A 72,089-nucleotide genomic window follows, 5' to 3' on the forward strand; every position below is an offset into this window, starting at 1 on the left:
ACTGTGGGGACACTGTACTGTACATGTAGAGGGTACTGTGGGGACACTACTGTACATGTAGGGGGTACTGTGGGGACACTACTGTACATGTAGGGATTACTGTGGGGAAACTGTACATGTAGGGGGTACTGTGGGGAAACTGTACTGTACATGTAGGGGGTACTGTGGGGACACTACTGTATATGTAGGGGGTACTGTGGGGACACTGTACTGTACATGTAGGGGGTACTGTGGGGACACTGTACTGTACATGTAGGGGGTACTGTGGGGACACTGTACTGTACATGTAGGGGGTACTGTGGGGAAACTGTACTGTACATGTAGGGGGTACTGTGGGGACACTATTGTATATGTAGGGGGTACTGTGGGGACACTACTGTACATGTAGGGGGTACTGTGGGGACACTGTACTGTACATGTAGGGGGTACTGTGGGGGAATTCACGGTCAGGTATTAGACTGTGTGTGTATGTTGGGGAATGGAATTGTCTGGGGCTAATGCTGCATGAGGGCCATAAAAGGGGTATCATAGTGGGTACAGACATTGAGGGGCTTCAGTAGGGGCACTATTTGTGTGCACATGCTGCAATACTTTTCCCTCTACCTGTCTTTAAGATTTGGGAGGTGGGCGCCTCTGTGACTGCACCAATGTACCGTTATGCCACTTGCTCCACTGAATATATTACATTGCACTTTGTGCACTACCCCTTAATACCGCCATTAAGTACTGAAAAAGAATCTGTGACCAGGTCATTAGTGTCCATATTTTACTCTTATTTTATTCTTGCTGCTCCCCTGAATATTTCATTTTTTTTCTTTTTTTTAATCCGCTATATGATTGCAGAGTTATTGGATTTTTCACTCCGTGCTAGTTTTTATGGTCTTTACAAGGGGGGGGTGTCTTCTAAGGATTCTCTGTGGATGAGTCTTTAGGCTTCAAAATTACCCTGAGAACCACGGACCCTTAATAAAGACCATAAAAATAAGTGCTAAACGCGAAGACTCTTATGTCTGGAATTCCATTAAAGAGGAAAGCACAACACTGAGGGGAGCAGTGGGAACAAGATAAAGTAACAATGAAGAAATGCTTTTTTTTTTTGCTGGGACTCTTTTGCTGGATTCGAATCGAATGTCGAAAACATTTGGATTCTGGTGGTTCATACATTTTGGGAAAATTTTGTACTGATTTTTAATTATTCCTAAAGGATTTTTCTTTTTAATTTTGTGTCCTGACTATTACAGGCACATGCCATTGGATCTGGATACGTGCACAGGATGAAGATGTGGCAGTGGACACCAACAGGCGGTGGAGGATGAGGGCAACTGTTTCCTAAAATATATATTCAGCTTACGAATCCAATTATTTGGATCTGAGCAGAGGATAGGACGGTATTAAAGACAAACAAACTCCTATTAATTGGTGCTTGAGTCTCGATGGAAACATCCGAGTCCTGACAACCGGAGCAACGCGAAGAGTTGTATGATTGACATGTGAGCTCAGCACAAATCCTCTGCCCACAGTCTGCTGGGAGAACCCGGCTCCTCGGCTCCAGATTATCACTAATTCCACTAAGCAGCATTCGCATCCAGTGTCCAGCTGTCATAACACCGGCACTGGATAATTGGACACGCCACAATGAGCTCTGACATCTTTCTATACACAGAGGGTCGGCGGTGGATCTCTTTGCTCGCAGCCCGTCTCACAGCTCTGTTTTCGGTACATTTCCAAGTAAATTGCATGTTAGCACTGTGCATGAGCGAGCAAGAGACATCCTGCATCAGCGAGCTCCTGACGAGAAGGAACATTGGGTGCGCGGGGGATTCCAGACGTGTTGGCCAAGTGAGGACCACAAACCCAATGGTCAGCCACAGCTGAAGACAAAAAACTAATGCTGGCCTACACTGATGTCTCTCTGTTAGGGTAGCGGATTGCACGGAATATAAAATATAGTGCGACCCGGGGTCCACCGTGCAGGGATGGTATACTGCTGCTACACAACAACAGACAGCGTGTAGTAAGATGCTCGCTGGACACCGGCGGGTAACCACTGACCCGGTGTGATAGGAACTGGGCAGAACCGATGCCGGAGCCTGTTAAACCTCACCGGCTACAGCTAGAGGAGCGCTAGTGTGAGGTCACAGGACACTGCTTCTGAGACACGAGAACAGTGCCCCTCTAGACCCACTAGCGTCCGGAACCGCTACTGTGGAGCCAGGGAGAGTTCCCCCTGGAACGCTGTGCCCTGTTAACCGTCACAGGGTGCAGCAAACATTATTCTACCGCTCTGAGCGTGTACCGTGTCTGCACTTGAGGTCGCCACTAACCAGCTTCACTATCTGTGCACGGCTCCGTACAGACGGATGCTGCGACACATGCGGTACGGTGATGCCTGTGCTGACTGGCACCCACTGGCGCTAACGGATGAGAGAGCTGACTGCACTGCGGCGCTAAGCAGTACCTGTACTGAGTGCTGACTCTAACTCTGCGACCCTAACTCATACACCACCAAGGGAGGGGAGTCATAATGAGTCATTCACCTGTCTCATACATCCATCATCACACACACACCATTATAACCATGAGAATTAATCTCTATCATAGCGCATGGCGGGGCGGCCATGCGAGGCTTTTATAGCCATGACCCTCCAGGACCTTCCTGAAGGTCCAATCAGAGGAGGAGCAGGACCTGAGCATGTGACCTCTGATCTCCAATGAGAGATCTTCCCATGGGCATGCTCAGTGGACCAAAAAAGGACTTAGTTCCTGTAGTAGCTCGCTGCTGACCAGCATGCGTTGCTATAGCTGGACCAGAGGTGGCAGCAGCAACCAAACCCACAGAGCTAGTCTGAGCAGAGCACAGGGACCGACGAGTCTGCTGAGCTGCTTCCTCTGTGGCCTGAGTGGAATGGGAGACCGTAGAAGGCAAGGCTCGAGATTCCTCCTGTGCAGCGGCAGGAACCCGTTGCCTAACAGTTCTCACTAGTCTCAGGAATCTCCTCGTTCTTCAGCCAAAAATCTCCATAAGAAGGTGGGGACTTTCTCTGTCAGATTTCCAGGTTGTGGTCTTGGCTGTTGGCGCAGGAACGTTTTTAGTGGTGCAGACATCAAGGTGAACCAGGGTTTCGGCACCTGATGGGGCAGACTAGATTCAGAAGGCGTACGAAGGTCCAAAAGTGCTGGGAAAGAAACCTGAAGGAGCAAGATGGAGTCAAAATCTGGAGCCAAAGACAAAACAGAGAGCGAAGTCAAGATGAAAGCCCGCGCCCCATGGGCACATCACATGGCATGCCCATTACCAGCGACTGTGGGATTTATGGACAGAGCATGAGATCGAGGGGCAGCTGAGGGGGAGGGAATGCCATAAATCTGTAATATCGCATGCCCCCTCAGTAGAAGACGTGGTGTGGTGTGGACCAGGGCCCATGTTAGGACGCGGAGCTGCACGATGGCTCCTCACACAGGGTTAACATATAAAGCAAGAAATGGAGATTATTAATAATTCACCGGTGGCGCGGCCTGACCTGACGGAGCCGGACAATCCTCACCGGGGCTGCGGGATTAAACAAATGTATTGTGATCTGATTCCTGGTGAGAAGCCAAATACATACTTATGAGCCGGAGAAGCATAACTCCCCACTGCCGTCCAGCACCGCACGCGGACATAAATCTCCGGCAGTATACTGCGAGAGTAATCTGCTCAGATGTTAGATATGGACAGTATAGATCTACTGAGCGGCTGGAGATGGTGTAGTGTCGGTGGTGGGGTGCCGAGCTGGGGGGGGGTGGTCCTACTTTTATACCGCGCAGAGATGACAACAGAGACACGATGGAGGCAGATTCTGGGTGCAACAGGTCCAAGTTTATTTCTTCACTTGCCGTCCGACTGACGGCACACCTCGCGGCCCTCCGTTTCCAGAGCCGCTTCTCACACCGTACACTGGAGACGTGTCTGCACACACCGTCCCCTCCTTTACTGTCGACGCTCCTGACAGTTCCGTCACTGTGGCCGCCTTAGGCCCATTAACCAACAGCGCTTCTACTGCTCAGTCGTCGTGTCACATACGGTGTCTTACACCCAGTACCTCGTCTCAACTGCGGTCCTTTCCTGTCAGGACCACCCCCCTGACGTCCTCTCTCCTCAGTCCCCCTGGTCTGGATTCTCCTCAGAGTGCACAGACTGTCGTAGTCCTCCTGTCACTTGAGCTCCCCCTGGGGACTGGAATCTTCTGGAACCCTCCCTCAGAATTTATAGCTCACCCGGTTCCTTGAAACTGTCACTCCAACTGTCACCTCGCCCCCCATGACCAACGGTTTCTAAAGCCCTAAGCTGCTGTAAAGTCCTTTGCTCACACTCCACCCTGCCATCTAATGGTCATCCCAAGGTACTGCACGTCCACTACACTTTCCTAGTTGTTTCCCCACTGTAATCACTGACTCCTACCTACACTGTGCAAACCTATCTTTCTTCACTCTGACTAGTCCGTCCGTCCGTCAGGTCACCTTCCCTACACTCCCCCTTCCTTTGTCCATTGTCGTCCTCGACAATCGTCATCCCTGCCTTCGTCGTTCTGAATCTACACCTACATTCTGTTGTCGGACCAGAAGTTGAGCCAAACCCACTATCTGCGGGGGCCGAACCATACTGGGAGCACTATGCTCTGAGCAGCCTACTGCTACTCACCAGCGCGCACGCCACATGACAACGTCTTTCAAATTGGGCAAGGTACACCCGTATTCTCTCTACGGCGTGTATCTTTCCCCTACTGTTACCTTTCACTATCCGGTACGCCATGATCGAGGCCACTCACCTACCAGATCATTGCCGGCGCCCGCCTTTCCTTCTTCAGGGGTATCCGTGGTGTCGGGGGACCTGACCTAGGACGGCTGTCTTTCTCACATCTTCCCATTCATTTTCCTTCTTTCAATTACATGTCATGGTCGGCGTCCCGGTCTCCCAGACCTCAACTCTTAGATCCCTACAGGATCTCACACTTTCCTTTGGTCCCGCAGACCTTCCCTTAACCCGGACCTGTTGCATTTTACTTTGCATATTATACATCATACAACTTTATAATAGCACAAGTACCCCATTTTTTATAATTTTTTTTTTCATTTTCTCTTGCTTTTAAAACCAAAATATACCATAACATTGCATTTCCTCTTTCTTCCTCCCCCCCTTCCTTGGACCTGGACACGCCTCCACTTTTCCGTATCCCCGTTCTGTCAGGTAAACATATTTTCGTATATAAAGAACATAGAAAGAAGAAAGAAAGAGCGAGAGAAAATAGTTGCATCAGTTAAACAACAACAAAACTTTTTTCTAAATGCAACTGTCCTTATAATCTGCACAACGGTGCAACGAACTCCTGACAGTTCAATCCTCCTTCCGGTGGTCAGTAGTAAGGGACCCCACAACCGTGGAACTCCCAGAATGCAAGAAGTGTCCCTTTCTGCAAGTTAGTATAAACGAGCTGTCGCGGGGGTCGTGCTGCCGCCATGCCAGCCTCTCCCTTCTCATGGAGCAGGTTCCAGACTTCCTGCCCCCTGGCCCTCTTCTTCTCTATAACTCCTGCAACCCAAACAGAGGGTCCAGCATGAGCCCTGGAGTCCGGTGGGCGGGACTTAACCGAGGAAGGACGTGGATCAGAGGCGGCTGATGATTTTTGCGGCTCAACAGCCGCTGGGGCCAGGTGGCAAATGGGGACAACCGGGTCCTTGGAGGCTGGAATCACAAGGCCCACTAAGTCGGCCGCAGTCGACTTCAGCAGCGGCATAACCGCGGCCTCAGGACAGGCCGCATCCACTACTTCCAATGGAGCCGGAGTAACGGCCGGTTCCAACGACGCAGCTGCTATCAGCAGGGGTAACGCAGCAGCGTCTTCTTTGGATGACTTCCGCACTGGCGGCTCCAGGCGGGGTACCTCAGGGACTTGAGCAGGGGCCTCACACAACTCTGCATACACCACTGGGCCCGATGTACCCAGGCCTTCCAGTGCGCAGGGGGCAGCGTGCTGCGGCGGAATGATGAGGGCCGCTGGCGGAGGCACTGGTGGTGCCGGGGGTACTCTCACCTTCCCCGGCGCTGCGGCCTCCATCACATCAATACGCGGCTTCACCCGCAGCCTCCGTCCCTCGCTCCACTGTCCCGCGGGTCTTTCCCCCAAACTCGGGGGCTCCGCTGAGAAGTCCTCTGCTGGTATTGGTGGCGGCCGTTCTCGCTGACTCTGCTCAGGCTCCGCTCCCCAGCTCAGCATCCCGCTGCTCTCCCGTGGCTCTGAGGGCGACTTCTGGCATAGCTCCATCCCCTGCCGCCACTGCCACTCTAGGCGGCCGATGCCCCGACACCTGCAGAGTCTCATACCGTCCGTTGGGCAGCACTCGAATGGCATCAGACAGCCGCAGCCAAGTTTTTCTTCTGTGCCACTCCCTCTGTGAGGTGAGGTGTCGGCAGGCCTCTCCACCCTCCTGTCAGGGTCCAATATATGGAAGCGTCGATCTCCAGGCACATACTGCTTCCTTTTGGGATACGTTGGAGGGGGTCCCAGTCCATTCAACATGACTGCAAACACCCGGACCTCTCCTCTGCGCTGAAGCAACACCACCATACTGCACAGTACCTGGTACCGCCCCGGATCCTCTGCTGGCCACACAGATCCGCCACAGCGCTTCCCATTTGTATTCCACAGGTATGTCATTTGTAATCCACAGGTAATTGTAATCCAAACAGAGTAGTCCAAGTCCTTTTCCAGTCTTTGAGGCAGGCCTGCCGCAGAAGATGATGTATTAGCGGCGTCTATCCTGCCGACTACGCCAAATGTAGTGTCGGTGGTGGGGTGCCGAGCTGGGGGGGGTGGTCCTACTTTTATACCGCGCAGAGATGACAACAGAGACACGATGGAGGCAGATTCTGGGTGCAACAGGTCCAAGTTTATTTCTTCACTTGCCGTCCGACTGACGGCACACCTCGCGGCCCTCCGTTTCCAGAGCCGCTTCTCACACCGTACACTGGAGACGTGTCTGCACACACCGTCCCCTCCTTTACTGTCGACGCTCCTGACAGTTCCGTCACTGTGGCCGCCTTAGGCCCATTAACCAACAGCGCTTCTACTGCTCAGTCGTCGTGTCACATACGGTGTCTTACACCCAGTACCTCGTCTCTGCTGCGGTCCTTTCCTGTCAGGACCACCCCCCTGACGTCCTCTCTCCTCAGTCCCCCTGGTCTGGATTCTCCTCAGAGTGCACAGACTGTCGTAGTCCTCCTGTCACCTGGGCTCCCCCTGGGGACTGGAATCTTCTGGAACCCTCCCTCAGTATTTATAACTCCCCGGTTCCTTGAAACTGTCACTAACTGTCACCACGCCCCCCATGACCAACGGTTTCTAAAGCCCTAAGCTGCTGTAAAGTCCTTTGCTCACACTCCACCCTGCCATCTAATGGTCATCCCAAGGTACTGCACGTCCACTACACTTTCCTAGTTGTTTCCCCACTGTAATCACTGACTCCTACCTACACTGTGCAAACCTATCTTTCTTCACTCTGACTAGTCCGTCCGTCCGTCAGGTCACCTTCCCTACAATGGCGCTGCTGCCCATCACACTGACAGCAGCAGGAGCATGGCATATCCAAGAAAAACAGCACCATTCAGAGCTGAACTCACAGCAATCCCTGCTTATTCACCTCAAGCACTGAACTAGCACTTCTGGAACCTTCTCTCTTTACATCAGGCTCTGTACATTTATCCAGCAGAATAGTGAGTGCAGCTCTGGGGTATAAAACAGGATGTAACTCAGGATCAGTAATGTAATGTATGTACACAGTGACTGCACCAGCAGAATAGTGAGTGCAGCTCTGGAGTATAATACAGGATGTAACTCAGGATCAGTAATGTAATGTATGTACACAGTGACTGCACCAGCAGAATAGTGAGTGCAGCTCTGGAGTATAATACAGGATGTAACTCAGGATCAGTAATGTAATGTATGTACACAGTGACTGCACCAGCAGACTAGTGAGTGCAGCTCTGGAGTATAATACAGGATGTAACTCAGGATCAGTAATGTAATGTATGTACACAGTGACTGCACCAGCAGAATAGTGAGTGCAGCTCTGGAGTATAATACGGGATGTAACTCAGGATCAGTAATGTAATGTATGTACACAGTGACTGCACCATAGAATCATAGAATCATAGAATCATAGAATCGTAGAGTTGGAAGGGACCTCCTGGGCCATCTGGTCCAACCCCCTGCTCAAAGCAGGATTCGCTAAATCATCCCAGTTAGATGTCTGTCCAGCCTCTGTTTGAAGACTTCCATTGAAGGAGAACTCACCACTTCTCGTGGCAGCCTGTTCCACTCATTGATCACTCTAATGGTCAAAAAGTTTTTTCTAATATCTAATCTGTGTCTCCTCCCATTCAGCTTCATCCCATTGCTTCTAGTCTTTCCTTGTGCAAATGAGAATAAAGTTGATCCTTCTACAATGTGACAGCCCTTTAGATATTTGTAGACAGCTATTAAGTCTCCTCTCAGTCTTCTCTTTTGCAAACTAAACATTCCCAAATCCTGCAACCTTTCCTCATAAGACAGGGTTTGCAGACCGGTCACCATTCTGGTCGCTCTTTTCTGAACTTGCTCCAGTTTGTTGATGTCTTTTTTAAAATGTGGTGCCCAAAATTGGACACAATATTCCAGATGAGGTCTGACCAAAGAGGAGTAGAGGGAAATAATGACTTCACGTGATCTGGACTGTATGCTTCTGTTAATACATCCTAGAATTGCATTTGCCTTTTTTGCTGCTGCATCACATTGTTGACTCATATTCAGTCTGTGATCTATTAGTATACCCAAGTCTTTTTCACATGTGCTGTCACTTAGCCCTATTCCTCCCATTCTGTATATGCTTTTTTCATTTTTATTGCCCAGATGTAGTACTTTGCATTTCTCCCTGTTAAAAACCATTCTGTTAGTTACTGCCCACTTCTCCAGTTTATTTAAATCTTTTTGAATCCTCTCTCTCTCTTCTCTAGTATTAGCTATCCCTCCTAGCTTTGTGTCATCAGCAAATTTAATCAGTTTACCCTCAATTCCTTCATCTAAATCGTTGATAAAGATGTTGAACAATACAGGGCCCAGGACAGAGCCCTGTGGTACCCCACTTGAGACATTCTTCCAACTGGATGTGCAGCCATTTACGACCACTCTTTGGGTCCGATCACTAAGCCAGTTATGAATCCACCTAACAGTTGCCTTGTCCATTCCATACTTAGTCATTTTTTCAATAAGGATTGTATGAGAGACTTTGTCAAATGCTTTGCTGAAGTCAAGATATACTATATCTACAGCATTTCCTTGATCCACAGAATCACTATCCAGCAGAATAGTGAGTGCAGCTCTGGAGTATAATACAGGATGTAACTCAGGATCAGTAATGTAATGTATGTACACAGTGACTGCACCAGCAGAATAGTGAGTGCAGCTCTGGGGTATAATACAGGATGTAATTCAGGATCAGTAATGTATGTACACAGTGACTGAACCAGCAGAATAGTGAGTGCAGCTCTGGAGTATAATACAGGATGTAACTCAGGATCAGTAATGTAATGATGTAATGTATGTGCACAGTGACTGCACCAGTAGAATAGTGAGTGCAGCTCTGGGGTATAATACAGGATGCAACTCAGGATCAGCAATGTAATGTATGTACACAGTGACTGCACCAGCAGAATAGTGAGAGCAGCTCTGGAGTATAATACAGGATGTAACTCAGGATCAGTAATGTAATGTATGTACACAGTGACTGCACCAGCAGAATAGTGAGAGCAGCTCTGGAGTATAATACAGGATGTAACTCAGGATCAGTAATGTAATGTATGTACACAGTGACTGCACCAGCAGAATAGTAAGTGCTGCTCTGGAGTATAATACAGGATGTAAGTCAGGATCAGTAATGTATGTACACAGTGACTGCACCAGCAGAATAGTGAGTGCAGCTCTGGGGTATAATACAGGATGTAACTCAGGATCAGTAATGTAATGTATGTACACAGTGACTGCACCAGCAGAATGGTGAGTGCAGCTCTGGGGTATAATACAGTATGTAACTCAGGATCAGTAATGTAATGTACGTACACAGTGACTCCACCAGCAGAATAGTGAGTGCAGCTCTGGGGTATAATACAGGATGCAACTCAGGATCAGTAATGTAATGTATGTACACAGTGACTGCACCAGCAGAATAGTGAGTGCAGCTCTGGGGTATAATACAGGATGTAACTCAGGATCAGTAATGTAATGTATGTACCAGGACATCTTGGAGCACTTCATGCTTCCCTCTGCCGGCAAGACATCTTTTTGGAGATGGAAATGTCATTCTCCAGCAGGACTTGGCTCCTGTCCACACGGCCAAAAGTACCAATACCTGGTTTACACACAACAGTATCACTGGGCTTGACTGGCAGCAAACTCGCCTGACATTAACCCCATAGAGAATCTATGGAGTATTGTCAAGTGGAAGATGAGAGACACCAGACCCCACAATGCAGACGAGCTGAAGGCTGCTATCAAAGCAACCTGGGCTTCCATAACCCCTCAGCAGCGCCACAGGCTGATCGCCTCCATGCCACGCCGCATTGATGCAGTAAATGATGCAAAAGAAGCCAGACCAAGTATTGAGGGCATTTACTGAACATACATTTCAGGAGGACAACATGTTGGATTTTACTATCAATTTTCCAGCTGGTGTTATAAAGTATTCTAATTTCCTGAGATAATGACTTTTGGGTTCTCATTGGCTGTAAGCCATAATCATCAACATTACCAGAAATAAACCCGTGAGATAGATCCCTCTGTGTGTAATGACTCTATAGAATATAGGAGGGTCACTATTTGTATTGAAGAACTGAAATAAATTCACTTTTTGATGATTTTCACTTTGTATGTAATTGTAGATTGTTTTGCATTATAGTCTCAGCTGTGTGGATGATGAGGGACTTTTGTTGACAGTTTTGCTTTTATCTTCATTATCACAGTTTGCGCCAATTGTAGTAACGTGCTGGAGATGTTTGATGTTTTTGCGGCATCTTAAGCTTCACCAGAATCTTCCAGAGTTATCGATGGCTGTTGTGTATGATAGAATATTGTTAACTCTTTGTTATCAGTGTAGTGGGTTATTACCCTCGTTATTACTCTGGTCGCAGCAGCGATGTCGGGGTTACTATCGCTCTGGTTTCTCGCTCAGTGATTTGCATCGGTCGCTCTTGATCTCGGCGTCGCTTCTTCGTCTCATCCATAAATACTCTGCGCTGCTGAGAGTTGTGATTAGTTTTCCTGTAAGCGCCGTCTCTTCCTCGCAGGTTATGGTTTTGGGTATGTGTTCGGTGGCACCGGGAGGCTCAGGGTCAGTTTCACTATTTATTACCGTACCTTGGATCGTGGCCACCGCTGTTGTCACTCAGCTTTCCCAGGCTCCGAGAGGCAGACTCTCCGGCGCCTGCAGTGGGAGCGGGATGTAGTGCTGTGCTCTTCTTACCTTTATTTTATAAGACTTGCATTGGAAGTGAATATATGGAGGATCCTGCTCCCCAAAAACACAAAGTATTAGTTTTATACTCTACTCACATCCAGAGCTGCAATAAGAATTCTGCTGTTAGTTCTGTTAACTATCAGGCTATAGTTACTCTCTTTCCTCTTTTGGTTCAGGTTTTGTACTCTCCAGTAATGTAACACACATGCGCCTCACAGCAGAATTGTGAATGCAGCTCTGTATGTAACTGGTGAATAAGAAATGTCATATAACATAATTCAAGGAAAATACCAAGAAAGAGAAAACTAAAAGGGCGCTCATAGTTTTAGTGCATCGCGGTGGAGATAAAAGGTAAGGAGGCGAAGGATTGCAGATCTGTATGTCTTATGCTGAATTTGGCACGAGACGATTGCATTGCATGTATTCAGAAATGTCCAAATCCTAAAGCGCTGGCTGCTGAGTCCAGCCAAAGAAATACCAAGCATAAAGTAATCTGAGCCATAAACAGATTACAAATATTTTGGAAAGTATCGGCCCATCCCATTGTCTTCACATTTTTATGCAACTTTTGTATTTCCCTATCTCTAACCCTAACCAAAGCCCTAGTCCTATCCAAAGACTTAACCTTATATCTAACTCTAACCCTAATCTTAACCACAAACCTCGCCCTAATCCTATCCAAAGACCTAACCTAGTATCTAACCCTAACCCTAATGTTTACCATAAACCTCGCCCTAACCCTATCCAAAGACCTAACCTAGTATCTAACCCTAACCCTAATGTTAACCATAAACCTCGCCCTAATCCTGTCCAAAGACTTAACCTTATATCTAACCCTAACCCTAATGTTTACCATAAACCTCGCCCTAATCCTATCCAAAGACCTAACCTTATATCTAACTCTAACCCTAATGTTTACCATAAACCTCGCCCTAATCCTATCCAAAGACCTAACCTAGTATCTAACCCTAACCCTAATGTTTACCATAAACCTCGCCCTAATCCTATCCAAAGACCTAACCTTATATCTAACCCTAACCCTAATGTTTACCATAAACCTCGCCCTAATCCTATCCAAAGACCTAACCTTATATCTAACTCTAACCCTAATGTTTACCATAAACCTCGCCCTAATCCTATCCAAAGACCTAACCTAGTATCTAACCATAACCCTAATGTTAACCATAAACCTCGCCCTAATCCTATCCAAAGACCTAACCTTGTATCTAACCCTAATGCTAACCATAAACCTCGCCCTAATCCTATCCAAAGACTTAACCTTATATCTAACTCTAACCCTAATCTTAACCACAAACCTAGCCCTAATCCTATCCAAAGACCTAACCTAGTATCTAACCCTAACCCTAATGTTAACCATAAACCTCGCCCTAATCCTGTCCAAAGACTTAACCTTATATCTAACCCTAACCCTAATGTTTACCATAAACCTCGCCCTAATCCTATCCAAAGACCTAACCTTATATCTAACTCTAACCCTAATGTTTACCATAAACCTCGCCCTAATCCTATCCAAAGACCTAACCTAGTATCTAACCCTAACCCTAATGTTAACCATAAACCTCGCCCTAATCCTGTCCAAAGACCTAACCTTATATCTAACCCTAACCCTAATGTTTACCATAAACCTCGCCCTAATCCTATCCAAAGACCTAACCTTATATCTAACCCTAACCCTAATGTTTACCATAAACCTCGCCCTAATCCTATCCAAAGACCTAACCTTATATCTAACTCTAACCCTAATGTTTACCATAAACCTCGCCCTAATCCTATCCAAAGACCTAACCTAGTATCTAACCATAACCCTAATGTTAACCATAAACCTCGCCCTAATCCTATCCAAAGACCTAACCTTGTATCTAACCCTAATGCTAACCATAAACCTCGCCCTAATCCTATCCAAAGACCTAACCTTATATCTAACTCTAACCCTAATGTTTACCACAAACCTAGCCCTAATCCTATCCAAAGACCTAACCTAGTATCTAACCCTAATGTTAACCATAAACCTCGCCCTAATCCTATCCAAAGACCTAACCTTGTATCTTACCCTAACCCTAATGTTAACCATAAACCTCGCCCTAATCCTATCCAAAGACCAAACCTTGTATCTTACACTAACCCTAATGTTAACCATAAACCTCGCCCTAATCCTATCCAAAGACCTAACCTTGTATCTAACCCTAACCCTAATGTTAACCATAAACCTAGCCCTAACCCTATCCAAAGACCTAACCTTATAGCTAACCCTAACCCTAATCCTATCCAAAGACCAAACCTTGTATCTTACACTAACCCTAATGTTAACCATAAACCTCGCCCTAATCCTATGCAAAGACCTAACCTTGTATCTAACCCTAACCCTAATGTTAACCATAAACCTAGCCCTAACCCTATCCAAAGACCTAACCTTATAGCTAACCCTAACCCTAATCTTAACCATAAACCTAGCCCTTATCCTATCCAAAGACCTAACCTTGTATCTAACCCTAACCCTAATGTTAACCATAAACCTAGCCCTAACCCTATCCAAAGACCTAACCTTATATCTGTCATGATCACGTGTGTCAGGACGCAGATGATGTCGCAAGGCGAACCCATAACACACGTGACCCTGGATACACCGCCTCCAGTGGGGCGAATTTAAATAATAAAGCGTGCAGGTGGATACGCCGCCTCCACCTGGCGGATTTAGGTATTACACGCTATGCAAACATATCTGGAAACACCGCCTCCAGTAAGGCGCATTTAAATAATAAGGGGGGAACCTGGGTAACTATAACAATGGTGGGCCCTGCGGTAGGGAATGGGAAATTGGAGACCTCCTGAGCTCCCCCGAGCCAGTGTCCCTGCACTCCTAACGTTCCCTATGCCGGTTTCGCACCGGGCGCCGCACGCGTACCTCAACGCCCTTGCTCGCCCTGAACCTAAACCCTCACTAGGGAATAGGTCGGTGCGGAAACTAATCCCACCACTGCACTAACAACACACATGAGGAAAGAGACAATACAGGGGAAACACCACTTAGCTTTGCTCTGTTGCGTGCGCTCCTAGCAACAGAGCCCTCCACCTGAGTGCATCTTCTCCTCCACCCTGATCCATCACATAACTGGATCCGTCACCATCGTGCAGCCTGGGAGCAGAGTCCATCACCACTTGCAGCAGTCCAGTACACAGAGTCCCAAGATGAGTCCAGCCTCTGCCAAGAATCCAAGCATGCTCGAGTCCAGTTCTCAGCAACCAAGTAGAGCATGCTGAGTGCAACTCTCTTCCAAGTCGCCACTCCTCCAAGCCATGCCCGCACTTCCCGCCGACACCACAAACTGTGACTCCACCAAGCCATGCCAGTCCTTCCTGCAGACACCATTAGCTGGCACTCATCCTCTCTGGCTGACTGCGCAGGACTCCTATCCCGCTCCATCCTTCCACCAGGCTCTCCAACAACTCAGAAGGAAATATCACCAGCGGTGAGTGAACCCCCTAAGCACACCTTTATAGGGAGTCACACCTGATCCCTAATTAAGTGAACATTAACCTAAACCTATGGTGCGATACCGCTAACCACCACCGGGGACAGTCAAAACACCTTTAAACTCAACCAAAGTAAAAAAAGTTCACTTTGTGCTTTTAATACCGCCAGATCCAACACTGGATCATGACAGTACCCCCTCCTTAATGAGGGGCCTCTGGACCCTCAAGACCACCCCTCATTAGGGAAACACCTACAGCGGGGACGCCCAGACCCTGAGTTCACCCACCATTCCCTGACACTTCAGGTTTATGACAAACACCGCTGATATTGGCAATACATGTTCCTTTTGGAGGCACCACTCATCTCCACAGCGCCGACCTGGGGAACGAGATTATGTATGTGTAGGTTTGCTCAGAACTGATCAGACTCCACAACACATTTCCACAAAATGTTTTTTGGTGGCACACATACACGCTCGTTCACACACAGGTCCGGACCTGAACGTTTATTGCACACATACATGTCATAACTTGGTGAACTCACTCCGGACTCAGAGGCGTCCCCCTGTGTCACCACACTCACACCCCCACTATTCACCAAGGGACACACCCTCCAACCCTTTCACCATGAGGTCTGCGCCTCCTAGGGTTGGTTAATGGCGAGGGTAGAGATTTGTCCCTACTCCCCCGCAGCACACCTGCTGCACACACCAGGAGGAGAAGGGGACCGGGAAATGGAGGAAATATACTCTCGCTGGTCGCCTCCACACGACCAGGAGGGCGGCTTCTTCGATGGTATGAAGATTTGGCGTAAACCCCGCGGACTATCACACCAGTCAGCTCACCACAGGGATGTACCCCTTCACCTCGGGGAATACCAGGCAGCTCCGTGGGGCACCATTCCTCCCACCTGCCTGGGTGCGCCCGCCTGCATGAACCAGTCCCGCTCCCCAGCAGCGACTCTAGGGGGCTTTTAGCCAGACCGCAGCCGCCATTTTTTTTTTTTTTTATTTTCTGGTTAGCTGAGCAGAGGCCCCAGACCCTGATAACTGCTGCTGCAGCGGCTCTAACACCCCATGCCGCTCCCCACTCACCTCAGTGAGGCCCGGCAGCAATTACCACAGGTCTCCACATGGCCAAAGCTCACCAGAAAAAAAAAAACTGTAAGGGCTGGTGATAATGTCATGATCACGTGTGTCAGGACGCAGATGATGTCGCAAGGCGAACCCATAACACACGTGACCCTGGATACACCGCCTCCAGTGGGGCGAATTTAAATAATAAAGCGTGCAGGTGGATACGCCGCCTCCACCTGGCGGATTTAGGTATTACACGCTATGCAAACATATCTGGAAACACCGCCTCCAGTAAGGCGCATTTAAATAATAAGGGGGGAACCTGGGTAACTATAACAATGGTGGGCCCTGCGGTAGGGAATGGGAAATTGGAGACCTCCTGAGCTCCCCCGAGCCAGTGTCCCTGCACTCCTAACGTTCCCTATGCCGGTTTCGCACCGGGCGCCGCACGCGTACCTCAACGCCCTTGCTCGCCCTGAACCTAAACCCTCACTAGGGAATGGGTCGGTGCGGAAACTAATCCCACCACTGCACTAACAACACACATGAGGAAAGAGACAATACAGGGGAAACACCACTTAGCTTTGCTCTGTTGCGTGCGCTCCTAGCAACAGAGCCCTCCACCTGAGTGCATCTTCTCCTCCACCCTGATCCATCACATAACTGGATCCGTCACCATCATGCAGCCTGGGAGCAGAGTCCATCACCACTTGCAGCAGTCCAGTACACAGAGTCCCAAGATGAGTCCAGCCTCTGCCAAGAATCCAAGCATGCTCGAGTCCAGTTCTCAGCAACCAAGTAGAGCATGCTGAGTGCAACTCTCTTCCAAGTCGCCACTCCTCCAAGCCATGCCCGCACTTCCCGCCGACACCACAAACTGCGACTCCACCAAGCCATGCCAGTCCTTCCTGCAGACACCATTAGCTGGCACTCATCCTCTCTGGCTGACTGCACAGGACTCCTATCCCGCTCCATCCTTCCACCAGGCTCTCCAACAACTCAGAAAGAAATATCACCAGCGGTGAGTGAACCCCCTAAGCACACCTTTATAGGGAGTCACACCTGATCCCTAATTAAGTGAACATTAACCTAAACCTATGGTGCGATACCGCTAACCACCACCGGGGACAGTCAAAACACCTTTAAACTCAACCAAAGTAAAAAAAGTTCACTTTGTGCTTTTAATACCGCCAGATCCAACACTGGATCATGACAATATCTAACCCTAACCCTAATGTTAACCATAAACCTAGCCCTTATCCTATCCAAAGACCTAACCTTGTATCTAACCCTAACCCTAAGCTTAACCATAAACCTAGCCCTAACCCTATCCAAAGACCTAACCTTATAGCTAACCCTAACCCTAATCTTAAACATAAACCAAGCCCTAACCCTATCCAAAGACCTAACCTTATAGCTAACCCTAACCCTAATCTTAACCATAAACCTAGCCCTAATCCTATCCAAAGACTTAACCTTATCTCTAACTCTAACCCTAATGTTAACCATAAACCTAGCCCTAATACCATCCAAAGACCTAACCTTATATCTAACCCTAACCCTTGTCTTAACCATAAATCTAGCCCTAACCCAATCCCCAGACCTAATCCTGTCTCTAACCCTAGCCTTAACAATAAACCTAGCCTTAACCCTATTCCCATGCCTAACCACATCTCTAACCCTAGCCTTAATTATAAACCTAGACATAACCATATGTCCATAGTTATCATCATGTCTAACCCTAGCCTTAACTATAAACCTAGCCCTAACCATATCCCCAGACCTAATCCATCTGTAACCCTAGCCTAAACCAAAAATCTACCCACAAACCCTAACCATATCTCTAACCCAAGACAATTATAAACGTAGCCATAATCCTAAGTCCATACTTATCACCATGTTTAACCCTGACCTTAACTATAAACCTAGCCCTTACTCTATCCCCAGACCTAAGACCAAGTCTAAATCTAGCCTTAGCCATAAATCTAACCCTGTCTCCAGATGTATCCCGATCTGTAACCCTAGCCTCACTCTGTGACTGCAGACTTGTGAATTCTTATATTGAGCGCAGAGCTCATTGTGAGGTTATTCTGGATCTGGTGGTGAGGCCGAGCGACCATGTGACCGCAAGTATGTGATATTCGTATTTCCAGCAACACTCCAACTACACATGAGCGAGGCTGCACGTCTAGTCGGAATGCGACTGGTAATATGCATACTTGTGGTCACTTGATTGCTTAGTCTCACAGCCATCACCAGAGAAGCCTCACAACACACTCTGTGTTCAATGTAAGAACTCACAAGTCTGCAGTCACATAGTGTCTGCAGACTTTCGTGATAAACTTTGGCAGTCCCTTTACCTGTAAACCTAGCCCTAACCCTATCCTCAGGCCTAACCCTATCTCTAACCCTAACCCTAGTCTTAACCGTAAACTTAGCCCTAACCCTATCCCCATATCTAACCCAATTTCTAACTCTAGCCCTAACCCTATCCCCATACATAACCCAAATTCTAACCCTAGCCCTAACCCTATCCTCAGATCTAACCTCACATCAACCCTAGCCATAAACCTGGACCTAACCTTAAACCTACTCTTAGATCTAATGCTTTTCCCAACCCTCCAAGCTTTAGCTTTTTTCAACCTTGGTTTCTGCCAATGCAGAGCTCAGCAGTAAACATGAGTTTGTCATGGGCTGCTGCGCTCTGCATAGCCATAATTGATGTGACAATGCCTCCTTTGGCCGCCTTACTCCTGCAGCTTGCCGGCCACTTTGTAGGCACCCGCTGCGCCTAGAGCTGCGACAAAAAGATGCCACACTTGCCGATGCTCCTTGGTGCCTCTCCTCGGCTTTTCAGCGCATGTCTTTTGTGAATTGCTGCCAAGTAGAAGTTTCACGGATGTAATAACAGCCAGGGTGGGATTCCTGCTACATGTGCTTTCGTGCAGACCTCTACTCTCAGGGTCCTTTTATTATATTGGATTATTAGCAGGGAACAGATCTGGAAAAGTCTTATAGATTTCTACATTTCTGAATTTTGCCTCCACTTACATGTGGAGGACGATACACTGGACGCACCACCCAATATATCCGCGCCCCTATAAGAAAACATAGGCGGAGCATCACTAATGGACACATCGGGCAGGACGTACCCTGCCGGACCACGACTGTAACTTCTCTGATATCTAATTTCTTACCATTGAAGTAACACCAAAGAATGAACATTCTGCACAGGATCGAGTCCGACCCCTCCGAAAATCGGACGTGATCTCGATTTTAAAGTCCGGAAAACAATTTGTAACGACCGAATCCCTTCCACGAATGTCACAGCCTCCAATGGCCGCATGTGTCCTCTGTACTGTTTCTATGCATCACTTTTACTCTATCCTTCATTTCTCTTATTTACAGTGTGGTCTTGTTCATACATTTATCATCAGTTCTACTGTGCCTGTGAATATTCATCATTCCTGTCGACATAAATGTATCTCTTTATTATTGATTCCTTTCCTTATTGATTTCTTTCTGACGACTTGGCTGCAAACGTGTAAATTTTATTATTCGCATTTTTATAGCAAATCCGAATAATTTCTATTATTTACAGCCTGATTATTCTGCACGATGTCAGTCACACGCGTTCTGTATGGTGTATTCAGAGTTTCATGGCTTTCTTTGCCTATCTTTATTGCAGAGTTGTGACATCCTCTCACTATCCCGATTCACCCCATAATGGCAGCTGCACTTCTTGCCTTCGCTTTTCCACAGGCTCCCATGGTCCGTACTGATTGGCCAGCTGAGATGCACGTCTCCGCACACCACGCAGGCACTCATCTACATTTCTGCCTTATTGGATGAGATGCTCATGGCTCAGATCAGCAAAGTTGTTAAGAGAATTGAATTAGACTTGAAATTTACATAAATTCAGATTCTCCAACATTCACTTTTTTTGGTGATTCTCTTTTGTGCAAATTCACCAAAGTGGCAGCTTTTTACTGCAAAGGGGCTGAAAAACTGATACTTGTCCAGCCGACTGTCCGCTCCTCCGCTCCGTCCAGCCTCCTCTTCTCTCCAGTGTGCTACGCCCTATTCAGGCAACTTTTTCTGCTCCGATGCCGCGTAGGCCTAGTCCAAGGATGGTGAAAAGTGACATTGTGTGTTGGAGGAAAGAAAGGGCAAAATGGAATGAAAGATTAGAAAATAGGCAACCAGGTGGTGATGGGTTAATTTTCTTCCCCCCACATTTATTTACTTTCAGCCCAAAATACATGCCTTTTATTAAAAAAAAAAGTTGCCTATAAATGCGCCCACATTATTTAAGTTGTGCTTTATACTGCAGTTACATCCAGATCTTCTGATATTCTGATCATTTCCAGAGCTGCAATCACAATTCTGCTTCTCATCACGTTCACTACTCTAGTTACTGTACATTCATAGCTGCATTCACTGTTCTGCTGTTACATTCTTTCTTACACTCCATCATGTCGCCCCATCCCTGATATCGGTAGGTTCAGCCTCCTTTGGTCTAATGTATGTGTGGTCTGTATGTCGGGTTCCATGGAGACTTTTTACTCTACCCTTTATTATTACCCATCGAGTGATTGCTGCAGCCCACAATATTGCACGCCGCTCACTGTATGGCTGTGTGCTGTCAAACATTGTGCACACATATAATTAATTAATCAAGTGACAAAAAAGTCTCCATTAAGCCCAAGCTTAAGTCATACATTTTCAGCCGGAATAATGGAGGAAGATCACAAAAAGGCGGGCGGAATAAAGATGCTCCAGAATTGTGGTAATCCCAGTATTATGACAGACGTGTCAGGAGTGAGGAGAAATCCTCTAATCAATTAAACACACATGATGGGAGTCATTCTCTCTCCTTTTCCTCTCTGTCCAGCTCAGACCACTGAGACTACTTCTCCTGATGGCTGCAGAGTTAGCTGCAGGGACCTTAGTGGCCCCTACAGAAACAAAAGAAAAAAAAGCCCTGACCCCTAAATACAGACATCAGACCAAACCCTCTAAATTATGTCAACAACCATAGGCTGTCTAATCTTATATTCTGTCTAACATCTCATGTCTCCTAATTATCATCACGGTCATCTTCAGGTATCTCAGCCTGAGCTCATTCCACTGTGGCTTGTCTCATCCCACTGATAAGAGCTTCAATCCCCACAAGCACTTACACTTCTTATATCACCCCTCCCCCACTACAATCATCTTTCTACACCTTCCCATCCTCCTCCATCACTATAATTTTTATTATGCCCCCTTCCCCCTCCTCCCTCACTACAAACATCATTTTGCCCCCCCAAAAAACTCCTCGCCCACTGCAATCATCATTATCCCCCTCTCCTCTCTACCGCACTACAATCATCACCCCCTACCCACTCCTTCCTGACTTTAATCATCATTCTTTCCCTTCTCATTGCAACAATCATTTTTCTCCTTCCCACTCACCCTACAGTCAAAATTCATCCCTTTCCTCTCTCCTCCCCCATTACAATCATTCTCTCCCCATTACAATCATCATTCTTTCCCCGTAGAATCGTCATTCTCTCCTTCTATTACAATCATCATTCTTTACCCCAACTACAATCGTCATTCTCTTCCCCCAACTACAATCATTCTCTCATCCCCATTACAATCGTCATTCTCTCATCCCCATTACAATCATCATTCTCTCCTCCCCCATTACAATCATCATTCTCTCATCCCCATTACAATCATCATTCTCTCCTCCCCCATTACAATCACCATTCTCTCCTCCCCCATTACAATCATCATTCTCTCCTCCCCCATTACAATCGTCATTCTCTCCCCATTAGAATCATCATTCTCTCCTCCCCCATTACAATCATCATTCTCTCCTCCCCATTACAATCATCATTCTCTCCTCCCCCATTACAATCGTCATTCTCTCCCCATTTGAATCATCATTCTCTCCTCCCCCACAACAATCATCATTCTCTCCTCCCCCATTACAATCATCATTCTCTCCTCCCCCATTACAATCATCATTCTCTCCCCATTTGAATCATCATTCTCTCCTCCCCCACAACAATCATCATTCTCTCCTCCAATTACAATCATTCTCTCATCCCATTAAAATCGTCAATCTTTCTTCCACTACTACAATCATCATTCTCTCCTCCCTCATTCTCTCTGTCATGATCTGAATTTGATCTGACAGTTTTAAATTGCACAGGGTGAACTTTTTTTACTTTGGCAAGTGCCAAGTGACTTGACTGTCCCCGGTGGTGGTTAGTGGTATCGCACTTTAGGTTTAATGTGCACGTAATTATGAATCAGGTGTGGGGCTCTATAAGTGAGTCTCAGGGTGTGCTATCACTGCTGGTGATATTGATTGATTCATTCTGAGTTTGTGAAGCCTGGGTGAACATGGAGCTGAAGAGGAGTCCTGCGCAGTCAGCCAGAGGAGACGAGTGGCAGCTAATGGTGTCTGCAGGAATTGCTGGCATGGCGTGGAGGAGTCGCAGTTTATGGTGTCAGTGGGAAGTGCGTGCATGGCTTTGTGGAGTGGCGGATCCAGGATGGTGATGGATCCGGGTGGAGGAGAAGACGCACGCAGGTGGTGGGGCTCTGTTGCAGGAGCATAAGCACAGAGCCTAAAGCTAGGTGGTGTTTCCCCTGTATTGTCTTCTTTCCTCATGTGTGTTGTTAGTGCAGTGGTGGGATTAGTCTCCGCTCCGACCAATTCCCTAGTGAGGGTTTAGGGTCAGGGCGAGCAAGGGTTTAAGGTTCGCGTGCGGCGAGAGGTGCGGAGCCTGTATAGGGAACGTAAGGAGTGCAGGGACACTGACTCAGGGGAGCTTAGGAGGTCTCCACGTCCCCATTCCCTATCGCAGGGCCCACCATTGTTAATGTTTCCCAGGTTCCCCTTATTATTTAAATTCGCCACTGGAGGCGCTGTATCCAGGGTCACGTGTGTTATGGGTCCGCCTTGTGGTATCATCTGCGTCCAGACACACGTGACCATGACATTATCACCAGCCCTACAGTTTTTTTTTTTTGGTGAGCTTTTGGCCATGTGGAGACCTGTGAGTAATTGTCAGGGTCTGGGGCCTTTGGCCACGTGGTGACCCGTGAGCAGTTGCTGCTGGGCTTCACTGAGGTGACTGGGAGCGGCATGGTGTGTTTACGCCGCTGCAGCAGCAGTTATCTGGGTCTGGGGCCTCTGCTGAGAAAAAAAAAAAATGGCGGCTGTGATCTGGCTAAAAGCCCCTGGAGTCGCTGCTGGGGAGCGGGACTGGCTCATGCACGTGGGCGTACCCAGGCAGGTGGGAGGAATGGTGCCCCACGGAGCTGCTTGGTATTCCCCGAGGTGAAGGGGTGCGTTCCAGTGATGAGCCGACTGGTGTAGAGTCCGCGGGGCTCACGCCAAATCTTTAATGCCGCCCCCTCCTGGTCGTATGGAGGTGACCAGCGAGTTGATGTTCCTCCATATCCGGTCCCCTCTCCTCCTGGTGTGAGCAGCAGGTGTGCTGGGGGGGAGTAGGGACAAATCTCAACCCTCGCCATTAACCAACCCTGGGAGGCGTAGACCTCATGGTAAAGAGGGTTGGAGGGTGGTGTCCCGTGGTGAATTGGCGGGGGTGTGAGTGTGGTGACACAGGGGGACGCCTCTGCTGTCTAGTTCAGAATGAGTTCACCAATTGTGACAAACAAATGTGTGCTATGAACGTTCAGGTCCGGACCTGTGTGTGAACGAGCGTGTATGGGTGCCACCAAAAAACATCTTGTGGAAGTGTGTTGTGGAGCCTGATGAGCTCATAACAAACATACACATACATAAACTCGTTCCCCAGGTCGGCGCTGTGGAGATGAGTGGTGCCTCCAAAATTAACTTTATTGCCAATACCAGCGGTGTGTTTGTCATAAACCTGAATTCAGGTAGTGGTGGAGTGAACTCAGGATCTGGGCATCCCCGCTGTAGGTGTTTCCCTAATGAGGAGTGGTCTTGAGGGTCCAGAGGCCCCTCATTAAGGAGGGGGTACTGTCATGATCTGAATTTGATTTGACAGTTTTAAATTGCACAGGGTGAACTTTTTTTTTACTTTGGCAAGTGCCAAGTGACTTGACTGTCCCCGGTGGTGGTTAGTGGTATCGCACTTTAGGTTTAATGTGCACGTAATTATGAATCAGGTGTGGGGCTCTATAAGTGAGTCTCAGGGTGTGCTATCACTGCTGGTGATATTGATTGATTCATTCTGAGTTTGTGAAGCCTGGGCGAACATGGAGCTGAAGAGGAGTCCTGCGCAGTCAGCCAGAGGAGACGAGTGGCAGCTAATGGTGTCTGCAGGAATTGCTGGCATGGCGTGGAGGAGTCGCAGTTTATGGTGTCGGTGGGAAGTGCGTGCATGGCTTTGTGGAGTGGCGACTATGGAGAGTGTTGCACTCGGCATGCTCGACTTGGTGGCCGAGAGCTGGACTCAAGCATGCTTAGAATTTTGGCAGAGGCTGACTCATCCTTGGGACTTTGTTATTGGACTGCTGCAACTGGAAATGGACTCTGCTCCAAGGCTGCACTATGGTGTAGGATCCAGGATGGTGATGGATCCGGGTGGAGGAGAAGACGCACGCAGGTGGTGGGGCTCTGTTGCAGGAGCATAAGCACAGAGCCTAAAGCTAGGTGGTGTTTCCCCTGTATTGTCTTCTTTCCTCATGTGTGTTGTTAGTGCAGTGGTGGGATTAGTCTCCGCACCGACCAATTCCCTAGTGAGGGTTTAGGGTCAGGGCGAGCAAGGGTTTAAGGTTCACGTGTGGCGACAGGTGCGGAGCCTGTATAGGGAACGTAAGGAGTGCAGGGACACTGGCTCAGGGGAGCTTAGGAGGTCTCCACGTCCCCATTCCCTATCGCAGGGCCCACTATTGTTAATGTTTCCCAGGTTCCCCTTATTATTTAAATTCGCCACTGGAGGCGCTGTATCCAGGGTCACGTGTGTTATGGGTCCGCCTTGCGGTATCATCTGCGTCCAGACACACGTGACCATGATACTCTCCTCCCCATTACAATAATCATTCTCTCCTCCCCATTACAATAATAATTCTCTCCTCCCCCATTACAATCATCATTCTCTCCTCCCCATTACAATAATCATTCTCTCCTCCCCCATTACAATCATCATTCTCTCCTCCCCCATTACAATCATCATTCTCTCCTCCCCCATTACAATCATCATTCTCTCCTCCCCCATTACAATCTTCATTCTCTCCTCCCCCATTGCAATCATCATTCTCTCCTCCCCCATTACAATCATCATTCTCTCCTCCCCCATTACAATCATCATTCTCTCTCCCCCCTTACAATCATCATACTCTCCACCCCCATTGCAATCATCATTCTCTCTCCCCATTACAATCATCATTCTCTCCTACCCCATTACAATCATCATTTTCTCCTCCCCCACTACAATCTTCATTCTCTACTCCCCCATTACAATCATCTTCTCTCCTCCCCCATTACAATCATCATTCTCTCTCCCCCTTTACAATCATCATACTCTCCACCCCCACTACAATCATCATTTTCTCCTCCCCCATTACAATCATCATTCTCTCTCCCCCTTTACAATCATCATACTCTCCACCCCACTACAATCATCATTCTCTCCTCCCCCATTACAATCATCATTCTCTCCTCCCCCACTACAATCTTCATTCTCCTCCCCCATTACAATCTTCATTCTCTCCTCCCCCATTACAATCATCATTCTCTCCTCCCTCATTACAATCATCATTCTCTCCTCCCTCATTACAATCATCATTCTCTCCTCCCTCATTACAATCATCATTCTCTCCCCCCACTACAATCATCATTCTCTTCTCCCCCCATTACAATCATCATTCTCGCCCCCCACTACAATCATCATTTTCTCCTCCCCCATTGCAATCATCATTCTCTCCCCCCACTACAATCATCATTCTCTCTCCCCCCATTACAATCATCAGTCTCTCCTCCCCCATTACAATCTTCATTCTCCTCCCCCATTACAATCATCATTGTCTCTCCCCCATTACAATCATCATTCTCTTATCCCCAATTGCAATCATCATTCTCTCCTCCCCCCCACTACAATCTTCATTCTCTCCTCCCATTACAATCATCATTCTCTCCCCATTACAATCATCATTCTCTCCCCATTACAATCATTGTAGGGAAGGTGACCTGACGGACGGACTTGTCAGAATAGAGAATGGAAGGTTTGCACAGTTTAGACAGTTGTCAGTTACTACAGTGGGGAAACAGCTGAGAAAGTGTAGTGGACGTGCAGTACCTTGGGTTGACCATTAGATGGCAGGGAGGAGTGTGAGCAAAGGACTTGACATCAGTTTAGGGCTTAGGAAACCGTTGGTCATGGGGGGCGGAGTTACAGGGAATCGGGAATGATATAAATTTGACAGGAGGGTTCCAGAAAGTTCCAGTCCTAAAGGGGAGCTCAAGTGACAGGAGGACTACGACAGTTTGTGCACTGTGAGGAAAACCAAACCAGGGGGACTGAGGAGAGAGAACGTCAGGGGGGTGGTCCTGACACAAGAGTACCGCAGAATAGATGAGGCACGGGGTGTAGATCAACGTATTTGTAACGACGAAACTGACTAGTAAAGTGCTGATTGTGTACGGGCCTAAGGCGGCCACAGTAACTGAGCTGACAGGATCGTCACAGCGTGAAAAGGGGCGGTACGTATAAATATGTCCCTGGTGTAAAGTACGGTGTGTGAAGCGGCCCTGGACACGGAGGGCCGTGAGAAACAGATATTGCGGTGTGCTGTGAGGGCCGTCAGTCGGACGGTGGACAATAAACTTGGACTTGTTGCACCCAGAACCTGTCTCCATCTTGTCTCTGTTTCGTCTCTGCTCGGTAAGAAGAGGAACCACCCCCCAGCTCGGCCCACCGACCCTACATCATCATTCTCCCCTCCCCCACTACAATCATCAGACTCTCCTCCCCATTACAATCATCATACTCTCCTCCCCCATTGCAATCATCATTCTCCTCCCCCCACTACAATCATCATTCTCCTCCCCCCATTACAATCATCATTCTCCTCCCCCCATTACAATCATCATTCTCTCCTCCCCCATCAAGGAAATGCTGTAGATATAGTATATCTTGACTTCAGCAAAGCATTTGACAAAGTCTCTCATACAATCCTTATTGAAAAAATGACTAAGTATGGAATGGACAAGGCAACTGTTAGGTGGATTCATAACTGGCTTAGTGATCGGACCCAAAGAGTGGTCGTAAATGGCTGCACATCCAGTTGGAAGAATGTCTCAAGTGGGGTACCACAGGGCTCTGTCCTGGGCCCCGTATTGTTCAACATCTTTATCAACGATTTAGATGAAGGAATTGAGGGTAAACTGATTAAATTTGCTGATGACACAAAGCTAGGAGGGATAGCTAATACTAGAGAAGAGAGAGAGAGGATTCAAAAAGATATAAATAAACTGGAGAAGTGGGCAGCAACTAACAGAATGGTTTTTAACAGGGAGAAATGCAAAGTACTACATCTGAGCAATAAAAATGAAAAAAGCATATATAGAATGGGAGGAATAGGGCTAAGTGACAGCACATGTGAAAAAGACTTGGGTATACTAATAGATCACAGACTGAATATGAGTCAACAGTGTGATGCAGCAGCAAAAAAGGCAAATGCAATTCTAGGATGTATTAACAGAAGCATACAGTCTAGATCACGTGAAGTCATTATTTCCCTCTACTCCTCTTTGGTCAGACCTCATCTGGAATATTTTGTCCAGTTTTGGGTGCCACATTTTAAAAAAGACATCAACAAACTGGAGCAAGTTCAGAAGAGAGCGACCAGAATGGTGACCGGTCTGCAAACCCTGTCTTTGGATTTGGGAATGTTTAGTTTGCAAAAGAGAAGACTGAGAGGAGACTTAATAGCTGTCTACAAATATCTAAAGGGCTGTCACATTGTAGAAGGATCAACTTTATTCTCATTTGCACAAGGAAAGACTAGAAGCAATGGGATGAAACTGAATGGGAGGAGACACAGATTAGATATTAGAAAAAACTTTTTGACAGAGTGATCAATGAGTGGAACAGGCTGCCACGAGAAGTGGTGAGTTCTCCTTCAATGGAAGTCTTCAAACAGAGGCTGGACAGACATCTGACTGGATGATTTAGCGAATCCTGCTTTGAGCAGGGGGTTGGACCAGATGGCCCAGGAGGTCCCTTCCAACTCTACGATTCTATGATTCTATGATCACAATCATCATTCTCACCTCCCCCATTACAATCATCATTCTCTCCCTCCACTACAATCATCATTCTCTCCTCCCCCTATTACAATCATCATTCTCTCCTCCCCCCCATTACAATCATCATTCTCTCCTCCCCCCATTACAAACATCATTCTCTCCTCCCCCCATTAAAATCATCATTCTCTTCTCCCTCCACTACAATCATCATTCTCTCCTCCCCCATTACAATCATCATTCTCTCCCCCCATTACAATCATCATTCTCTCCCCATTACAATCATCATTCTCTCCCCATTACAATCATCATTCTCTCCCCATTACAATCATCATTCTCTCCTCCCCCATTGCAATCATCATTCTCTCCTCTCCCATTGCAATCATCATTCTCCCCCCACTACAATCATCATTCTCTCCTTCCACTACAATCTTCATTCTCCTCCCCCCATGACAATCATCATTCTCTCCCCCCATTACAATCATCATTCTCTCCCCATTACAATCATCATTCTCTCCTCCCCCATTACAATCATCATTCTCTCCTCCCCCATTACAATCATCATTCTCTCCTCCCCCATTACAATCATTCTCTCCTCCCCCACTACAATCATCATTCTCTCCCTCCACTACAATCATCATTCTCCCCCCACTACAACCATCATTCTCCTCCCCCATTACAATCATCATTCTCTCCTCCCCCATTACAATTATCATTCTCTCCCCCATTACAATCATCATTTGCTAATCCCCCATTACATTCATCATTCTCTCCTCCCCCATTACAATCATCATTCTCTCCTTCCCCATTACAATTATCATTCTCTCCTCCCCCATTGCAATCATCATTCTCTCCTCCCCCATTACAGTCATCATTCTCTACTCCCCCCATTACAATCTTCATTCTCTCCCCATTACAATTATCATTCTCTCCTCCCCATTGCAATCATCATTGTCTCTCCCCCATTACAATCCTCATTCTCCACCCCACTACAATCTTCATTCTCTCCCCATTACAATCATCATTCTCTCCTCCCCATTACAATCATCATTTTCTCCTCCCCATTACAATCATCATTCTCTCCTCCCCCATTATAATCTTCATTCTCTCCTCCCCATTACAATCATCATTCTCTCCTCCCCCATTGCAATCATCATTCTCTCCTCCCCCATTGCAATCATCATTCTCTCCTCCCCCATTACAATCATCATTCTCTCCTCCCCCATTACAATCATCATTCTCTCCTCCCCCATTACAATCATCATTCTCTCCTCCCCCACTACAATCATCATTCTCTCCTCCCCCATTGCAATCATCATTCTCTCCCTCCACTACAATCATCATTCTCTCCTCCCTCCACTACAATCATCATTCTCTCTCCCCCACTACAATCATCATTCTCTCCCCCATTACAATTATCATTCTCTCCCCCCACTACAATCTTCATTCTCTCCCCTTTACAATCATCATTCTCTCCCCCATTACAATCTTCATTCACTCCCCTTTACAATCATCATTCTCTCTCCCCCACTACAATCATCATTCCCTCCCCATTGCAATCATTGTAGGGAAGGTGACCTGATGGACGGACTTGTCAGAATAGAGAAGGAAAGATTTGCACAGTTTAGACAGGTGTCAGTTACTACAGTGAGGAAACAGCTGAGAAAGTGTAGTGGACGGGCAGTATCTTGGTTTGACCATTAGAGGGCAGGGAGGAGTGTGAGCAAAGGACTTGAAATCAGTTTAGGGCTTAGGAAACCGTTGGTCATGGGGGGCGGAGTCAGAGGGAAGCGGGAATGATATAAATTTGACAGGAGGGTTCCAGAAAGTTCCAGTCCCCAGGGGGAGCTCAAGTGACAGGAGGACTACGACAGTTTGTTCACTGTGAGGAAAACCAAACTAGGAGGACTGAGGAGAGAGTACGTCATTGGAGTGGTCCTGACACAAGAGTACCGCAGAAGGGACGAGGCACGGGGTGTAGGACACCGTATTTGTAACGACGAAACTGACCAGTAAAGTGCTGATGGTGTACGGGCCTAAGGCGGCCACAGTAACTGAGCTGACAGGATCGTCACAGAGTGAAAAGGGGCGGTACGTATAAATATGTCCCTGGTGTAAAGTACGGTGTGTGAAGCGGCCCTGGACACGGAGGGCCGTGAGAAACAGATATTGCGGTGTGCTGTGGGGGCCGTCAGTCGGACGGTGGACAATAAACTTGGACTTGTTGCACCCTGAACCTGTCTCCATCTTGTCTCTGTTTCATCTCTGCGCGGTAAGAAGAGGAACCACCCCCCAGCTCGGCCCACCGACCCTACATCATCATTCTCGCCTCCCCCACTACAATCATCAGACTCTCCTCCCCATTACAATCATCATACTCTCCTCCCCCATTGCAATCATCATTCTCTCCTCCCCATTACAATCATCATTCTCTCCCCCCCACTACAATCATCTTTCTCCTCCCCCCATTACAATCATCATTCTCTCCTCCCCCATTATAATCATCATTCCCCCCCCACTACAATCATCATTCTCTCCTCCCCCATTACACTCATCATTCTCTCCTCCACCCATTACAATCATCATTCTCTCCTCCCCCCATTACAATCATCACTCTCTCCTCCCCCCACTACAATCATCATTCTCTCCTCCCCCATTACAATCATCATTCTCTCCCTCCACTACAATCATCATTCTCTCCTCCCCCCCATTACAATCATCATTCTCTCCCCTACTACAATCATCATTCTCTCCTCCCCCATTACAATCATCATTCTCTCCCCCACTACAATCTTCATTCTCCTCCCCCCCATTGCAATCATCATTCTCTCCCCCATTACAATCATCATTCTCCCCCCCACTACAATCATCATTCTCTCCTCCCATTACAATCTTCATTCTCTCCTCCCCCACTACAATCATCATTCTCTCCCCCCCATTACAATCATCATTCCCTCCCCATTACAATCATCATTCTCTCCTCCCCCATTACAGTCTTCATTCACTCCTCCCTCCATTACAATCATCATACTCTCCTCCCCCATTGCAATCATCATTCTCTCCCCCCCACTACAATCATCATTATAATAATAATAATAATCTTTATTTTTATATAGCGCTAACATATTCCGCAGCGCTTAACAGTTTGCACATATCATCACTGTCCCCGATGGGGCTCACATTCTAAATTCCCTATCAGTATGTCTTTAGAATGTGGGAGGAAACCGGAGTACCCGGAGGAAACCCACACAAACACGGGGAGAACATACAAACTCCTTGCAGATGTTGTCCTTGGTGGGATTCGAACCCACCTAACCACTAAGCTAACCACTAAGCCACCGTGCCGCCCTGTCCCCCATTACAGTTATCATTCTCTCCTCCCCATTACAATCATCATTCTCTCCTCCCCCATTACAATCATCATTCTCTCCTCCCCCATTACAATCATCATTCTCTCCTCCCCAATTACAATCATCATTCTCTCCTCCCCCATTACAATCATCATTCTCTCCTCCCCCACTACAATCATCATTCTCTCCTCCCCCATTACAATCATCATTCTCTCCTCCCCCATTACAATCATCATTCTCTCCTCACCCACTACAATCATCATTCTCTCCTCCCCCATTACAATCTTCATTCTCTCCTCCCCCATTACAATCGTCATTCTTTCCTCCCCCATTACAATCGTCATTCTCTCTCCCCCATTGCAATCTTCATTCTCTCCTCCCCCATTACAATCTTCATTCTCACCTCCCCCATTACAATCTTCATTCTCTCCTCCCCCATTACAATCTTCATTCTCTCCTCCCCCCATTACAATCTTCATTCTCTCCCCCCCATTACAATCATCATTCTCTCTCCCCATTACAGTCATCATTCTCTCCTCCCCCATTACTGTCATCATTCTCTCCTCCTCCATTACAGTCATCATTCTCTCCACCCCCATTACAATCATCATTCTCTCCTCCCCATTACAATCTTCATTCTCTCCTCCCCATTACAGTCATCATTCTCTCCTCCCCCATTACAATCATCATTCTCTCCTCCCTCATTGCAATCATCATACTCTCCTCCCCCATTACAATCATCATTCTCTCCTCCCCATTACAATCTTCATTCTCTCCTCCCCCATTACAATCGTCATTCTTTCCTCCCCCATTACAATCGTCATTCTCTCTCCCCCATTGCAATCTTCATTCTCTCCTCCCCCATTACAATCTTCATTCTCTCCTCCCCCATTACAATCTTCATTCTCTCCTCCCCCCATTACAATCTTCATTCTCTCCTCCCCCCATTACAATCTTCATTCTCTCCTCCCCCCATTACAATCATCATTCTCTCTCCCCATTACAGTCATCATTCTCTCCTCCCCCATTACAGTCATCATTCTCTCCTCCGCCATTACAGTCATCATTCTCTCCACCCCCATTACAATCATCATTCTCTCCTCCCCATTACAATCTTCATTCTCTCCTCCCCCACTACAGTCACCATTCTCTCCTCCCCCATTACAATCATCATTCTCTCCTCCCTCATTGCAATCATCATTCTCTCCTCCCCCACTACAATCATCATTCTCTCCTCCCCCACTACAATCATCATTCTCTCCTCCCCCACTACAATCATCATTCTCTCCTCCCCATTACAATCTTCATTCTCTCCTCCCCCATTACAATCGTCATTCTTTCCTCCCCATTACAGTCGTCATTCTCTCTCCCCCATTACAATCATCATTCTCTCCTCCCTCATTGCAATCATCATACTCTCCTCCCCCATTACAATCATCATTCTCTCCCCCCCATTACAATCATCATTCTCTCTCCCCATTACAGTCATCATTCTCTCCTCCCCCATTACTGTCATCATTCTCTCCTCCTCCATTACAGTCATCATTCTCTCCACCCCCATTACAATCATCATTCTCTCCTCCCCATTACAATCTTCATTCTCTCCTCCCCATTACAGTCATCATTCTCTCCTCCCCCATTACAATCATCATTCTCTCCTCCCTCATTGCAATCATCATACTCTCCTCCCCCATTACAATCATCATTCTCTCCTCCCCCATTACAATCTTCATTCTCTCCTCCCCCATTACAATCGTCATTCTTTCCTCCCCCATTACAATCGTCATTCTCTCTCCCCCATTGCAATCTTCATTCTCTCCTCCCCCATTACAATCTTCATTCTCTCCTCCCCCATTACAATCTTCATTCTCTCCTCCCCCCATTACAATCTTCATTCTCTCCTCCCCCCATTACAATCTTCATTCTCTCCTCCCCCCATTACAATCATCATTCTCTCTCCCCATTACAGTCATCATTCTCTCCTCCCCCATTACAGTCATCATTCTCTCCTCCGCCATTACAGTCATCATTCTCTCCACCCCCCTTACAATCATCATTCTCTCCTCCCCATTACAATCTTCATTCTCTCCTCCCCCACTACAGTCACCATTCTCTCCTCCCCCATTACAATCATCATTCTCTCCTCCCTCATTGCAATCATCATTCTCTCCTCCCCCACTACAATCATCATTCTCTCCTCCCCCACTACAATCATCATTCTCTCCTCCCCCACTACAATCATCATTCTCTCCTCCCCATTACAATCTTCATTCTCTCCTCCCCCATTACAATCGTCATTCTTTCCTCCCCATTACAGTCGTCATTCTCTCTCCCCCATTACAATCATCATTCTCTCCTCCCTCATTGCAATCATCATACTCTCCTCCCCCATTACAATCATCATTCTCTCCTCCCCCATTACAATCATCATTCTCTCCTCCCTCATTGCAATCATCATACTCTCCTCCCCCATTACAATCATCATTCTCTCCTCCCTCATTGCAATCATCATACTCTCCTCCCCCATTACAGTCATCATTCTCTCCCCCATTACAATCATCATTCTCTCCTCCCTCATTGCAATCATACTCTCCTCCCCCATTACAATCATCATTCTCTCCTCCCCCATTACAATCTTCATTCTCTCCTCCCCCATTACAATCGTCATTCTTTCCTCCCCCATTAAAATCGTCATTCTCTCTCCCCCATTGCAATCTTCATTCTCTCTCCTCCATTACAATCTTCATTCTCTCCTCCCCCCATTACAATCTTCATTCTCTCCTCCCCCCATTACAATCTTCATTCTCTCCTCCCCCCATTACAATCTTCATTCTCTCCTCCCCCCATTACAATCATCATTCTCTCTCCCCATTACAGTCATCATTCTCTCCTCCCCCATTACAGTCATCATTCTCTCCTCCGCCATTACAGTCATCATTCTCTCCTCCCCCATTACAATCATCAATCTCTCCTCCCCATTACAATCTTCATTCTCTCCTCCCCCATTACAATCTTCATTCTCTCCTCCACCATTACAATCATCATTCTCTTCCCCACTACAATCATCATTCTCTCCTCCCCCATTACAATCATCATTCTCTCCCCCACTACAATCATCATTCTCTCCTCCCCCATTACAATCATCATTCTCTCCTCCCTCATTACAATCTTCATTCTCTTCTCCCCATTACAGTCATCATTCTCTCCACCCCCATTACAATCTTCATTCTCTCCTCCCAATTACAATCATCATTCTCTCCTCCCCCATTACAATCTTCATTCTCTCCTCCCCCATTACAATCATCATTCTCTCCTCCCCATTACAATCATCAATCTCTCCTCCCCATTACAATCTTCATTCTCTCCTCCCCCATTACAATCATCATTCTCTCCTCCCCCATTACAATCATCATTCTCTCCTCCCCCATTACAATCTTCATTCTCTTCTCCCCATTACAGTCATCATTCTCTCCACCCCCATTACAATCTTCATTCTCTCCTCCCAATTACAATCATCATTCTCTCCTCCCCCATTACAATCTTCATTCTCTCCTCCCCCATTACAGTCATCATTCTCTCCTCCCCCATTACAATCATCAATCTCTCCTCCCCATTACAATCTTCATTCTCTCCTCCCCCATTACAATCATCATTCTCTCCTCCCCCATTACAATCATCATTCTCTCCCCCACTACAATCATCATTCTCTCCTCCCCCATTACAATCATCATTCTCTCCCCCACTACAATCATCATTCTCTCCTCCCCCATTACAATCATCATTCTCTCCTCCCCCATTACAATCTTCATTCTCTCCTCCCCATTACAGTCATCATTCTCTCCACCCCCATTACAATCTTCATTCTCTCCTCCCAATTACAATCATCATTCTCTCCTCCCCCATTACAATCTTCATTCTCTCCTCCCCCATTACAATCATCATTCTCTCCTCCCCCATTACAATCATCTCTCCTCCCCCATTACAATCATCATTCTCTCCTCCCCAATTACAATCATCATTCTCTCCTCCCCAATTACAATCATCATTCTCTCCTCCCCCATTACAATCATCTCTCCTCCCCCATTACAGTCATCATTCTCTCCTCCCCCATTACAATCATCATTCTCTCCTCCCTCATTGCAATCATCATTCTCTCCTCCCCCACTACAATCATCATTCTCTCCTCCCCATTACAATCATCATTCTCTCCTCCCCCACTACAATCATCATTCTCTCCTCCCCCATTACAATCTTCATTCTCTCCTCCCCCATTACAATCGTCATTCTTTCCTCCCCCATTACAGTCGTCATTCTCTCTCCCCCATTACAATCATCATTCTCTCCTCCCTCATTGCAATCATCATACTCTCCTCCCCCATTGCAATCATCATTCTCTCCTCCCCCATTACAATCATCATTCTCTCCTCCCTCATTGCAATCATCATACTCTCCTCCCCCATTACAATCATCATTCTCTCCTCCCTCATTGCAATCATCATACTCTCCTCCCCCATTACAGTCATCATTCTCTCCTCCCCCATTACAATCATCTCTCCTCCCCCATTACAGTCATCATTCTCTCCTCCCCCATTACAATCATCATTCTCTCCTCCCTCATTGCAATCATCATTCTCTCCTCCCCCACTACAATCATCATTCTCTCCTCCCCCATTACAATCATCATTCTCTCCTCCCCCATTACAATCTTCATTCTCTCCTCCCCCATTACAATCGTCATTCTTTCCTCCCCCATTACAGTCGTCATTCTCTCTCCCCCATTACAATCATCATTCTCTCCTCCCTCATTGCAATCATCATACTCTCCTCCCCCATTACAATCATCATTCTCTCCTCCCCCATTACAATCATCATTCTCTCCTCCCTCATTGCAATCATCATACTCTCCTCCCCCATTACAATCATCATTCTCTCCTCCCTCATTGCAATCATCATACTCTCCTCCCCCATTACAGTCATCATTCTCTCCTCCCCCATTACAATCATCATTCTCTCCTCCCTCATTGCAATCATACTCTCCTCCCCCATTACAGTCATCATTCTCTCCTCCCCCATTACAATCTTCATTCTCTCCTCCCCCATTACAATCGTCATTCTTTCCTCCCCCATTACAATCGTCATTCTCTCTTCCCCCCATTACAATCTTCATTCTCTCCTCCCCCCATTACAATCTTCATTCTCTCCTCCCCCCATTACAATCATCATTCTCTCTCCCCATTACAGTCATCATTCTCTCCTCCCCCATTACAATCATCAATCTCTCCTCCCCCATTACAATCTTCATTCTCTCCTCCCCCATTACAATCTTCATTCTCTCCTCCCCATTACAATCATCATTCTCTCCTCCCCCATTACAATCATCATTCTCTCCCCCACTACAATCATCATTCTCTCCTCCCCCATTACAATCATCATTCTCTCCCCCACTACAATCATCATTCTCTCCTCCCCCATTACAATCATCATTCTCTCCTCCCCCATTACAATCTTCATTCTCTCCTCCCCATTACAGTCATCATTCTCTCCACCCCCATTACAATCTTCATTCTCTCCTCCCAATTACAATCATCATTCTCTCCTCCCCATTACAATCTTCATTCTCTCCTCCCCCATAACAATCATCATTCTCTCCTCCCCCATTACAATCATCATTCTCTCCTCCCCAATTACAATCATCATTCTCTCCTCCCCAATTACAGTCATCATTCTCTCCTCCCCCATTACAATCATCTCTCCTCCCCATTACAATCATCATTCTCTCCTCCCCAATTACAATCATCATTCTCTCCTCCCCCATTACAATCATCATTCTCTCCTCCCCCATTACAGTCATCATTCTCTCCTCCCCCATTACAGTCATCATTCTCTCCTCCGCCATTACAGTCATCATTCTCTCCTCCCCATTACAATCATCAATCTCTCCTCCCCCATTACAATCTTCATTCTCTCCTCCCCATTACAATCATCATTCTCTCCTCCCCCATTACAATCATCATTCTCTCCCCCACTACAATCATCATTCTCTCCTCCCCCATTACAATCATCATTCTCTCCCCCACTACAATCATCATTCTCTCCTCCCCCATTACAATCATCATTCTCTCCTCCCCCATTACAATCTTCATTCTCTCCTCCCCATTACAGTCATCATTCTCTCCACCCCCATTACAATCTTCATTCTCTCCTCCCAATTACAATCATCATTCTCTCCTCCCCCATTACAATCTTCATTCTCTCCTCCCCCATTACAATCATCATTCTCTCCTCCCCCATTACAATCATCTCTCCTCCCCCATTACAATCATCATTCTCTCCTCCCCAATTACAATCATCATTCTCTCCTCCCCCATTACAATCATCATTCTCTCCTCCCCCATTACAATCATCTCTCCTCCCCCATTACAATCAACATTCTCTCCTCCCCAATTGCAATCATCATTCTCTCCTCCCCCATTACAATCATCATTCTCTCCCCCACTACAATCATCATTCTCTCCTCCCCCATTACAATCATCATTCTCTCCCCCACTACAATCATCATTCTCTCCTCCCCCATTACAATCATCATTCTCTCCTCCCCCATTACAATCTTCATTCTCTCCTCCCCATTACAGTCATCATTCTCTCCACCCCCATTACAATCTTCATTCTCTCCTCCCAATTACAATCATCATTCTCTCCTCCCCCATTACAATCATCATTCTCTCCTCCCCCATTACAATCATCTCTCCTCCCCATTACAATCATCATTCTCTCCTCCCCAATTACAATCATCATTCTCTCCTCCCCCATTACAATCATCATTCTCTCCTCCCCCATTACAATCATCTCTCCTCCCCCATTACAATCAACATTCTCTCCTCCCCAATTGCAATCATCATTCTCTCCTCCCCCATTACAATCATCATTCTCTCCCCCACTACAATCATCATTCTCTCCTCCCCCATTACAATCATCATTCTCTCCCCCACTACAATCATCATTCTCTCCTCCCCCATTACAATCATCATTCTCTCCTCCCCCATTACAATCTTCATTCTCTCCTCCCCATTACAGTCATCATTCTCTCCACCCCCATTACAATCTTCATTCTCTCCTCCCAATTACAATCATCATTCTCTCCTCCCCCATTACAATCTTCATTCTCTCCTCCCCCATTACAATCATCATTCTCTCCTCCCCCATTACAATCATCTCTCCTCCCCCATTACAATCATCATTCTCTCCTCCCCCATTACAATCTTCATTCTCTCCTCCCCCATTACAATCATCATTCTCTCCTCCCCCATTACAATCATCTCTCCTCCCCCATTACAATCAACATTCTCTCCTCCCCAATTACAATCATCATTCTCTCTTCCCCAATTACAATCATCATTCTCTCCTCCCCATTACAATCATCTCTCCTCCCCCATTACAATCATCATTCTCTCCTCCCCAATTACAATCATCATTCTCTCCTCCCCCATTACAATCATCATTCTCTCCTCCCCCATTACAGTCATCATTCTCTCCTCCCCCATTACAATCTTCATTCTCTCCCCCCCATTACAATGGTCATTCTCTCTAGGTGTATGGTGAGGCTGCTCTTTTTCGCCATCTGGTGTTCGCAGTTGGTGTTACACAGGTGATTACTGGCTCCAGATTAGTACAGAGCTATTATTTCACTCTCCGATCCCTCCTGCTGCTGGATATATAATAAATCCCCCACCGGTGGTGAACAATCTACTCCTACACTATACGTATATCACAATCAGTAAGACGAAGCAACATTGCGATTAATCCTACTGCTGGTTCTCCCCGCAGAGCGGTCGTTTCCGCGCGGCTCAGTGCAGGACGCCGTCTGGCACTTTTCTTAATTGTCTTTTTATTAAACAGAACCCTCGGCTTCGGGGATATTGGAGATATTCAGCGCACATGGTGCAGGACTATAATGTGCATTTTATGATGCTGATCTGTGTAACTGGCCATCATTAGCCATCGCCCAATCTGTCCGTCCTGCCACATAAGCATGCGCCGCGCAGGTTCTCTCTACTGACACCAGTAATTACTCGTTCACTCTGATAAGCGTCTCTTCTCTCATCCTCTACCACCGGGGGGTCATGGAAATGAATCTCTGCCGCGAGGTGGAATTGGGGGGTTACCTTGGCGTTTGGTGGAGCGGCTTAGTATACATTTTTTGCAAAAGACGTATCAACCAAACACCCTGTTTTGTCTTTTTTTTACCAGCACTTGCTGTTTACTGTCACTTTTTTACAGCAGAGTATTTTTATACGTTTGTTTTTCTGTGTCTCAGTCTTCCGCTGGTGTGAACACTGTCCTACAGACTTGTTCACTGTGTGCATGGCTCACGTGTTTGTAGTCAAAGATTTCAATGTGTATGGAGTCATCTGACTGATGATCGTTGGGTGAAAGAAGGATCCGGCATGTCCGATTTTGGACTGCGGAACCAGTTACGGTATTCCATTATTTTGGCTTATCTGCTATACACTGCATGTAATTCTTTTATAGGTTCATTTTTTGATGTCCAGATCTCTGCAGTAATTCCTACCTCTTCCTTTACCTTTACCCTTGGTGCTGATAGGGGTATTGGAGAATGTTAATGATACCATTTGTCCCTTGATGGGAAATTCTTCAGTAAACTCTGACCAATCAGGTTAAAGAAAGCCTCTGCGTATAGAATTAGAATTAATTCTTTGCCATATTAGTGATTATTTCCATACACATAAATGCATGTGATATATTCATATTGTAGCACAGTGAAGAAGGTCCAAGGACAGCAAGATGATCCTGTGTAAACACGGGCTGCTGATAACAAGGCTGTTCTCTGCACACAGAACGTGTAATCCGGATACTAAGAGCAAGGGTGGGTTACAGGCAGTGATTCTCCAGTGTGAACGCACCCTTACATCCGGGTGGGTTACAGGCAGTGATTCTCCAGTGTGAACGCACCCTTACATCCGGGTGGGTTACAGGCAGTGATTCTCCAGTGTGAACGCACCCTTACATCCGGGTACCTTACAGGGAATGTCTTCTCGGATTTGGAGTCGTTCTTTTTCTTTCCTTTTCCTTCTGTTCCCGATACCACGATGACTTTTCACATCCACACCTCACCTCCAGTCTCATGCTGTACTTCGCCACACGGTCCCCCTAAAAATACCAGTGTTATAGTTCTAAAAATAAGCTCCCATGCTGTGCACTATATAAGCCCGTGCTATACCCTTGGATAAAAAAACTGCTCCTCACTGTGCTCCCTACACAACGCATGACCCCACACTGTCATAGTACAAGGCCTCCGCACTGTCCTCTCCTGTGTAATATTCCCACAATATTCATCGTACCCCTTATATACTATGACTGCCACACTGCATGTGTGAAGTATGACCGACGCACCAGCCCCTTATATACTACAACTTCCACATTGCCCTCCCTTATGAATTATACCCACCACACCTTGTGAACTGCGATCTCCACATGTCATGCTGACTCCTTTTTACATTACACTAACTCTCTTCACAGTGCCCCTTCTTCACTCTGCTCCCTGACACTGACCCCTCTCCATACCAAGCCTTATCTTCACATTACACCCCCCACATACCCCTCTCTATACAGAACCTGCTCTTCACAATGTCATTATCATGCTGCATTTTCTCCATATAGAGCCCCTACACTTCCCTTTCTCCATATTTGGTTCCTACATTGCCCTTTCTCCATATTCAGCCCCTACATTGCTCCTTCATACTGAGCTTCAACACTTTCCCTACTCCATGTTTAGTCCTTACACTGCCCTCTCTCCATACAGAGCTCCTACGCTGTCTTCTCTACAAGCTGTGCTCCTACACTGCCCCTTCTTCATTCTGAGCCCCTACACTGCCATCTCTCCATACTGAGCTCCTACAGTCCCCTTCTCCATACCAAACCCCATCACTGCCCCTGTTCCATACTGAGCCCCTACACTTCCACTTCTCCATACTGAGCGCCGACACTTCCCCTTCTCAATTCTGAGGCCCTACACTGCCCTCTCTCCATGCTGAGCCCCATACACTGCCCTCTCTCCATACTGAGCTCCTACGCTGCCTTCTCTACAAGCTGTGCTCCTACACTGCCACTTCTCCATTCTAAGCCCTACACTGCCCTCTCTCCATACTGAGCCTCTACACTTCCCCTTCTCCATACTGACCCCCTACACTTCCACTTCTCCATACTGAGCGCCGACACTTTTTCTTCTCCATTCTGAGCCCCTACACTTCCCCTTCTCCATTCTGAGGCCCTATACTGCCCTCTCTCCATACTGAGCTCCTACGCTGTCTTCTCTACAAGCTGTGCTCCTACAGTTGTGGCCAAAAGTATTGACACCCCTGCAATTCTGTCAGATAATACTCAGTTTCTTCCTGAAAATGATTGCAAACACAAATTCTTTGGTATTATTATCTTCATTTAATTTGTCTTAAATTAAAAAACACAAAAGAGAATGAAGCAAAAAGCAAAACATTGATCATTTCACACAAAACTCCAAAAATGGGCCAGACAAAAGTATTGGCACCCTCAGCCTAATACTTGGTTGCACAACCTTTAGTCAAAATAACTGCGACCAACCGCTTCTGGTAACCATCAATGAGTTTCTTACAATGCTCTGCTGGAATTTTAGACCATTCTTCTTTGGCAAACTGCTCCAGGTCCCTGATATTAGAAGGGTGCCTTCTCCAAACTGCCATTTTTAGATCTCTCCACAGGTGTTCTATGGGATTCAGGTCTGGACTCATTGCTGGCCACCTTAGAAGTCTCCAGTGCTTTCTCGCAAACCATTTTCTAGTGCTTTTTGAAGTGTGTTTTGGGTCATTGTCCTGCTGGAAGATCCATGACATCTGAGGGAGACCCAGCTTTCTCACCCTGGGCCCTACATTATGCTGCAAAATTTGTTGGTAGTCTTCAGACTTCATTATGCCATGCACACGGTCAAGCAGTCCAGTGCCAGAGGCAGCAAAGCAACCCCAAAACATCAGGGAACCTCCGCCATGTTTGACTGTAGGGACCGTGTTCTTTTCTTTGAATGCCTCTTTTTTTCTCCTGTAAACTCTATGTTGATGCCTTTGCCCAAAAAGCTCTACTTTTGTCTCATCTGACCAGAGAACATTCTTCCAAAACGTTTTAGGCTTTTTCAGGTAAGTTTTGGCAATCTCCAGCCTGGCTTTTTTATGTCTCGGGGTAAGAAGTGGGGTCTTCCTGGGTCTCCTACCATACAGTCCCTTTTCATTCAGATGCCGACGGATAGTACGGGTTGACACTGTTGTACCCTCGGACTGCAGGGCAGCTTGAACTTGTTTGGATGTTAGTCAAGGATCTTTATCCAACATCCGCACAATCTTGCGTTGAAATCTCTTGTCAATTTTTCTTTTCCGGCCACATCTAGGGAGGTTAGCCACAGTGCCATGGGCTTTACACTTCTTGATGACACTGCGCACGGTAGACACAGGAACATTCAGGTCTTTGGAGATGACTTGTAGCCTTGAGATTGCTCATGCTTCCTCACAATTTGGTTTCTCAAGTCCTCAGACAGTTCTTTGGTCTTCTTTCTTTTCTCCATGCTCAATGTATCACATGATTTTTCCAACAGTGCCAATACTTTTGTCCACCCTCTTTTTTATGTTTGGTGTGGAATTATATCCAATTTGGCTTTAGGACAATTCTTTTTGTGTTTTTTCATTTAAGACAAATTAAATGAAGATAATAATACCAAAGAATTTGTGTTTGCAATCATTTTCAGGAAGAAACTGAGTATTATCTGACAGAATTGCAGGGGTGTCAATACTTTTGGCCACAACTGTACACTGCCCCTTCTCCATTCTGAGCCCCTACACTGCCCTCTCTCCATACTGAGCCCCTACACTTCAACTTCTCCATACTGAGCTCTTACACATCCTCTTCTCCATACTGAGCCTCTACACTTCCCCTTCTCCATGCTTAGGCCCTACACTTCCCCTTCTCCATACTGAGCCCCATACACTGCCCTCTTTCTATACTGAACCCCTACACTTCCACTTCTCCATACTGAGCCCCTACACTTATGTGGTGCCCCTGAGGCTCAGTCGCCACAGAGGTACTGCACCTTCTCCTAAGGTGTGGTGCCCCACCATCCAGGTAAGTTGGAGTCTCCTGACCACTCTCCAACACTCGCACCCCACACAATAGAGTAGTTCAGCAAAACCACATTGCGGCTCCTTGCTTAGAGAGAAGCAGAGCACCTTTAGTGGTTCCCTGCTTGGAACACTAGACGTGCTGGGAGGTGGGTGGAGTTGAGAACATATAAAAGAGCGGGACGGTTCCAGGATTGAAGGTTCAGTCAGACGGAGAGTCTGGGAGAGGAAGCCACTCACGAAGAGTGGGGATCCCTGGAAGAGGGATGGAGGAAGGAGTGCTGCAGCTGCCTCAGTGATCTGAGCCAGCTGGCACGGGAAAGGAAAGAAGGAGAAAGACATTGAACCGAAGCCTGAGCTTCCATAGAAGGGAAAAGACAAGTACGAAATGTAGGAGTAAAAGGGAACATAGAGGACGTGGGTTAGAGGAAGAACCCTGCCTAGAAGTTCTAAGCGCAAGGCTGGGGCCCGGTCCCCGAGGTTGTATGAACACTAATGGTTCTGCAGCAGACACCGGTGGAGTAGTGGGCTGTAAATGCACTACTCCCATCTAAGACTTGAGGGCACAACAGCAACACGGATAGAGAGCTGGGACTTAGGAGTAGAGAGTCCCCGAAGCAGGCTACAGCTGTCTGCCGTACAAGTAGAGTTCTTGGGAACATCTGTCAGGAGGACCTACAGTGTAACACAGTACTAGGAGATCTTCACACTTAAAGGCGCTATAGAGGAGACGTTCAGAAAAGGCACATAAGTTGGCAGAGTGAGGAAGGGATCATTCCATCTTGCCTGGAGGTTGACTGAGTCCCTGACCTGGAGGACACGGCACAGAAGCGGGCACTACAGACTGTGAGTAAAGCTTTGGAACTACATGCCCTGGTGTCCTCCATTCCTCCCTGCGTCCGTCCGCCTGGCACTGCTACATCCCCTGCGCCAAACACTACACCATCTAAGTGTCTCCATATCTACACTGCCCTGGGACAACAGCCCTGCCTGTGGAGGGCTATAACATCATTGCTGCACCATACCATCAGTCCCAGAGGATCTGTCTGCAGCGTCGGCTTAACACCTCCCTTGCCGAACACCACAGGTGGCGTCACAAACTATTCATCTAACTACATTCCACCATTCACATCTTCTTATTACTTGGGCACCCAGGGCCATGGTCCGGGTCACTGCCGCTGTGACACGTCCCACTGATACCGGCCCGGTACCGAGTACCCCATGGCCCTGAGAGGGCGACCCAACTTGGCGTCACGAACAGGATGACAAGACCCCATGCCATCTGGTTCTGTGCGCCTAAGATTTGTTGGACTTAAAACTTTTGAGAATGTGCAGAAGACCCAATTTAATAGACTGTGAAATGAACATTAAAAATGGTCGTTGGCGTGGAGAAGAAGGGCGTGACGAGATGGGAGGTCCTAGGAAAAGACCGCAAACAGTCTGGGGCCTCCCCTGCCTGAATTACTATGTGACAGCAACATGGCCCACCCCCCGAGGGGTTCGTATACTGGCTTGGTATGGAGGTGCTGGAAGAAGACGCCGCCCCAAGAAGGAGGGGCAGAAGCCAGTGGCGGGAATGGGGCTGAGAGAGGAGGGAGAAGAATGCCAGAACGCCATCTTGGAAGAAGAGGGAAGGAGGCCTGCGGAGCGTGGGGAAGTGGATCTCCCCAGCGCCATGGCTGAAGGCTCCAACCCATTATCGGAGATGAATCGCCGGCAGCTGGAGGAAGAAATTGCCCAGCTGACGCACAGCTTGTGACTGAGGCAGGATGCCTTGTGGAGGCTGTACTGGCAGCACGCCCGGGAGGGGCCTACACTGGTGGTAACCGCCGCTGCTGAACTGGAGCTTCCCCAGGCAGATTCCGTGGAGCCTGCTGCCACCATCACACCACCGGCAGCATCCAAAGCCCCCTTGCTGCCGCCACAGGAAGAATTATATGAGGCCCTGGGAGCTGAAGCGGAGGAAAAGGAGCTCACGCTTGGACTTGACGCGGCTGCGCAGGTCCCACCAGAGGCCCCTGCGGACCCGGAGCCACCACCCGCTGCCACTGGCCCGCTTTCACCGGCACCGGAGCAGAGACCATGCCGCCAGGAGGCCCCAGGTACGTCCGATGCCCCGACACCTGGGAAGGCCCTGGGGTGCACCATGGTCGCAGCGGCTGGCCAGGTCGTGCTAGATCTGGTCTGGGACCGGGATTCCAGTCCCCGGGGGGGAACACCAGAACCCCTGGAGGTGGCGCCGCAGTACCAAACCAGCCTGGATCGGTCCTGGGAGGAGCGGGAGGATGATGAGAACAGGGCTAGTTGTCAAGCTACCATCCGGCAACTGGCAGCTGAACACCCGGAGAGGGAGCAGCGCCGGCAAGCGGTAGTAGGCCCAGATCTGGACCGGAAGGAGCGAGTCCGTGCCGGTCATTATGGTCCCAGAGATGCAGCAGATTGGGGCCACGTCCTGAACGTGAACCATGAGAGGGGGTTCGGCTTTATCCATGACCCTAGCCGAATCTCCGATCTGTTTTTCAACCGGAGAGACGTAGAACCGCATTTGAGAAAAGGGCACCCTGCCAGGAACCTGAGCCCGGGAGATCACGTAACGTTTACCAGGCACGAAGGTCTGAGAGGCTGGTACGCGGTGAACATGAGGCGAGTCCCAGAGGATCTCATTCAGACCTGTAGGCAGAAACCACCCGCTGCCCCCATGTGCCAAGGTGTGCCAAAGGTACAGAAAGCCGCAAGCTTCACCCCACTGGAGGATGAGTACTTGAAGACTGCCAATGCGTTCTGTTATGAGCTCATTTTCTGCTCCACCAGTTTAGAGTTCCCCTTCCGTTCTCCCTCTGGTGGTGATGGGAGGTGGTGAGGTTGGTTTGAGTGGTAGTGATCTGCCACCTGGTGAGGAAGATAGTGATTGGATCTCTGGAGTATCAGACTGGATATAAGACAGCCGATGCCCTATCCTGTTGCTGGTGATTCAGTCTGTTTCTCAGGTCTAGGACTCAGCTCTGTTCCAGTCTTCTAAAGAAAAGTTTGTTTTTTGCTAATGTTCACACTTGCTCTTGTTGGTCTTTTCAGCTTTTTGTGTGGTCAGCCAGCCCGGCTGGGCTGTGCTGAATTTCCACTCTTATTTGCCAAATTGCCTCTTTTTTGTCCCTTATTAGATTGGCCTCTTTTTGCTCTGTCTCAGAATATTTCAGAGTGCTGATATAGTGGGAGAAGTCTAGTGACTTCAGGGTTAATTTTGCTATCAGTTGTGTTGGACATTTTGTAGGGTTTTTGGCAGACTGCAGACAGTGTCTTTCCTTTCCTGTCCTTTCTAGTTACTCTGGCCCCATCGTTTGCTCAGCCTATTTTCCTGCCATTGTTTGTGTTTTCATCTTTTTTCACCGTCAATACATGTGGGGGGCTGTCTTTCCTTTGGGGTCTGCTCTGGGGCAGTTAGTTTTCCTCTTTTCCTGCTTTAGGCTTATTTAGTTTCTCCGGTTGTGACGAGGCGTCTAGGACCACCGTAGGAACGCTCCACGACTGCTGCTAGTTGCGTGTTAGGATCAGGGGTCTGCAGTCTGCATAGTTACCAACCTCTTTGGTTTTCTGAGACTTAGCTTGTGTTGTTTTTTATTTCCTCCTCGGCTACACGTTCATAACAGCGTTCCTTACATCTGGTAGTGGTTCCCAATCAGCAGCTTCCGGAACCCCAGGAGGGGACCAGCACTAGTAACCTACAACTAACTCTCGTTACCCAGGAGGGTATTTGCACAGTTGTGCTTTGTTTTTCCATTATGTTTTAGCTTTGTTTTTCCAGTGTTGCCCTGTTTTGTTGGCAGCCTTCCTATTGAACTGAGCGATCATGAACTTGGAGTGATCCAAAAACTTTTGCTTGTAAATAGTTGCACCTCTTTAGGTGCCCTCTCTTGGTTTTACATAGGACACTTTGCGAAGATAATGTCTACCTCATCTGGAGTATGACTCCAATCAAAGGACACTGCAAGAGATCCCGGCTGGGAGCGGTGTCCAGCACTTACTTCACATTAAACTTTTCAATAATTTTTGTATTTGATAATGATGTGTCTTATGAGAGTATTGGTAACTAGGAAATGGCTTTTATATAGAATTAGGAATGTTTTGATACAAAGATGAGAGATTTGAATAAAGAATTGAAAATGTAGATAATGAACCAGGCACCACGGTTGTCACTCAGAGTTGAAAGAAAGTAGAAAGTGTGCACTAAAGAGAGAAAAGAAATGTGCTGATGAAGAATGCTGAAGTCATAGTGAATAACAGACAATAGCACTTTGAATTAAGTATTGTATGGAAAATTGCACTTTGACTTATGATTTTAAATAGTTAATTAAGAGCTGTTTGCAACGTTCAAGAATTAGTGCCTCTCACATTGGGAAGTTTAGTATAAGAAATGTTTATTCAGCATTGCAAAAATTTGTATGTTCCTATGTTGTTAACTTTGCTTACCTTGCAGCCCGCGGACGTGCTGTGTTTAACGGGGGGTATGTGGCGCCCCTGAGGCTCAGTCGCCACAGAGGTACTGCACCTTCTCCTAAGGTGTGGTGCCCCACCATCCAGGTAAGTTGAGGCCCTACACTTCCCCTTCTCCATACTGAGGCCCTACACTGCCCTCTCTCCATACCGTGCTCTTACCTTCTCCATACTGAGCCCCTACACAGCCCTCTGCCCACACTGAGGATCTACACTGCCCCTTCTCCATACTGGGCCCAACACTGCCCTCTCTCAATACTAAGCCCCTGCACTTCAAGTTTTCCATACTGAGCCCCTACACTGCCAATTCTCCATACTAAGCACTTACACTGCTACTCCATTCTGATCCCCCCTGGTGCCCTCTCTCCATTCTGACCCACCATGATGTGCCCTGTTTACACTGTCGCTTACACTACACCTCACTCTGCTTGTCCCATTACCTAAGTCTTTTGTACAAGCCCCTTGAATCTTTAGCTCTGAGTGCTTACCTCCTCCCAGCTGCCACCTCTTCTCTTCCTCTGTGGTGCTCTGCAGTGACATCCACTGCACATCAAGGCAGACTGCTGACTGCAGCTTCAATGACCCTGGAGGGCTCATAGCTTCATTTGTATTTGGGTCTTAGACACGGGTGGGTGCTGAACTCCCCTCATCTCCACAAACAGACGCTGGTCTGCATATATGGATATACAGAAGAGCAGATAAGTGGCTAAAAAAATGCCTAGACGGGACCACCTCTCACACTAAACACCAGACCACCAGTGCCTGTGACATCTACTACATTATCAGTACTCAGAGAATTATCACTGTGTCATCTGTGGTGTTACATAGGACTGCAGAAGACATCTACTACATTATCAGTACTCAGAGAATTATCACTGTGTCATCTGTGGTGTTACATAGGACTGCAGATGACATCTACTACATTATCTGTACTCAGAGAATTATCACTGTGTCATCTGTGGTGTTACATTGGACTACAGCTGACATCTACTACATTATCTGTACTCAGAGAGTTATCACTGTGTTGTCTGTGGTGTTACATAGGACTGCAGAAGACATCTACTACATTATCAGTACTCAGAGAATTATCACTGTGTTATCTGTAGTGTTACATAGGACTGCAGGTGACATCTACTACATTATCTGTACTCAGAGAGTTATCACTGTGTGATCTGTGGTGTTACATAGGACTGCATGTGACATCTACTACATTTACTGTACTCAGAGAATTATCACTGTGTTATCTGTGGTGTTACATAGGACTGCAGCTGACATCTACTACATTATCAGTACTCAGAGAATTATCACTGTGTCATCTGTGGTGTTACATAGGACTGCAGAAGACATCTACTACATTATCAGTACTCAGAGAGTTATCACTGTGTTATCTGTAGTGTTACATAGGACTGCAGGTGACATCTACTACATTATCTGTACTCAGAGAGTTATCACTGTGTTGTCTGTGGTGTTACATAGGACTGCAGGTGACATCTACTACATTATCTGTACTCAGAGAGTTATCACTGTGTGATCTGTGGTGTTACATAGGACTGCATGTGACATCTACTACATTATCTGCACTCAGAGTTATCACTGTGTTATCTGTGGTGTTACATAGGACTGCAGGTGACATCTACTACATTATCTGTACTCAGAGAGTGATCACTGTGTTATCTGTGGTGTTACATAGGACTGCAGGTGACATCTACTACATTATCTGTACTCAGAGAGTTATCACTGTGTTGTCTGTGGTGTTACATAGGAATGCAGGTGACATCTACTACATTATCTGTACTCAGAGTTATCACTGTGTGATCTGTGGTGTTACATAGGACTGCAGGTGACATCTACTACATTTACTGTACTCAGAGAATTATCACTGTGTTGTCTGTGGTGTTACATAGGACTGCAGGTGACATCTACATTATCTGTACTCAGAGAGTTATCACTGTGTGATCTGTGGTGTTACATAGGACTGCATATGACATCTACTACATTATCTGTACTCAGAGAGTTATCACTGTGTGATCTGTGGTGTTACATAGGACTGCAGGTGACATCTACTACATTATCTGTACTCAGAGAGTTATCACTGTGTTGTCTGTGGTGTTACATAGGACTGCAGATGACATCTACTACATTATCTGTACTCAGAGAGTTATCACTGTGTGATCTGTGGTGTTACATAGGACTGCATATGACATCTACTACATTATCTGTACTCAGAGAGTTATCACTGTGTGATCTGTGGTGTTACATAGGACTGCATGTGACATCTACTACATTATCTGTACTCAGAGTTATCACTGTGTGATCTGTGGTGTTACATAGGACTGCAGGTGACATCTACTACATTATCTGTACTCAGAGAGTGATCACTGTGTTATCTGTGGTGTTACATAGGACTGCAGGTGACATCTACTACATTATCTGTACTCAGAGAGTTATCACTGTGTTGTCTGTGGTGTTACATAGGAATGCAGGTGACATCTACTACATTATCTGTACTCAGAGTTATCACTGTGTGATCTGTGGTGTTACATAGGACTGCAGGTGACATCTACTACATTTACTGTACTCAGAGAATTATCACTGTGTTGTCTGTGGTGTTACATAGGACTGCAGGTGACATCTACATTATCTGTACTCAGAGAGTTATCACTGTGTGATCTGTGGTGTTACATAGGACTGCATATGACATCTACTACATTATCTGTACTCAGAGAGTTATCACTGTGTGATCTGTGGTGTTACATAGGACTGCAGGTGACATCTACTACATTATCTGTACTCAGAGAGTTATCACTGTGTTGTCTGTGGTGTTACATAGGACTGCAGATGACATCTACTACATTATCTGTACTCAGAGAGTTATCACTGTGTGATCTGTGGTGTTACATAGGACTGCATATGACATCTACTACATTATCTGTACTCAGAGAGTTATCACTGTGTGATCTGTAGTGTTACATAGGACTGCTTGTGACATCTACTACATTATCTGCACTCAGAGTTATCACTGTGTGATCTGTGGTGTTACATAGGACTGAAGGTGACATCTACTACATTATCTGTACTCAGAGAGTTATCACTGTGTGATCTGTGGTGTTACATAGGACTGCATGTGACATCTACATTATCTGTACTCAGAGTTATCACTGTGTTATCTGTGGTGTTACATAGGATTGCAGGTGACATCTACTACATTATCTGTACTCAGAGAGTTATCACTGTGTGATCTGTGGTGTTACATAGGACTGCATGTGACATCTACTACATTATCTGCACTCAGAGTTATCATTGTGTTATCTGTGGTGTTACATAGGACTGCAGGTGACATCTACTACATTATCTGTACTCTGAGAGTGATCACTGTGTGATCTGTGGTGTTACATAGGACTGCAGGTGACATCTACTACATTATCTGTACTCAGAGAGTTATCACTGTGTTGTCTGTGGTGTTACATAGGAATGCAGGTGACATCTACTACATTATCTGTACTCAGAGTTATCACTGTGTGATCTGTGGTGTTACATAGGACTGCAGGTGACATCTACTACATTTACTGTACTCAGAGAATTATCACTGTGTTATCTGTGGTGTTACATAGGACTGCAGAAGACATCTACTACATTATCAGTACTCAGAGAATTATCACTGTGTCATCTGTGGTGTTACATAGGACTGCAGAAGACATCTACTACATTATCAGTACTCAGAGAGTTATCACTGTGTTATCTGTAGTGTTACATAGGACTGCAGGTGACATCTACTACATTATCTGTACTCAGAGAGTTATCACTGTGTTGTCTGTGGTGTTACATAGGACTGCAGGTGACATCTACTACATTATCTGTACTCAGAGAGTTATCACTGTGTGATCTGTGGTGTTACATAGGACTGCATATGACATCTACTACATTATCTGTACTCAGAGAGTTATCACTGTGTTATCTGTGGTGTTACATAGGACTGCAGGTGACATCTACTACATTATCTGTACTCAGAGAGTGATCACTGTGTTATCTGTGGTGTTACATGGGACTGCAGGTGACATCTACTACATTATCTGTACTCAGAGTTATCACTGTGTGATCTGTGGTGTTACATAGGACTGCAGGTGACATCTACTACATTATCTGTACTCAGAGTTATCACTGTGTGATCTGTGGTGTTACATAGGACTGCAGGTGACATCTACTACATTATCTGTACTCAGAGTTATCATTGTGTGATCGGTGGTGTTACATAGGACTGCAGAAGACATCTACTACATTATCAGTACTCAGAGAGTGATCACTGTGTTATCTGTGGTGTTACATGGGACTGCAGGTGACATCTACTACATTATCTGTACTCAGAGTTATCACTGTGTGATCTGTGGTGTTACATAGGACTGCAGGTGACATCTACTACATTATCTGTACTCAGAGTTATCACTGTGTGATCTGTGGTGTTACATAGGACTGCAGGTGACATCTACTACATTATCTGTACTCAGAGTTATCATTGTGTGATCTGTGGTGTTACATAGGACTGCAGGTGACATCTACTACATTATCTGTACTCAGAGTTATCACTGTGTGATCTGTGGTGTTACATAGGAATGCAGGTGACATCTACTACATTATCTGTACTCAGAGTTATCACTGTGTGATCTGTGGTGTTACATAGGACTGCAGGTGACATCTACTACATTATCTGTACTCAGAGTTATCACTGTGTGATCTGTGGTGTTACATAGGAATGCAGGTGACATCTACTACATTATCTGTACTCAGAGTTATCATTGTGTGATCTGTGGTGTTACATAGGACTGCAGGTGACATCTACTACATTATCTGTACTCAGAGTTATCACTGTGTGATCTGTGGTGTTACATAGGACTGCAGGTGACATCTACTACATTATCTGTACTCAGAGTTATCACTGTGTGATCTGTGGTGTTACATAGGACTGCAGGTGACATGTATTATACTCATCATTACCCGCTTTCTGGTGAATTAGTGTTTTTCTCGCCTCGTGCAGTGCTGCTCTGATTGCTCTAGGTGGCGCTGTGTACCTTCTCGGTTTCCATCCCTTACATTTCAGCCCTTTCTCCTTATTTTCTGTGTATTTTGTGTCTTTCTTATTCCCCATCTCTTCTTCTTTAGGAGCAGAGATCAATGAGAGATTTTGTTCTACTGATGATGGAGCAGAGAGTTTCCGTAGTATCCCTTGCTCGCTCGCTCGCTCCTTGCTGATGGTTTCCTGGGATCAGGAGACAGACTAGGTGACAGTGATGACCGTTGCTCTCCGCACAGTTTGCACAGTGATGATGATAATGCTGTGTTTGACTGGTTGTGCACTGAGCTTCCTTTAGAAGCCATATTACCTTCTTACCGGTTTCTTGGCAGTTTGTCCTTGAGGAAGATGCTTCATGCACAGCATTTCCCAAAAATATAACTTTTGGGGAGTCAGAGAGGATATTTGTGGCTCCTTGTGTCATTGATCTGTTTTCCCATCTCCCTCCCAAACTATCAAATATCAACTTTCATTTAACCCAATCAGAACCGTCCTCATCTAAGCAGAGGCGGGGTTCCCGGATTGACCGCCCCCAAGGAAACTGAAATCAGGCTTCTCTCTTGGTGCAGGATCATTACCTGACAGCTGCTCCTCGGTGCTCCCCCAAAACTACTCTCATGTGTTTCCAAAGTAGTCCGCACATTCCCAGGATGATGGGAGTTGTGTAGCATTTGACCCCAGACACACATTGGATTATTATGTCAATCTTCCGGCAGACCCTGTATGTACGCGTTTCACCAATCGCTGTACTATAGAAGGCCTCCTCCTTGCTTGCAGCCTCATATGGAAACACATAGAGTTCCTGTGACCCCTCAATACATCTGCTGCCAGGTGGGCCTCGTGTCTGAGGGGTCTCTGTGTGCCCGGCCTGGGGGTACACCGGAGTATTGTGGATCCTGGGAGAGGTGGAAGGCGGCACGCTGCCGACATATTATCCCAAGCCTAATGCTCAGAATCCTAGGAATTTATAAAGTTCCCCAAGACCCTGGTGCCTAATGGGGGCAAAAAAGAGGACCCCAATAATCCCACAAGCGGAGGTGGGGAGGGCGGTCATAGATTATATAGTACACAGCAGCAGAGATGTGGATCATTCATTAGTGCCATAGAGCTGGAGGGGAAAGAAACCGTCCCACCAAGGCTTGTCCCCACTCACCGCACACCCAGTCCCCTCTCACTGCACACCCAGTCCCATCTCACTGCACACCCAGTCCCCACTCACCGCACACCCAGTCCCCTCTCACTGCACACCCAGTCCCCTCTCACTGCACACCCTGACCCCACTCACCATACACTGTTTCCCCACTCACCGCACACTCAGTCCCCACTCACCGCACACCCGGTCCCCACCCACCGCACACCCGGTCCCCTCTCACTGCACACCTTGTCCCCACTCACCGCACACCCGGTCACCACTCAGCGCACACCCGGTCCCCTCTCACTGCACACCCAGTCCCCTCTCACTGCACACCCTGTCCCCACTCACCATACACTGTTTCCCCACTCACCGCACACCCAGTCCCCACTCACTGCACACCCAGTCCCCACTCACCGCACACCCAGTCCCCTCTCACTGCACACCTGGTCCCCTCTCACTGCACACCCAGTCCCCTCTCACTGCACACCCTGTCCCCACTCACCATACACTGTTTCCCCACTCACCGCACACTCAGTCCCCACTCACTGCACACTTTGTCCCCACTCACCATCCCCACTCACCGCACACCCGGTCCCCACTCACCGCACACCCGGTCCCCACTCACCGCACACCTTGTCCCCACTCACCGCACACCTTATCCCCACTCGCCGCACACTCAGTCCCTACTCACAGCACACTTTGTCTCCACTCACCGCACACCTTGTCCCCACTCACCGCACACCTTGTCCCCACTCACCGCACACCTTGTCCCCACTCATCGCACACCCGGTCCCCACTCACTGCACACCCAGTCCCCTCTCACTGCACACCCGGTCCCCACTCACTGCACACCCAGTCCCCACTCACCGCACACCCGGTCCCCACCCACCGCACACCCGGTCCCCTCTCACTGCACACCTTGTCCCCACTCACCGCACACCCGGTCACCACTCAGCGCACACCCGGTCCCCTCTCACTGCACACCCAGTCCCCTCTCACTGCACACCCTGTCCCCACTCACCATACACTGTTTCCCCACTCACCGCACACCCAGTCCCCACTCACTGCACACCCAGTCCCCACTCACCGCACACCCAGTCCCCTCTCACTGCACACCTGGTCCCCTCTCACTGCACACCCAGTCCCCTCTCACTGCACACCCTGTCCCCACTCACCATACACTGTTTCCCCACTCACCGCACACTCAGTCCCCACTCACTGCACACTTTGTCCCCACTCACCATCCCCACTCACCGCACACCCGGTCCCCACTCACCGCACACCTTGTCCCCACTCACCGCACACCTTATCCCCACTCGCCGCACACTCAGTCCCCACTCACAGCACACTTTGTCTCCACTCACCGCACACCTTGTCCCCACTCACCGCACACCTTGTCCCCACTCACCGCACACCTTGTCCCCACTCATCGCACACCCGGTCCCCACTCACTGCACACCTTTTCCCCACTCGCCGCACACTCAGTCCCCACTCACAGCACACTTTGTCCCCACTCACCGCACACCCGGTACACACTCACCGCACACCCGGTCATAACTCAATGCAGACCCGCAGCTCCGGGGACTCCCTTGTGTTGTAGTATACTTGAACATTTCTCTCTTCTTGTTAAGTTGGATACATGAGAAGGAAATAAAGCCGCCCGGAGCAGTGTGCGCTACGTTACATGCACTAGTCATCTCACTGGATTATTTATCTGCATTCTGTTCTACAAGACAAGAATATCAATAAATCACCAGGTTTTCTTTTACTTCCCAGCAGCACCGAGCGTAGAGGGGCAGAGAGAAGCAAAAACGGACCTGACCAAATGTACTAAAAACAGCTGCAAAAAAAGTGTGTTTTAGCGGTATTCATGGGCACTGTATGGCGGTATTATTTATGGGCACAGTATGGCGGTATTTTTTATGGGCACTGTATGTCGGTATTTTCGGGCATGGTATGGCGGTATTATTTATGGGCACGGTATGGCGGTATTATTTATGGGCACCGTATGGTGGTATTATTTATAGGCATGGCATAGCGGTATTATTAATTGGCACTGTATGGCGGTATTATTTATGGGTGCAGTATTATTTTTGGGCACGGTATGGCGGTATTTATGGGCACAGTATGGCGGTATTTGTGGGCACGGTATGGTGGTATTATTTGTAGGTACAGTATGGTGGTATTATTTTACACTGTGGTGGATAGTTACTGGTCCAGAACTTTCCGCTTTCCTAGTATGACTTTCCATGAGTGTCTGCAGGCATTGGCAGCAGGCAGTGTGGATGTTGGGAGTGCTCCTCCGCCTCTTTATACTTGTTGATGTTTTGTGCTGACAATCAGACGCTTTTCACTTGAGTGAATCTTCACTTCTCCGTCACGGAAAATGTCAGATGTAAATGCAGCATCTCCTCCACACAAATCACAGCCGTGCGTACCCAGAGGTAGACGCCGCTCTCCACCAAAGTGGAAATAAACCGCTGCGAGCAGCAGAACCATTCTTTCATAAATTGCTAAATTGCCGCCTGCCGTCTCCGCAGCCGCGAAGTGGGCGATTTGTGGGAATTTAAGGCTCTAAGTGCGGCAGCACCAAAGATGTACGAAGGAGGTGACACCAGGGGAGCAGGCAATTATACATGTACAGTTGTGGCCAAAAGTATTGACACCCCTGCAATTCTGTCAGATAATACTCAGTTTCTTCCTGAAAATGATTGCAAGCACAAATTCTTTTGTATTATTATCTTTATTTAATTTGTCTTAAAGCCAAAATGGATATAATTCCACACCAAACATAAAAAAGAGGGTGGACAAAAGTATTGGCACTGTTCGAAAAATCATGTGATGCTTCTCTAATTTGTGTAACTAACAGCACCTGTAACTTACCTGTGGCACCTAACAGGTGTTGGCAATAACTAAATCACACTTGCAGCCAGTTGACATGGATTAAAGTTGACTCAACCTCTGTCCTGTGTCCTTGTGTGTACCACATTGAGCATGGAGAAAAGAAAGAAGACCAAAGAACTGTCTGAGGACTTGAGAAACCAAATTGTGAGGAAGCATGAGCAATGTCAAGGCTACAAGTCCATCTCCAAAGACCTGAAGGTTCCTGTGTCTACCGTGCGCGGTGTCATCAAGAAGTGTAAAGCCCATGGCACTGTGGCTAACCTCCCTAGATGTGGACGGAAAAGAAAAATTGACAAGAGATTTCAACGCAAGATTGTGCGGATGTTGGATAAAGAACCTCGACTAACATCCAAACAAGTTCAAGCTGCCCTGCAGTCCGAGGGTACAACAGTGTCAACCTGTACTATTGTGGGGAGGAGGACCCCCATTTAGTGATTGGGCCGGAACCAAGGGGACCGCCATCAGGGTTCCTGAAGGAATCACACCAGGGGGATGACACAGGGAGAGACACGACTCAGGGTGTCAGGGCAACAGGGGGCGGGGCTAGGATAAGAGGAGCAGGGGGCGCGCTCAGGTGTCAGTTGACAGAGAGCAGGACAACAGGCAGGAAGCCGTGTGAGACAGAGAGGACTGAGGGAGCGGACGGTGTGTTCTGGAGAGACTGACAGGGGTCTGTGAAAGGAAAGCTGCGCACTCACCGACAAGTGACACGTGAGGGACTCTCACCGGCGGCCGCTCCCCTCATACAGTCGCATACAGCCGCCCCCGCTGTTTCCCTCCCTGCTGTGATAAGCCCGCGACCTCCAGTGACCGCTGCGACTACAGACCGTTCCGTTATAGCGGTCAGGACACTGCCCCCTGCCTTCCTCCCCAGTTGCTGCCCTGTCATCACCGGACCCTGGGGACGCGATCCCGCTACAGGCGACCGTAGAGGCCCCCGTCCGGTTTGCTATGGGACCCTGAGCAGAGATTGGTGAACGGTTATGTTTTGAGACTGCATCATAACCCCGCGGTGAGACGAGAGCCGCAAGGAGACGCCTGTTGCGCCCATCGGCACAGTTTCTTCAGGGCCTGTTGCACCCCACCATCATCGTTTCTTCAGGGCCTGTTGCGCCCCACCGTCATTGTTTCTTCCGGGCCTGTTGCGCCCCACCGTCATTGTTTCTTCAGGGCCTGTTGCGCCCCACCGGCATCGTTTCTTCAAGGGTCTGTCGAGCCCGGCTCCATCCCGGAATATCGAGGCGTCAAGGCAGCCGCATCAGCGACCTCTATGCGGCCACGCCTGTGATCCTGACAGACCCCTGGAAGGATAAGTTTATTAGAAGAGATAAGGACCCCCCCCAGTTTGGTTGTACGTGGCCTATAGTACCCGGACCAACCGGGTTAGTCGCATTACCCATAAGAAAGTGTTGTTAGATTTGTTGAGTCCCTGTGTGGACTGGTTGCTGTTAATACTTTGTTTGGTTGCTCAATATAGCCCCAGCGACTACAGTTTATAAAAGTTATTACCACAAACCACACTCAGTCTCGTGTCTCGTCACTGCATCCTGCGAACCTGACTGACCCTACACTTGGCGTAGTCGGCAGGATGCAGTCTCTGAGCACGGACAGTGGTGGCCCAGATCAGGGTAGGGCTGTAAATTCTACAACTAATGAGGGTCCCCGTACCAGCATTTCATTGGGGGCCATGCTGAACAACCAGCCCAGATTTTCCGGCTCCAATACAATGCTATGGAGCTGGACAGAGCGGATGCGGGGGCTTTTTCGGATGCACCCAATGACCCCTGACTTGGAAGCCGAAGTGGCACTCATGGCCCTAGACGGGGAGGTGCGTAAGTCAGTGATGTTGAAACCTCCGGGGCACCGCAACACTTTTAAAAAAGTGTTACAGATAGTGGAACAGACCCACGGGGATCCCACTAATGTGGGAGAGTTAAGGACCCATCTGTTTAGTCGGATGCAGGCAGAAGGGGAGACGATCACTCAGTACATGAATGTCCTCCAAGAATTACATACGGCTATTGAAAGAAAAGACGAGGTAGGGGTTGGGCCTGTTGACATTACCCTACGTGACCAACTGGTGATTGGACTGCGAGATCCACTAATAAAGCAGGCATTACGGGAGCAGATCAGAATGAACCCCCAAATGGACTTTTCAGAAGTGGGAAGTCAGGCACGGGTTCGAGAGCAAGAACAGGGAATGTCGGTCCCTGTGGGAAAGGTCCAAGGGGTGGAGGTCTCCTCGAATGCAGTGGAGGAGCCTCAGTGGGTGGAGGAGTTGAAGCGAGAATTGAAAAATATTAAGGGTGAGTTGGCCAAAGTAAAGAGAAGAACCGAAACTGGGACTGGAAGACCTAGCTCTAACCCCGGCCCCTGGGGGCACGCTCCCTGCGGGGTGGTCAGTCTGTGCCGGCCCGATGTTATGAGTGTGGAGAACCAGGTCACTTCGCCCGAGAGTGTCCGCGGCGTGGGAGATACCCACCCCAGCGGCCATTAAACTAAAGGGCTCCGGGCTGGGGGGACGCCGCTCGGAGCCGAAAACCACAACTAGGGGTGGTGGAAGTCCCGAAGATTTGGTAGCAAAATGTCTGGTGGTTTGGGCAGAAGTGGAGGGCCGGGCTGTCCGGTGCCTGGTGGACACGGGGTCACAAGTAACCACTACGCCCATAACGTATTTTCAACAGAACTTCCCGGAAGCAGCAAGGCCTCAGTGGGGGCCCGTGATCAGACTAGTAGCTGCCAACCAACTGCCAGTCCCAGTTACCAGGGTGGTGTGGGTGCAAGTCACGCTGTACAGTAAATCCCTTGGTCGCAGAGGGGTGGTACTGACTCAAGAAGAAGCTGATAAGCAACACCCCATCACCCTAGGCATGAATGTTATACGAGAGTTTGGCAACCTACTGCTCAATGACCCTACACAGAGGATTCTGAAGCAGTGGGGTTCTCGCACAGCCCAGGGACAGGTATTCCAGCAGCTGGTGCGGGGAGCACGGGTACATCAGGACCATCAGGAGGGCGAGGCTCTGGGTAAGATCATCACGCCAGCGACTCCCCTGATTGTGTTACCTCCTGGACAGACAGTGGTGGCCCTGCCAATTTGAGCCCCGATACCTTTGGAGGGCGTGGAGGTGCAGGTGGAGCCATGTCACTCAGAGCGCTTGCCTCCTGGCATACTGGTGGCTTGTTCCCTGGCTACGGTGCAAAAAGGAACCGTCCTGGTACGGTGCGTTAACCTTGAAGACCAAGACACCGTTCTGAAAGCACGGACTGTACTGGCCAAACTAGTAAGGCCTTTAGAAGAAGTGCTGCCAGCTCCTGCGGTTCAATTACGAGTACACCCCGAGGATCCGTGGGAAGTCACGATTCGAACCTTACAGGTCCACGAAGTCTCGGCACTAGAGAAGGGCCGAAGTATTTTGGAGCAAATGCGGGCAGAGCTTTCTGGGTTAACTGCAGCCCAACTCTCACAGACAAAAACATTGCTTGGACAGTATCATGAAGTATTTGCTAGTCATGAGGACGATTTTGGGTGTACCACCGCCATCACTCATGAAATCCCCACAGCATGAGCGGCCCCTATCCGGGAACGATACCGACAGATTCCGCCACAACTCTATCAAGAGGTGAAAACTTTGCTGGCCCAAATGCTGCGAAAAGGGGTGATACGGGAAAGCCAAAGCCCCTGGGCGGCCCCAATCGTGTTGGTCCGGAAGAAAGATGGTACACTACGATTCTGTGTGGATTATCGAAAACTGAATGCCTGCACTAGCAAAGACTCATATCCACTGCCCCGCATAGAAGAGTCCCTGTCCGTCTTGGGAAAAGCAACATATTTTTCAACCCTAGACGTGGCCAGTGGGTACTGGCAGGTGCCCATGTCAGAAGAAGATAGAGCTAAGACGGCGTTCATATTGCCCATGGGACTGTTTGAGTTAAATCGGATGCCGTTTGGGCTGGCCAACGCCCCCGGGACCTTTCTGCGATTGATGGAGCCGTGTCTCGGATATCTTAATTTTGAGGCTACTAGAGATGGGGTGCACCTTACGAAGACTGGAAAACATGTATTTGGAAGTTGCCTTGCTACACTTGTAAGGAGAGCTTTAAACTAGAACAACATGGGAAGGGAAGCAAAAGACCAGGAAAAGCCATACACCTGACAAATGCTATTGAGAACTCTGCTATTAGAAGTGGAAAGGAAGAACAAAGACAAAAGAATCTAATTAATAAAAATATTGGAGAAAGAGAAACCAATCACAAACTAAAATGTTTCTATACTAATGCACAAAGCATGGGCAACAAACAAGGAGAATTGGAACTACTAACACAGGAAAAGAAATATGATGTCATTGGAATCACTGAAACTTGGTGGGACGATACACATGATTGGAATACAAGACTAGAAGGATACAACTTATTTGCAAGAAACAGACTTGATAAACGAGGAGGAGGTGTCGCATTGTATGTTAGAAACGTGTTTATCTGCACAGAAATTGAAGCTTCAGAGACTGGGAGTTCTGTGGAAACTGTTTGGGTAAGAATACAAGGACAGAACAATGGAAAGGACACCATTGTAGGCATTTGCTACAGGCCTCCTGTGCAAGCTGAAGATATGGATGAACTCTTTATGCATCAAATGGCCAAGTTATCCAAAAAATATGACATAGTTGTCTCGGGAGATTTCAACTATCTAGACATTTGTTGGGAATCTCTCTCAGGCAAAACTAACAGGTCAAGGAAATTCTTATCCTCTCTTGCTGACAACTTTATCTTCCAAAAGGTAAGGGAGAAAACAAGGGGAACTGCTACCTTGGATCTAATCCTTATAAGCAGGGAGGAAATGGTTGAGGAGGTAAAAGTGGCTGGGACCCTAGGAGGTAGCGACCATGCTATTTTAGAATTTTGGATAACTAGAGGAGGAAGACCTGTAAAGACTCAGACGTCAAGGTTAATTTTCAGAAAGGCAGATTTTAAGGGATTCAGAAAGAGAATTGGAGGGATCCAATGGCTGGATATCCTTAAAGACAAAAATGTCCAGGAAGGATGGGAAATCTTGAAAAATGAAATTCTCAAAGCACAATTGTTAACAATTCCGAAAAGAGGGAAGAATAGGAAGCATTTAAGGAAACCAGGATGGATGAACACAGAACTTAAGCACATGCTAAAAAGGAAGAAAAAAATGTTTATAAAATGGAAAGAGGGAGGCATATCTAAAGAAGAATATAATGCTGTCTGCAGAACCTGCCGGGCACAAATCAGATTTTCTAAAGCTGACAATGAATTGAGGCTTGCAAGAGATGTCAAAAGCAATAATAAAGGATTTTGGGGATATGTCAAAAGTAAAAGAAAAGTCAAAGATGCTATAGGATTTTTACAGGATGAAAATGATGAAATGGTAAGACAGGATGTTGAGAAGGCTGAACTTTTAAATTCCTATTTTGCATCTGTTTTCTCTCAGAAAGGAAATGTAACATCAACTGTTCTTAACTGTCCTATTAAGGGAATAGAAGAATGCAGGATATCTATAAACAGAAAGATAGTGAGGAAACACATAGCTAACCTAAATGAATTCAAGTCTCCAGGTCCAGATGAATTACACCCCAGAGTACTGAAGGAGATAGCAGAAGAAATTTTTGAACTCCTCTCCATAATCTTTGAAAATTCTTGGAGAACAGGAGACGTCCCAGAAGACTGGAGAAGAGCAAATGTTGTTCCTATCTTCAAAAAGGGGAAGAAGGTGGACCCAGGCAACTATAGGCGGGTGAGTCTGACTTCTATACCAGGAAAGGTCTTTGAACAAATTATTAAACAACATGTATGTCAGTACCTGGATAAGAATGAAGTGATTAAACAGAGTCAGCATGGGTTTGTAACTAATAAGTCATGTCAGACTAACTTAATTTCCTTCTATGACGGAATCACTGATTGGGTGGATCAAGGAAATGCTGTAGATATAGTATATCTTGACTTCAGCAAAGCATTTGACAATGTATCTCATACAATCCTTATTGAAAAAATGACTAAGTATGGAATGGACAAGGCAACTGTTAGGTGGATTCATAACTGGCTTAGTGATCGGACCCAAAGAGTGGTCGTAAATGGCTGCACATCCAGTTGGAAGAATGTCTCAAGTGGGGTACCACAGGGCTCTGTCTTGGGCCCTGTATTGTTCAACATCTTTATCAACGATTTAGATGAAGGAATTGAGGGTAAACTGATTAAATTTGCTGATGACACAAAGCTAGGAGGGATAGCTAATACTAGAGAAGAGAGAGAGAGAGGATTCAAAAAGATATAAATAAACTGGAGCAGTGGGAAGCAACTAACAGAATGGTTTTTAACAGGGAAAAATGCAAAGTACTACATCTGGGCAATAAAAATGAAAAAAGCATATACAGAATGGGAGGAATAGGGCTAAGCAACAGCACATGTGAAAAAGACTTGGGTATACTAATAGATCACAGACTGAATATGAGTCAACAGTGTGATGCAGCAGCAAAAAAGGCAAATGCAATTCTAGGATGTATTAACAGAAGCATACAGTCTAGATCACGTGAAGTCATTATTTCCCTCTACTCCTCTTTGGTCAGACCTCATCTGGAATATTGTGTCCAGTTTTGGGCACCACATTTTAAAAAAGACATCAACAAACTGGAGCAAGTCCAGAAAAGCGCGACCAGAATGGTGACCGGTCTGCAAACCCTGTCTTTTGAGGAAAGGTTGCAGAATTTGGGAATGTTTAGTTTGCAAAAGAGAAGACTGAGAGGAGACTTAATAGCTGTCTACAAATATCTAAAGGGCTGTCACATTGTAGAAGGATCATCTTTATTCTCATTTGCACAAGGAAAGACTAGAAGAAATGGGATGAAACTGAATGGGAGGAGACACAGATTAGATATTAGAAAAAACTTTTTGACAGTCAGTGATCAATGAGTGGAACAGGCTGCCATGAGAAGTGGTGAGTTCTCCTTCAATGGAAGTCTTCAAACAGAGGCTGGACAGACATCTGACTGGATGATTTAGAGAATCCTGCTTTGAGCAGGGAGTTGGACCAGATGGCCCAGGAGGTCCCTTCCAACTCTACGATTCTATGATTCTATGATCTATCTGGACGACATCATCGTCTATGCTGCCACCTTTGAGGACCACCTGAAGCGGTTGGGGCAGGTACTCAGCCAGTTGCAAAAGTACGGGTTGAAGGTGAAGCCTCAGAAATGCCACCTATTTCGCCCTCAGATTGAGTATCTAGGTCATGTCGTTTCGGCAGAGGGTGTGAGGCCATCCCGGGAGAAGGTTGCTGCTATCCAGGAATGGAATACCCCCGAGACGGCGAAAGATGTGCGGGCTTTTCTGGGGTTAGCCGGATATTACCGTCGCTTCGTAAAGAATTTTGCATGTCGAGCTCGAACCCTGCACGACCTGCTGAAGGGAGCTCCCGCTGGGGCCAATGGGCGGAAAATCCAGTGGCAACAACCTCAGGAAGAGGCCTTCCGAGACCTCAAGGCTGCGCTCTCGGATGCCCCAGTGTTGGCTTACGTGGATTTCTCTCAGCCGTTCATCCCGCACACTGACGGGAGTCTTCACGGGCTGGGGGCTGTGTTGTCACAGGTTCAGGATGGCCGGGAGAGGGTGATCTCATATGGAAGTTGCTCACTCCATGACTCCGAGCGTAACCCTGACAATTACAGCTCCTTTAAGCTCGAGCTCCTCGCAGTGGTGTGGGCTATGATGGAGAGATTCGCAGAGTACCTAGCAGGCTACGAGGTGGTAGTGCGAACTGACAACAACCCGCTGGCTCATTTGGAAAACGCCAAATTGGGGGCTCTGGAACAGCGATGGGTGGCCCGGATGGCGAAGTACAATTATAAGATTATCTACAAAAGAGGGGCCGAGAATGTCCATGCAGACGCCCTCTCCAGGATTCGACATACAACTCCAGGACAGAATCGGGATGAACAATTAGAAGGAGAGGAAATACTGTTCGCTCTCACTGCTGCTGTGCTCACAACTGACAATAAAAAAAAGTCTTCCTCTGAGACCCCAAGGGGCATATTGTTACAATCCCGGGATAAGTGAATACAACAGCAACAAGAAGACGAAGAGGTTGGCCTCCTCAGGACATGAGTCGCCACTGGGCAATTACCCACTGACTCTAAATGGCAAAACTTGACTCAAGACCTGTTGCTTATGCTGCGGCAATGGGAGAGGTTGGTTCTCCGAAAGGGATTATTTTATCAAAAAATAACATCACAAACAACCTCGATGACAGTTTGGCAGGTGGTTACGCCAGGAGCCCAACTTCATGTACTGGCCCGGGAGGCTCACGAAAAAGGGGCCCATTTCGGAACAAAAAAAACTTTGCAATGGCTGCAACAGAAAGCTTACCACCCGCGCTCTTCGGCTGTTGTGGACGAAATTTGCCGGACTTGCCGCTTGTGCGAATTAGCCAAACCACCCGTTCAGCGAGCCGCAACACAGACTATTGTGACCTCAGCGCCCCTTGAGCTCCTGACGGTGGATTATCTGACCATTGGGCCCACATTTCAGGGATATGAACACTGTCTCGTTATGGTAGATCATTTCACCAAGTTCGCTGTGGTCACCCCCACTCGGGATCAGACTGCAGAGTCAGCTGCCTCCGCAATCTGTCTAAACTTTATACAAGTATACGGCTGTCCTCAACGAATACATTCTGATCAGGGAGCATGTTTTTTTGGGAAAAGTCATGGAAGAACTACATCACCTCTATGGAATTGACAAATCCCGGACCACACCATATCACCCGCAAGGGAATGGGGCTTGTGAACGATTTAATCGGACATTGATTCAGATGTTGCACGCTCTGGAGAGTGACAAGAAGGCCCGTTGGCCCTAATATGTTTCTGAACTAGTTTGGGTCTATAACAATAGGGTACATTGAGTGACTGGCTATACCCCCTGTTCCCTGTTGTTTGGACGAGAAAGAAAAGGGATCACGGAGGTGGAGTTAGACCCCGAAGAGCCTCAGCCTTGGACGGGAGTGTCGTCTTGGGTCCGAAATCATCGTCACCGGCTGCAAACTCTTCACCGAATTGTACGCACCAAGCTCTGAGACTGGGAGCACCCAGGGAAGAATGCAACCCCACCTCCTCACCTCCAAAGCGGGGACCGGGTGCTTGTACTAGATCAACGCCCCCCAGAACAAACTGGAGCCGCGTTGGGAAGAAAGTCCTTATCGGGTCTTACGCCGTATCCATCCAGACGGACCGGTGTACGAAATACGACCTGAGGAGGATGAAACACTGCCCACCCGTATTGTGCATTGTAATATGTTACGCCCATGTACTTCCGGCGACCCAAAGCAACCGGAGCCTACCCCGTCGACATCTGTACCGTCTTCCGTATGTTGGGACCCGGACGACGACGAATATTGTCTCCCAGGACCCGGAGGCCCTCCACTCAGTAATGAATCATCTGACACAATTAGCCCGCCCGTGCCAACCAGCCCACCGATGTCCACCACCCCAGATGACTCTACTCCAGTTGAACTTAGACGCTCCGAGCGGTCAACAGCCGGTAAACCACTGAACGATATGAACAAGACCAGTTTGTATGGCAACGAACCTTGATATCTCCGCAGATTCATTTCAATAGACCAAGGCCCTCACCCGAGGACTGGCGAGCTTACAGGGTGGGGGAATGTGGGGAGGAGGACCCCCATTTAGTGATTGGGCCGGAACCAAGGGGACCGCCATCAGGGTTCCTGAAGGAATCACACCAGGGGGATGACAAAGGGAGAGACATGACTCAGGGTGTCAGGGCAACAGGGGGCGGGGCTAGGATAAGAGGAGCAGGGGGCGCGCTCAGGTGTCAGTTGACAGAGAGCCGGACAACAGGCAGGAAGCCGTGTGAGACAGAGAGGACTGAGGGAGCGGACGGTGTGTTCTGGAGAGACTGACAGGGGTCTGTGAAAGGACAGCTGCGCACTCACCGACAAGTGACACGTGAGGGACTTTCACCGGCGGCCGCTCCCCTCATACAGTCGCATACAGCCGCCCCCGCTGTTTCCCTCCCTGCTGTGATAAGCCCGCGACCTCCAGTGACTGCTGCGACTACAGACCGTTCCGTTATAGCGGTCAGGACACTGCCCCCCTGCCTTCCCCCCCAGTTGCAGCCCTGTCATCACCAGACCCTGGAGACGTGATCCCGCTACAGGCGACCGTAGAGGCCCCTGTCCGGTTTGCTAAGGGACCCTGAGCAGAGGTTGGTGAACGGTTACTTTTTGAGACTGCGTCATAACCCCGCGGTGAGACGAGAGCCGCAAGGAGATGCCTGTTGCGCCCATCGGCACAGTTTCCTCAGGGCCTGTTGCACCCCACCGTCATCGTTTCTTCAGGGCCTGTTGCGCCCCACCGTCATCGTTTCTTCAGGGCCTGTTGCGCCCCACTGTCATCGTTTCTTCCGGGCCTGTTGCGTCCCACCATCATCGTTTCTTCAGGGCCTGTTGCACCCCACCGGCATCATTTCTTCAAGGGTCTGTCGAGTCCGGCTCCATCCCGGAATATCGAGGCGTCAAGGCAGCCGCATCAGCGACCTCTACACGGCCACGCCTGTGATCCTGACAGACCCCTGTAAGGGTAAGTTTATTAGAAGAGATAAGGACCCCCCCAGTTTGGTTAGACATGGCCAATAGTACCCGGACCAACCGGGTTAGTCGCATTACCCATAAGAAAGTGTTGTTAGATTTGTTGAGTCCCTGCGTGGACTGGTTGCTGTTAATACTTAGTTTGGTTGCTCAATATAGCCCCAGCGGCTACAGTTTATAAAAGTTATTACCACAAACCACACTCGGTCTCGTGTCTCGTCACTGCATCCTGCGAACCTGCTCTGACCCTACACTATCCGTCGGCGTCTGAATGAAAAGGGACTGTATGGTAGGAGACCCAGGAAGACCCCACTTCTTACCCCGAGACATAAAAAAGCCAGGATGGAGTTTGCCAAAACTTACCTGAAAAAGCCTAAAACGTTTTGGAAGAATGTTCTCTGGTCAGATGAGACAAAAGTAGAGCTTTTTGGGCAAAGGCATCAACATAGAGTTACAGGAGAAAAAAAGAGGCATTCAAAGAAAAGAACACGGTCCCTACAGTCAAACATGGCGGAGGTTCCCTGATGTTTTGGGGTTGCTTTGCTGCCTCTGGCACTGGACTGCTTGACCGTGTGCATGGCATTATGAAGTTTGAAGACTACCAACAAATTTTGCAGCATAATGTAGGGCCCAGTGTGAGAAAGCTGGGTCTCCCTCAGAGGTCATGGGTCTTCCAGCAGGACAATGACCCAAAACACGCTTCAAAAAGCACTAGAAAATGGTTTGAGAGAAAGCACTGGAGACTTCTAAGGTGGCCAGCAATGAGTCCAGACCTGAATCCCATAGAACACCTGTGGAGAGATCTAAAAATGGCAGTTTGGAGAAGGCACCCTTCAAATATCAGGGACCTGGAGCAGTTTGCCAAAGAAGAATGGTCTAAAATTCCAGCAGAGCATTGTAAGAAACTCACTGATGGTTACCGGAAGTGGTTGGTCTTAGTTATTTTGGCTAAAGGTTGTGCAACCAAGTATTAGGCTGAGGGTGCCAATACTTTTGTCTGGCCCATTTTTGGAGTTTTGTGTGAAATGATCAATGTTTTGCTTTTTTCTTCATTCTCTTTTGTGTTTTTTCATTTAAGACAAATTAAATGAAGATAATAATACCAAAGAATTTGTGTTTGCAATCATTTTCAGGAAGAAACTGAGTATTATCTGACAGAATTGCGGGGGTGTCAATACTTTTGGCCACAACTGTACTATAGATGAGAACGTGGCGGAGGTCAGCCGGGGTAACGTGGAGGGATCGTCTCGCCTCTATTGGGGTCTGGACATTGCAGGGGCCAGTGATCGAGGACTGCTATTGTTCTGTGCTAACAGCTACTTGTCTCCACAGTGTAATCTGTAACCATGAAGACCAGTAATCCGAAGGCGTGATACAATCAGAGAAGACCCTGGTGACCTATCTGGGCTGTACAAGATCGAACTTCCTGCAGAGCATTCATCCATCTAGTCGCCATGGATGGAGAAGGAGCTGAGGGCTGCTAATAATAATAATAACCATGGAGACACATGAGTGAGCATGGGAGCTGTGAACACAAAACGGGAAAAGATGTAGAACGAGACTTTTCAATCATTTTTTGCCTGATGTCCTGCAGTAATAAAAAAACAAACTGGTTGCAAAAGTATCAGACTCTTTATACGGTAGGGACAATGGCGTCATTTCATAGGGCACAGTACAGACATACAGGACCAGTAATGACCAGTGAGAACATACGTCAATGACTGGGAGGTGACTTCAGCCGGTGATGGGCGGACATAGCACTGGACTGCCATGGCTTGAATAGGAACTGGAAATCAAAGCCACGTAATCAGGAGAGGCGCTGATTCAGGGCTGGGGGGAGGAGTAGATTTCTCATCTGATTTGTGCTATGTAGAAGATCAGCCGTAATTGCTGGAGTCATCATTCATAAAACCCTTTTGCAATCAATGAAGCAACTTGGCAATCGGATAAACATTCTTGATTGCCAATATATTACTGTCTCATGTACGCAGCTCCCCCGCAGAACTATGTGCCTGTTTTCAGGCTCTCATTATTACTACATGGCCTGATTTTTGGGGTATTTGATTACTTCTAGATGACCCTATCCATCTGCTGTACACTATTGGTGCTTCATAGTAGGCACAACACTGGATCTGCATCGTAGGCACGCCACTCATCCCTAATCATAGGCACACCACTGTTCCCGAATCGTAGGCACACCAATGATTCCGAATCGTAGGCACAGCTCTGATCCCGAATCATAGGTACACCACTGGTCCCGCATAGTAGGTGCACCATTTGATCTGCATCGTAGGTACACCACTGATCCCAAATTGTAGGTACACCACTGATTTTGAATCGTAGGTCCACCACTGATCCCAAATTATAGGTACACCACTGTTCTCGAATCATAGGTACACCACCAGTCCTGCATCATAGGTAAGCTACTTATCCCTCATTGGGGATAAACCACTGGTCCCGCATCATCTGTCGTACACTATTGGTCCTTCATAGTAGGTACAACACTAGATCTGCATCGTAGGTACACCACTGATCCCGAATCGTAGGCGCACTACTGATCCCTAATCGTAGGCGCACTACTGATCCCGAATCGTAGGCGCACTACTGATCCCGAATCGTAGGCGCACTACTGATCCCGAATCGTAGGCGCACTACTGATCCTGAAGCGTAGGCGCACTACTGATCCCTAATCGTAGGCGCACTACTGATCCCAAATCGTAGGCGCACTACTGATCCCGAATCGTAGGCGCCCTACTGATCCCGAATCGTAGGCGCATTACTGATCCCGAATCGTAGGCACACTACTGATCCCGAATATTAGGCACACCACTGACCCCAAATCGTAGGTACACTACTGATCCCGAATCGTAGGTACACTACTGATCCCGAATCGTAGGTACACTACTGATCCCGAATCGTAGGCACACTACTGATCCCGAATCGTAGGTACACTACTGATCCCGAATCGTAGGCACACTACTGATCCCGAATCATATCCACACCACTGATCCCGAATCGTAGGCACACCACTCATCCGGAATTATAGGTACACCACTCATCCCAAATCATAGGCACACCAACACTGATCCCGAATCGTATGCACATCACTGATCTCGAATCGTATGCACACCAATGATTCTGAATCGTAGATACACCACTCATCCCAAATTGTAAGTACACCACTGGTCTGGCATCGCAGGTACACCATTGGATCTGCATTGTAGGTATATCACTGATCCCAAATTGTAGGTACACCACTAGTCCTGCATCGTAGATAAACCACTTATCTGTCATTGGGGATACACCACCGGTCCTGCATCATAGGTACACCTCTGGTCCCACATTGTAGGTATGTAAGAGGATGTGCCATGGAAGATGAAATGAACCAGAGCTGTGCAGCATTTATCACCGGAGAGTGCCACCTACTGCCCAAATGGAATCCCATAGAACCGATAAGAGGAGGAGTGTTTTGAGAAGGGTTAGTTTAGATGGAGCACCAGGTCAAATGACATTTGTGATGTAGTTCCCCAATATAGAAGGCCTGAGTGAGAGGGCAGGAAGAGATTTGGCACCAACCAGAAAGAGCAGCAGGATGTGTTCTTGGAGGGATGCCAAAGCCGAGACACCGGTTTGCACTTGGGGGCCCAGACCAATGGGCTGCGGTGTGCCCGTGAGTGAGATCTAAACTGAGGCCAGTCAAGATACATGGACATGACCACGCTGGTCAAGAATTGAGGTCTAGCCCTGTGCCAGTCAAAATCCGTGACCAGACCATGCCAGTCAAGACTTGAGGCCTAGCCCTGCGCCAGTCAAGATCCTTAGACCAGATCACGCCGAGCAAGACTCAAGGCCCAACCGTTGTCCATCCAGGCGCGTCAGACAACCGTTGCAGGTCAAGCACCAATGATCTGGTGAGAACCCTAATCTGGAGTGAACATCTGCGACAGTGACAAGGAGGTGCAAGTGAACCGGGCCATTATTTCCGACATTATGGTAAAGGGATCAGTCTGGGGGGTGCAGCAGACAGACTGGGGACCAG

This window comes from Dendrobates tinctorius, unplaced genomic scaffold (assembly GCF_039654945.1).
Source record: "Dendrobates tinctorius isolate UK_male_01 unplaced genomic scaffold, ASM3965494v1 ptg000237l, whole genome shotgun sequence".
Classification (NCBI taxonomy): domain Eukaryota; kingdom Metazoa; phylum Chordata; class Amphibia; order Anura; family Dendrobatidae; genus Dendrobates; species Dendrobates tinctorius.